Genomic DNA, 72,089 nt, shown 5'->3' on the forward strand with positions numbered 1-72,089 from the left:
GTAGATGGGAGCATGGGAGGTGGCAGTGGAAATTCTTGTGGAGACGGCCTTTGATAGGGCGTGAATTGGATTGGGAACAAGGCTTGCTTAATGCGATTGGGCGAGTACAATTGCTGGACGGGGTCCTGGATGCTTGGCTATGGTTGCCAAGTAGTGATTGCAGGAACCTACTTTGCCTGGGTCTGATCAAGACCTTGTGATTATTTGCCGGTCTTTTGCACCTTCAAATGTGAAGGGATTTGCATGGCGCGTACTGCTGGACCGTTTTGCAAGCAGAGAAAATTTGTTGAAGCATCGGGTAATTAGTTCACTAGCTGGTGCAAACTGTGCTCTCTGTAATAACCATGTGGAATCAGGCTTCCATCTTTTATTCGCATGTCCTTTTGCGTTGAGTATTTGGCATGGTTGTTTGCAGTGGTTGGGCTGTAATTTCATTCACACAACCACTGTACGTGATCATCTTCTCCACTTCAGGTTTGGGGTCAATAAATTGCAGCAGCGATTGGCTCACTCAATCTGGCTTGCAGTCATTTGGTCTGTGTGGTTGACTCGGAATGAGTTGGTTTTTCGCGTGGGGGCAGCAAACGTAGGGATTGTGCTTGAGCTCGTTAAGCGCCGCTCATGGCAATGGAATAAGGCGAATATGCGAGGTTTTAGATACTCTTCCTCTGACTGGTTTTCTAATCCGCTTCTGTGCATTATTGGCTCCTAGAGTAGGTATGCAGTTGCTTCTTCCTGGTTTTCTTACCGTAGCTGAGGAGTTTGTGTGGGGATATGGTATTTTGGCCGAAGTGTGGCTCCAGGGACTTGATCGCATATGCTATTTGGGTGGGATTAAGTTTCTACTGGTTTTTGGGTATATCAAATTGAAGACTTGCATTTTTTGATTGTATTGTTTAGCTTTTGTTTTATCTTTTAGTGTATTATGGGTTGAGTACCCCTTGTACTCACTTTTAATACAAATTTGGCTTACCTAAAAAAAATAACAACTTATTTATTTAATGATATGAAAAATAATTAAGTGAATAAGAAATATTGTAAATCAATTAATAGATTTTTAATATCATCAAAAAAGTTTTAATAGCATTTTTATATGTTTATCAACAATAAAGTAGTTTTTACTTTTAAAAGTATAAGTTCAGTTTTAAAAAACATCACAAACGTGGCTTTGAAGAAAATAAGTAAACAGAAACTTATCCGGTATTCACGCAGTTTTTACTCCCACAGAAAAAGAACCTTGTTCCAAGAAAACGTAACCTACTAAAAATGTGTTACAAGCAGTTGTATTGTTATGCACACTGACACTGCATTTCTTTTCAAAGGAGGGGAAAGTAGTTTTAAACTTTTAATCTTAATGATATACCTCTTCTAAAGGATAGTACTATACTGGAGCAGCTGTGACATTTATGGATATAGATTGCGTAGGATTCACCAACTCCTCAAAATCAATCAAAATGCGTATATATAATGCCTGCTATAATTGTTTACTTAGCAAGCAGGTCAATACCAGCTACAAATTTTAATGGTGAATTCTACCATACCCTCATTGTATGGTACACGACTGACGCGATTTGACGTGTACTAATAGGAAACCGATATCTGACGGTGTATTTAAATTTTTATTTCATTTTAAAACATATATGGGAAAAAACAGAAACACTCACTTAAATGTTATTGGTCCACGTCACATCTTGTATCATACCCCAACTAAGTGAGGTGGTATCCTAGCCCCAGCACCATTTTTAATTCAGGGGTGTCCATAAAAAGTGGACTTGTACCTGCAACAATTTCAATGACACTAGACAAACTTTGGAGGCAAATTTGAAGTTCTGCTGACTGTTAGTGCTGTGTTGATTAGTGCAGTCATTGCATGTGGAGAGCCTTCTAAAACTTTTGGCCATTTAGAAAACAACATCACAACATGGCTTCCATCTAAATCACCAAGGTTCATCACAGAAATGTGCACTGGGAAGCTCAAAGAGTCACGACTTAGCAACTCATCAACTTGAACATAATCAACTCTCCATAAACCTCTTTCTCTGCGTGATCTGATAAATTAAACTTTTTCTATAAGACTACCTTTGGTGATTCTAGACAAACTAATTTTAGTTGGAGCTGATAAGAAGTTAAGAACTTGTATGAGAAATCACTGTAACTTAAGCCATGCCAGCTTTGGATAAAGTCACATCATACATGTGGATGGTATGTCAAAGATGCTTTCCACATTCCAAATCCAGTTCAAATTTCATTACAACCAGACACATATCATAAGGATAACTGGGACCCAATTCAAATCACAAGACAAAATGGTTTATTTTCCATATTACAAATCTAATCCCAGAAGAAAAAAGACGAAGAAGCTCTAGACAAAAAGTAAAACTATTCAACTGCAAGCACTGCATATTAGTAGCTAATTCTTTCATATTCAGAACATACATATTATTGAGGGGTCACAGCAGCACTCATCTACAAGGCAGCAACAGCACATAGCTGCAAAACTGAGGGAAGACCAAAGAAGAATCATGTCAATTACACAAATTAAGAAAAATTGACAGAAACATTGAACAAAATAATTTAAAGAATTCAATTTTTTTTTGTAGTTCCTTGTTATAATGAAATAAGAAAAAGAAAAATATAACTACAAAAATATGAGTTAATTTGGTTTCATTTAGATCAAATACATTAATCAATCCAAAATCCAAATCTTTTTTTTTGTAGACATTCTAGATGGATACAAACCAACATCTCTAAACATAACACAGCAATGAAAAGTTGGGGACTACTCACCATCCCTCAAGGAATCCACTGCCTTTTCTGGGTGCTGAAGGAGCAGCATATTGTGGCGCATATTGTGGCGGTGCCACCACAGGGGGACCTTGATAATACCCTGAAAATAAAAGTTCCCCACAAAGGACATGCATGATTTACAGAGAAAGATGGAGAGGGAGAAGACACATGACTTGGGGTCACTCATTTTCTAGCAACTGGGACTCAAAGCACTGGTGTTTACTCTCAAAATCTGATGAATTAATCTCTGGCTTGAATACTTCAGGTGTATATATATATGACCAAACTAGGCAGAAGGGAGTAATTATTTTTCTTTTTTTGTTGAATTTCAGGGAATAATTGGACTTTGACAAGTGAGTGAGGTATGATTGCTTACCTTGGGAAGTTTGTATTTGCATTTATAGGAAAACGAATTTCCAATGAACAAAGAAGCATTTATTCTCCTCTGTCCCATACCTTTCACTTGGGACGAGTGACAACCCAACTTTTTCAATCAACCCCGTTTTTTAAGTACCCCTTATATTTTTTTTTATCGGCAATGATGTATATATATATATATGAGCAGTGCTATTTGGTACGAAGGTGTAAGGCACAAGAGTGCACTAGGAGCAATTAGTGGTGGTTTAAAACCGTCACTAACTTGCGGTGCCAGGAAAAAATTCAAATTTAATGCATTTCTGGCAGTTTAAAACCGCCACTAAAATGTGGTGCTTTAATAACCATATACGTTACACATTTCTAGCGGTTTGAAACCGCCAGTTTGAAACCGCCAGAAACTGCCTCGTGCTTGGTGCACGAGACCCCACCTCGTGCTCCACAACATTTTTCTATATATATTGAATGGAAGTACCTCTTATACTTCATTTCAATATATATTTCATTGCCTATTAAAAAAATCGCATTTTTCTTCCTTAAACTCTTTTCTTATTTTTGTATTTGACTCACAAAGTCACAATTAATTTTTGTTTTATCCTGAGTAAGGCTTACTCTTTCATGCCCTTTCTCAAGATAAATTTAAATTTAAATTTTAACATGAGAAATTTTAAAGTGTTAAAATTAGTTATAATTATAAAAAATTATTAACTACTAATAAATAAGTGAACAGAACCTTATCCCGGAATCCACGCGGTTTTTACTCCCAGAGAGAAAGAACCATACCCAGGTATTTACTTGCAAGAAAACGTAACCTACTATAAATGTGTTGGAAGTAGTTGATATAATTGATATCCTTGGTTATGTGTATATTATTCACGCAGTGTCCAAAACAAGGTGTTTGCTTCCCAGACAAGGATTTTTTTTACACATTGCTACTAGTTGTATTGGTCTGTTATGCACACTACATTTCTTTTCAAAGGAGGGGAATGTAATTTTAATCTTAATGTTATAACTCTTGTACTATACTGGAGTAGCTGTGACATTTATGGGTTTTTTTTTTGAAAATAGACTTCATTCAATTAAGAAGAAACGCGGAGATAAAAACATCGTGTTCTGGATGATAGAGGAAACCTCCAAATGAGCATCTTCAATCCAAACCCTAGTACCCAAACGAAAAGCTAACTTAGCTAACGCGTCAGGGCCAATATTGTCAGTTCGACGCACAAAACCAAAATCAAAAACATCAAAATGACAAAGCATTAAACGACATTCCTTAACAACCGTCTCCAAGTATAAAATGCCACTTTCCCTACGACGCCAGTGATTATGAAGCACCAAGCAATCAGTCTCCACATGGATACGGCGGAAACCCAGCTCCTCAAAATTTATGGCTTTGCCTTCGATGGGCCTTGGGTTTGACATTTATGGATATTGATTGCGTAGGATTCACCGACTCCTCAAAGTCAATCAAAATGCGTATATATAATGCATGCTATAATTGCTTACTTCGCAAACAGGTCATTACCAGCTACAATTTTTAATTCAGTGGTCCATCAAAAGTGGACTGTGGACTTGTACCTGCAATAATTTTGATGGTAACAGACCAAACTCGGATGTGTTTATATTTCTGTTAGCGCATATTTTAAAATAGTTTGAACGTGTTTTTATTTTACTAATTTGAATGTAAATACAAACACAACTCAGTTGTCCCGGTGCTACGCTTCTTTTTTATTGGTTAACGTTTACAATTTTAAGAAGAAAGTTATACAACAAATTACAACCGTTTACATTTTACAAGTCATCAAAAAATTTCAATCGAGACAGTGTGCTCCACATCCCCTACGCTCAAAACATGATTGCCCAAGGGAAATACCCTTTTTCCTTGCTCATCTGCAAAGCTCAAGTGTTCACAAGGATCCACCAAAATGCTTGTTTCAATAGATTTACTGGAAACAGTATGCACACGACTGAATCCAACAAGCTGGGTTTGTGGAGAGCCTTCTACAACTTTTGGCCATTTAGAAAACAACATCACAACATGGCTTCCATCTAAATCACCAAGGTTTGTCACAGAAATGTGCACTGGGAAGCTCAAAGAGTTGCAACTTAGCAACTCATCAACTTGAACATAATCAACTCCATAAACCTCTTTCTCTGCCTGATCTGATAAACTTTTTCTAAGACTACCTTTCGTGATTCTAGACAAACTAACTTTACTTGGAGCAGATAAGAACTTGTATGAGAAACCACTATAACTTAAGCCATGCCCAAATCCATACACTCTACTTCCGGTGTAAAATCGGTAGGTCCTTCCTGGATAACCGCGTGAAGGATCAGCTCGCATGCTCATGTCATTCATGGGAACATTGGTAAATGACTCAGGGTACCAAGTCATTGGAAGCCTTCCAGCTGCATTGAAACCAACTTCAAATGTTCATGATGTGTAAAGACACCCTTATTTAAAGCAGGTTTGGATTAGCTTCTATTTCCTCAAAATCAATTCAGGCATCCAGAGAGTAGCTTCTCCCCAAAATTGGTTTTAGAATTAATTGTAGAAGGATTTCTAGACATGCACTTAGCAGCATATTCAGTTATAACTATCATACATACCTGGATTGGACTCTCCAAAGATGATTTCAGCTAGTGCTTTTCCACCAGCTTCACCAGGGTACCCCACCCAAAGAATACTCGGGATTAGTTGATTTCTTTCAGCAAAAGAGACATCAAGGGGCCCTCCACCAGTAAGAACTAGAATCACAGGATTTTTACTAGCAGCAGCAATAGAGGATACAAGGTCCATCTGTTTACCAGGTAAAAGAAGACTAACCCGGTCATGATCCTCTGTCTCTAGTGTTGTGTCGATCCCAGCTACTATGACAACAAAATCAGCTTGTCTTGCAGTTTCAATTGCCTCAGCAAAACCACCATCAGAGTTACATGAGATGTCACTGCAACCAGAAGCATAGGATATCTTCTTTGCATACTCAGCAAGTCCCTCATATAAGCTTTTTGGGGAGCAAGGAATTCCTGCATTATAAAGTACAAGATCATATGGTTTAGGTTCAGTATCAAGAATCAGTGGGATCTTCTAAAAGATAGAAAAAAAACTATACTCTTCATGGCCTAAGTGTGTGGAAAAATTCCAATGCTCCAAGATGAAAATCAAACCTGAATAACCGCCACCTAATTTGTTTGTCACTGCCATTGGGCCGATTACTGCTAAGGAGGAACCATAATTCCTATTCAAGGGAAGAAACTTCTTGTCATTCTTCAGCAACACTATCCCTTGCCTTGCAGCTTCAAGTGCCAATGTTTTATGTTCTGAAGTACAAACATCATGCGGTCCAAGTTTGCCATACTTACCTGTTCTGGGGTCTCCATCAAACAGTCCAAGGCGCAGTTGAACAGAGAAAAGGTTGAGAAGAGCTCTGTCTATATCTTCCTCTTTTACCTTTCCTTGCTCAACGGCGGATGCAGTATGTCGAAGCATGTAGGTTCCACAGTTGATATCCGTACCTAAAAATCAACTGAGGAATTGAAAAACCTTGGCTACCATTCAACTTATACAAAAACCTGCTGCAATGCAATGAACTCAACAAAACCATGATACAAACAAAAATACCTGCTTTGAGAACCTCAGCAACAGCATCCTCTGCTGATTTTACATACACCTGATACTCAAACACCGTAGCCACAGCATCACAATCAGAGGTAATGTACCTACACTCAGAAGTCAAAACAATCAATCAAGATAATCAACAAAGAGAAATGCTAACAACATAATACTCTTCAACACTGAACACATTTCTTATGATTGGTTTAATTTTTAAAAAGTCCACACAATAATAATGTTTCTAATGGCATGAATTGAAAAGCTTTTCCATAAAAGCCTTACCCTTTAAACCCCCAATTGTTTCTAGCCACTCCCAAGAGATCCTCACTAGCACAAGCAGGAACACCATTGACCTCATTGTAGGAACACATCAAGCAGCTTGCTTTTCCTTGTTGAACACAACCGCGAAAAGGGGGTTGATAAGTGTCCTCCAAATCCTGCTGAGATACCTACAAAAACCAATTCCAAATCATTCAATACCATGCCAAATTGCCAATCCAAAAAACCCCAAAATAGAAACTCACCACAGCATTGAAGTTGTACCTAGCAAACTGTCCCCATTTCTCCAAATCATAAGCAGTAAAATGTTTGCAACAAGCAGACACCATAAGACTATCACCATCATCACCATCATCAGAATCAGAATCAAAACTTCCATTTCCACTTCCACCACCATAGTCACTCAAAGCCCTTTTCTCCCCAAACACATTCTTGACCCCTCCAGCACCTTGAAGTCCCCTCACATAGTCAACAGCATAAGCAGAAGCAACCATGGGATCCTCACCAGGAGTCTCCTGCCCCCTACCCCACCTAGGATCCCTGAAGACATTGACATTGGGAGCCCAGAAAGTCAACCCAGCCTGCCCAACATTGAACATAGCTCTGGCCTCGACGGCGACGGCGGAGGCAATGAGAAACCATAGCGTTCGATTGAAGGAAGCAGCGGAGACAATAACCTGAGGGAAGTCGGTTGCAGCTGAAACGGCGCCGTCGAAGGAAACACCGGGGCCGTTGATGGCGATGCCGTGGAGGGACTCCGACCACCACTGGTAGGCGGGGATGCCGAGGCGTGGGATGGAGGAAGCGTTGTTGGAGAGCTGTTGGATCTTCTCCGGGAGGGTGAGGAGGGAAACGAGGGAGTGGGCTCTGGTGGGAATGGAGAGTGAAGTGTCGCAGAATTTGTAGCGAGAGTGGTGAGGTCGTTTGCAAGCGAAGTCTTCAATGGAGGTGGTGAAGTGAATCAACACCACGAAGAAGATGAAGAAGAGGGTTCTCCATTGATTGGACATTACTGGTTATTCACACTGTTTCTTAACAGACAGTTGAAGTTCGCGCAACACTGAGATTAGCATTCTACTAGTACTCATTACTCAACCTCTCTTTCCATTTTGGGTTAAGAACAAGTTTTGATTTAGATTTTAGAGGCTAATTTTTGCAAAATACACTCACCAATAATACACAAACACTAAAATAGTGCAAATCACTCTTGGACACTCTAATTTTGTGGTGATTTTTTATTGTCAGTATATTTTGTGACGGTTAAAAACTGCCACAAAAATGGATGTCTCGCAGTGGTTTGCATTGTCAATCTTTTTTGAAATACGCCCCTTTTAGTTCTCGTCGGAGGTCGTGATTTGACAACCTTATCAACGGGCATCGTCAAAATGAAACTAAGTTAAAATATTTAATTAAATTTTTTTTCCTCTGTAAACATCCAATTAAAATTATTAATTATAAAAGATATCTGAAGTATCAAAATTTATTAATAACAAATTTGTTCATCTTCATCTTGAAAAATCCATATATTCTTCTTTAGCTTCATCTACGTCTTCATCTTCTAAAACCTAGAGAAAATCAACCCTATACCATCAAATCTCATCTTCATATATGCTTTCTTGACACTCCTTGCACACTTAGCTATTCTGAATTTTGATTGTGGCCCTAGCTCCTCGGCCACCCTCTTAGTCGGTAGCTTGTACTCGACTCTTCCTTCCTTACTTTAAGCATCCAAGTTTAAGGTTCAAAATTTTGGTAGTAACATGTTAAAAATAAAATATAAAATCATTCATATGCTCTTTATTCATCCGCTTAAGATTTTGAAATAATTAGTTATTTAATATAACATGATGTAACTCGTACAATGGATTGCTAGGAATATCTCTTTAGAAACAAACTAAATGGAATTGAATTGTGAAAGAGATTCAAAATTTGAAGCAAAGAACTTTTTTGGGTCAGTAGTTTAATGGCTAGTTTTGGACCAAAAACTTGTCATTTTTCTTTTCAACAAAAACTGGAAATAAGGCCGAGCAAGAAAAATTCTCTTGGATCAACAAAAGTTCTCAACGTGCAAATCGACGGCCCAAGTACAATACTACAATTTTGACCCAAAAAAAAAGTACAATACTACAATACCATAAAAACTTCTTCAGTTCGATCACTTCACAAAAAATTAATATAAATATTCTTCACACCAGTACCACCAGCCATGTGCTCCAAGGATAATAATGGTAGCATAGCTGTGTCCTATTAAATTCCTTGTTTTTATGTTTCCTCAAATTTTTATAAACATAGTACTGCATATAACTAGGGAATATATTCTCCTCAGATTATTATAAAGAAAAAACAAATTTATTTACTGGGCTGGAATGATTTAGAATTCCTAATTTCTACAAATGGAAACCACATTAATCTCCAACAGTCTAGTACTCAACATATAAATTACATAAATTAATGCCAATCAGGTCAGGAAAATTAATGAATAAAATTTGATTCGGGTCTTTGTCTCTTTATGTGCTTCCAACAAGGTTCTATTTAGTATTTGTCCAGGAATCTTTCACAGTGTATATAATTTGATGCTGTAAGGAGGAGAATCCTGACCCAATCTGACCAATAGTGAGGAAGAAACATAAATTATATATGTGCCAATATAATCTTATAACAGCTTCATCAAGAAACCACGACAACAAAATTAGGATGGAGTCAAACACGGTACTTTAATTAATTGACAAGGAAAACTTATACAATACATACATGTGGCATAACATATGATGTTATATTCATAACAAGCGGCGAGACATGTTTATTTCCCCTTAAGTAAGATCATGTATTTAAGTAAAAAAAATATTTTATTGGAAGAACTAGTTTTATTCTGGTGGATATGTTCACAGTTCAAACAGAAATGATACACAATAAAGATACATGCATGTAATTAGAAAAAAATTATGTGTATAACTCTAAAATGAATTCCGTACAATTTTCATAGAGACTAACTTCGTTACTCCAGCTGCAATTATTGAAATTCTATGGTCCATCAGTGTCTGAATTCACAACTGTGTCCATATATATAAATTATCATTTAATTGAATGCAAATGCAAGTAAGCTGCCCGGAATCTAATGATCATGATCTCATTTTTGGAATGTAGTTGATGGAGCATATCTCATGTTCAACTTATGCTGTGGAAGCTAACTAATCTGGCATGTGAAATATTGTGACGAAGATTTAGGGTAATGATGCCTAAGGTTTGATTTGGTAATTTAGTGACTGGTGAAACCAAACATGTATAAAAGGACATTGATAGGAGGTATCAGTTCTATGTGATATACAAAGAGAGGACAACATTTAACAATTGAAATTAGGCTTGGTTGGGGTTATATATATATTCCTCCACATGAAGCTATAATTTATAGCTAGAAGCCTATAAAGTTTGATTCCATGAGTGTTATTCGACAATGACAATGATCGGATAATATTGGTACCAATTGTGAATTTATGATATCTCAATTTGGCAAAGAAAACAAATAGAAATGATAGCTAAATACAAAATCTCAGTTGGGGTACTTAAGCAGGGCAAGTGTCAGGTTTTATCATTGAGAAGCTATTATGAATTTAGCACTGTATTAAGGTCGTCCTAACTAGATCCAAGCAAGATTGATTCAATCATTAGCTAGTTATGATCATTAACCCTATAATTTTAGGAGCATTTGCTAGAGGTTCTAATCGTTAGTTATCAGCTCTTTTGGTTCATGATCATCACAAAAAAGAATTAACTACACCAGGTGGAAAAGAATAGTTTACATTGACTTTTATAAAGTTTAGAAATTGAATGCCTATTGGGATTGACTTCAATTGAATGCCTGGTTTCTCAACTTTATATCCCTTTTGGTTTAAACAGTCATCTCAATATATCATCATGCTATGTGTAGAAATTATCATATATTATTCTCATAAGGCAGATGTTCGTATAATATTCTCTGATAGCTGCTAACTTTGCTACCATGCATCACTTTTTCCACCTTTTCATATTCCTTTCATGTGATTTTAGCCATAAATTTGAGTGTTGCAAGTTGCAGCCACTTATGTGTGCTCTCACTTAAAAATTATTGTAGTTTGGGTTGTTAAGATGCGTTAGGGAGTCAAGGGAGGTAAAAGCAGTATCAATTATATCCCTTTTTTAAAAATAAAAAAATTGGTCAAAATCGAAGAAATTAAAAGAAGAATCCAACATTATATTTTTACCAAAATCTTAAAGTGTTAAGTATGTGAATTATATCTCTTATATTATCTTCACATCACTCATTATATTCTTAACGAATGTGAGTCTTTAACTCACACTTGAATTTTCAATATTCTTCTACTCAAGTATGATAATCAATGTGGGATTTCAAACTCCAAACTTAAACTTCTAAATAACATTATTTCCCTCAAGTATAAGTCACCATCCCATTTTCATCTCTGCTTCAACGAGACCACCACCTCGCCACAAAGACCGCAAAGAGTTGTCATAATGGTCGCAACACTAACCGTCAAAGGGATGCAAAAACACCAATGAGTCCATAGTGTAGACATCTATAGATCAACTTGATACCATATAGATCTTTATCAAAAATTGTAAGACACTGAGTTTATGCGTCACACATATTTTATATTGTTTTCACTTCATTCATCCTTAATCAATGTGAGTGAGACTCCAACTAATATTTGAATTTCCATAAGAGATTGTTTGTTTCGTGGTAATATTTACCCTGAAGAACTTCTCACAAAATAAAATAAAGGATTTTCTACCAAATTAATTTTAACGAGTATATTTTTTTTTTTGTGCTTCAAGGCATTCTTTTGAATGTAATCTACAAAACTCGAACACGAGATCTCACTTAAAGAGAATCAAACATATATACCACCTGAAACAATATATTATTTTTTTGATACATCGGAAAACTAACAATACAACTAAACTACGACAAAGCTAAACGATCTCTCAATAAGAGGATCTCAACTTCCGGGGGAGGAACTTCAAGGATGCAAAGATCAACGTTTGGTGACGAGGCTCCCTTCCTAGCTAACCAATCCGCGGGCTGGTTACACTCTCTACTGATAGTACTTAGGGAAACATACCAATTCCTAGCCATTAATTCCAAAATATCCTCAAGAATGGGCAAGAAAGTACGACTGTCAACATCATTCAGTGCTTGAACCAACGTGCCACAATCCACGGTACACTGTACCTTTCTCCACCTTTATCCCACGCGATCTGTAGCCCGATCTTCAGCGCCATTGCCTCTGCCAGCAGCGCGTTTCCTCCGCCCATGTGGCTGAAAAACCCGGCGAGCCACCGACCCTGGGAATCACGAGCCAACCCGCCCGAGCCCATGCAAATCCTCTCCCTGCTATAGCTTCCGTCTAGGCACAAATTCACGGTTCCTTCCCCAGGCGGATTCCACCTAGTGGACATCATAGTTCGATCATCTTCTATCTTATCTTCCTCTGTGAATCTCATGATTTCATCATGCTCATGACAAATACGACGCCACGCCTCATGAACTGGCCACAGAGAGTCTTCGAAAATCATATTATTGCGCCACTTCCAAGCACCCCACAAGCAAGCGATGAATTTGATTCCATTCGTCCCTTGTGCGTGCCGAGACACCCAATCCGTGCATCCACTCACCTGGAATCCTGGCCAAGCGAGAGCCCCTGCTCTCATCCAAATTTCTCTTGAGTGCGGACAATCTCTAAGGCAGTGTAAAGCATCTTCCTCCGCCGCTGAGCACCGGGCACAACTCGGGGATGATGATAGATTATAAATAAAATACATTTTTAATGTCAATTTTGATAATAACATAAAATATGGTTCATGGGTATAGACTAATTTTTAACCTGCTCCAAAGTCCAAACCATATAATTGCCCTGGTAAAATAGTTTTCAATGGTATGAGATGAAATCGGAAGGAAGAAGTGTAAAAATATATTAGCTCTTCCGCAAACTCTGCCGCTGAAATTAGAGTATATATAACATATACTTGTCCATATCTGTTTGTTCTTACTAGTTATAGAAGAATATATATAGAATAGAACAACATTTATTGTCCCAAAGTTATGATGTTTATACATCAAGGGGAGGCAGATCTGAGAACCCATGCAATTATAATATTAAGTATTGCTAGACAGGGAACGATGAGACTGCAAGCTCCCTTGAACATCCCACAAAATACATGTACTGTATGTATGTACTGTATATATATCTGAGTTGTTGAAAACTTCATTAGATTAATGGACCTGAGAAGGAGGAGAATTAGTGTGATTTGGAAAGAACAAATTAAACCAAAATGTTGAAGGTGATCAATTGGTAATTCATATATACGAATGAGAAATTGTATTCCTGAAGGAGAGGAGCAGGGTAGTGCAGCAATGTTAATTAGTTAAAAGCTCGTCTTTTCATATATGGCACTTTTAGCCCTCATTATTTGGGGGGTCACTGCTATTGTTACTAGTCTTCTCTTGATCTCTGAGACACCAACAAAGCAAGCATGGATGGACCCATGACCTCAGTAATGTATTCATCACCTCATACATACAATAGGAAATAATGTACGGGTGGTTCTGACCTGACGTTGTGCCAGACCTTCTTCTCCCTCAACAGGCAACAACACCTACAAATTAAGAAATCAAAACTTTCTTCCTTTCTTTCCTGGACCCCTCGGTGATATCATCATATATCTCCATTGACATCTATCCAACATGCAATCATATATCCTCCATCACAGAATTCAATTAAGGTTCGTGAAAATGGGAGTAGTAAGCAATACTGTACATGCAGCCTAGTTTTCAGTAGTATCAAAAGTTGCTAGCTGCTCGGTCGAGTACCCCATTGCAGCAGCCCCACTACGCAGAATATTGGAATCCTCCATACCCACAAGCATCCACCAGCACCCTGCATTGAAGTTCTCATACCATTAGACGCAGAATGTTACATTCCTGGTGGATTAGCGCGGTCTAAAATTGATTTTGACATAATTGAATTTAGTAAAATTGATTACGATAAACGTGAATTGAAAGTGATGTGACATTCACTTAAAAATGAGTTTAGTAGGGTAATGTTGTGAAATTTGTTGATGAAATTGATTACAATGAAAGTTTCACATTGCTATTGATGAATAGGGAAAAATGTCGAGAAAAACACTTTAGAGACATACTGCATTGTCTCGGGTGGAGAACTCCAAAGTAATATATAAAAATTTCAAATTTCTTGTTACAATATATCAAATACCAACAACATAAAGAAATATTTTAAGTTTCTATTATTTGTGTTTTAATTTCTTCTTCTTTTATACTCTTGTTTTAAAATATTGTGAGAAGGTATAGTTGATTATTTCCTTTGGAAAGTGTGGATGTATTGAGGTCATGGGGTGTTGAGCGTGAAAGTCTATGTGTTGTAATAATTTTCACATATTATTTATTCACTGATTGTTGGTTTTGACAACAAATGTGATTTTTCACCAATTTTGAGTTTTTCACGTTATATTATTGTCTTGTTTTGATTGTGGTCCAACTTATTTTATTTCTTCAACGGCTTTATTAGCTAACAAGTGGTATCAGAGCCAATGGTTAGCATGGTCATGGTAACAGTTCCTTGTATTGAAAATTTTCCCAACCATGTGGTTAGGCGTGCAGAGTGTCTCGTTGACACGATGAAGCGAACGAAGGTGCAAGTGTGGATAGTTTCTGTGGATGGAGAGTATAGTAATGTGATGGTGACAAACACTTGTGGGGAAGAATGTTGATAATTCAAGTGTGAGTTGGAGTCTCACATTAGTTAAGAATGAGATGTGAAAACTTTATAAGAGATGTGACCATAATAAACCTAAGACTACCCACAATGGTTTCAACATTCAACACCACTTTTTCTCTTCCCAACACTCCACATCACCTTCTCTCTCCAGTTCAACACTTCATTCAACTTTTACCCACTCCAATGGTTTTTCATTCAACACCCTACCCCCTACCCCACCACTTTTATTTCATATTTTGATTTAATTTATATTTTTCTTTTTATGATTTCATAAAATTAAAATTTACAATAAAAATTAAATTAAATAAACTATTATCGATTTAATTTAACTTAATGTTTTTTATTTATTTAAATTAAATTAAATTAACGTAATATTTTTTTAACGTAAATTAAATTAAAAACTTAACAATTTAATATTTTTTAAATAAAATATACACAATAATTTATTTTATTTTATTAACTTCAAATGGAAGAAAAGAAACTAAGCACACAATAATACATTTTATTTGTTGGGAAACTGATTTGGATGTTGATAATTGTTGAGAATTTGGTTAGAAGAATTCTGGGTGTTGAAATGGTAGTTGTTGGGATCCATTTCAAAGCAAAGGGGATAGTTGAAAGATAATAAGATGAATAAGATGATGGAAAACTTGGTTTTTTTTTCTGTGTCCAAATCAAACGAACCAAGTCTCTATTTATAGAGAAAAAAAAATCATGAATTTTGGTAATTTTTTTAAATTTTTTTATTGAAATAATTGAGTTGGAAAGATTAGGATAAAAGAAAATCGTCCGGACCAATCAACGCGTGACACGCGTCACTCGTCAGACCGTCTCTCTCTCCTCACGCGCGTGCGTGGCACGCGCCTGTCGGTGCCCAACCGACGCGTGCCACGCGTCCCACCACCGGTCCGCCTGGGACCTGCCTGCTGCACGCCCTGCCCATAACGCGCCTTGTCCGCGCGTGTGTGGCACGCGCCTGGCGGTCACCAGCCAGGCCGTGCCACGTGTCCCATGCTGCATGTTTCACAAGTGTTGAAAATTTTCAACACCTCTCTCCTCCCTCCAACTTTCAACACTCACTTTCAACATCATTAAACCCCACTTTCAACATTAAACTACCCACATTCAACACCATTGTGGGTAGTCTAATATCTTAAGGTTTTAGGTGAAGATGTGTAACTATTTATAAGAGCGTCTCTATATAGTTAAAAAAAGTTATGCTCAGATCATTCAAAAAGTCATGTAAGTTGAACATGCTAGAGGACCGAAATAAATATATGACTAATATAAATATATTTATCATTGATATTATTGTTATGGTAGAATTTTCTTATAATTCTTGATATTATGCTTATTTTCATTTTTAAATATTCAAACGAGTTAACTTATTATTATATAATGATGTAATTAAGGAAATTATTCTATTTAGAAATACCTTTATGATATAAAAATCCAACACATTCCAGATTATCTTCATCCTTACCTAGAATTTATAATCTTGCTACTTTGTCCATAGAAAAAAAAAATTAGTACAATTAATTTAATCACTAACTTATAAGTTTGTTAGCCTCTTTACAATTAGTTTGTCGACAGATATAAAATCTTATTGTGAAACCAATTATCATCCCTATCTTCACACCATAACAACACATCTTACATGCACAAACTAGAGGACGTGTGTGAATGAGTAATAGACATTGATCTGCACACATAAGAATGGGGCCAAAAATCATAGGAAATAGACAAAAGTTGGCGGTTTTGGATTCAATATTGTGGGCGTTGCCTACTGATTCTTTTTTCGCGATCTTAGGTCACGTCCTCCCCATTTCCATCACCATCACCATCTCCTATTATAGCCATCGTTCTCCACCTTCAATAAATTTCATTTATCAAACCTTACCCATTTCAGATTTAACATCATCTCACTTTCAAAAAAATATTTAACATCTCAATAATTGAGATTTCCTACGTTTAATTAAAATCGTACCACCCCTAATTAGTTATTAGTTTCTCCAAAACTCCCCTCCCTTTTTGCATGATTTAGCTTCTGTTTTTCGTTTATCATTTGATGGAAAAGTTAAATCGTATTCAATTTGCCGTACTTAATTATAACAAACTTACTCCTTTGTTCTCTCCATAACATAAAATAAAATTGTTAATTCAAGAAAAAAAAATGTTAGTTAGCTCTTTAGTAACGGATTCAGAAATTTTATTTTATAAGAGCAATTTTTTTTTATCAAAATACATAAAAATAATTGTTAAAAGGAGAGCTCGGAAAAAGTTGTAAACCATGACAAATACGTGGAACTCTCATCTTCAATTTCAAGAGGATTATCTCATACATGCAAATTAAAACGCAGCTTATGAGATTGTCCAACTAATCTATTGTGTTCAACATTATAGCACCGGATTACGATCTTTAAATCTTAAAATTCGCTCATGTTAATTAAAATTGTGTGTGCGAATCTTTTTTTCATTAGCAAAAGAAAATTTATTAGATGAAATTGTTGAGTGTACAACCAGAACTCATTTCAATCTAAAAGAATTGAAAAAAATAACCCAACAGCTAGGCTAACCCATGAAAAAGCCAAATAAAACCAAATTTCCCAAGAAAAACATTGAAAGCCTAACGAACTAAAAAATGAAATCAAACAAGGAAAACACCACACACCAACAACCCAGAAAAATTAACATCCCTCATAAAACTTGTATCCAAGAAGGTGCCATACAACCGAAGAAACCAACCAAAAAATTATCTTCCTGCACGACTCTCCAGCATTTGTTATGTCAATCCATATTGCTTCATCCTCAAAACCATCAAACACAAGAACTGTTTCCTTACTCAATAACCAGCAGTCAATAATGTGTATAAGAGAGTAGTGCTAGTCACACTAGAATGGTTGAAAGAAAGTGTTACTTGCATTAGATAAAAGTCTCGAGTAAAATAATCTAGGCTAATCTATCAAGGATTTGCATAATTTATAGTGTCTTCAACTTTTAATCACAACTTGGAAATTGTATAAAATCAATATTGCTTGGTTAAAATTAATTAACAAGTTGAAATGATGTTGAGTGTGCTAGTCAAATTCGATTTCATGGGTTAATAACTGAAATCACTTGCCATAATAAATAGTAGTTTATAGTATGAGATTTTACAATTGAATTTCATAAACGTCGGGGACTAAAGTTGCAATTAAGCCTTCATAATATCATCACCCTAAAAGAACCAATTTTTGTATAAAAGTATCCAAAATAAATTCAATCATTTTAACTCACATTTAGCTAAACAATTTAAGTGGTATCAATTCTGTGTAGAATCAAATAGCCTTTAATTCACATCTCTCAAGGGAAAGAATGTATACAATAATGTTCTCATAAACAAATTCAGGGTCCAAAGAGGGATGAGTCCATAATACTGTGATCAGAAAAAGAATCTCAGAAACTGATGAATGCCTTTTGGTCAAGCATGCAGAGTCTGGGCGTGATCACTGCTCCACATTAAATGATCATCACTTATCAATAGCTATAACCCAAATTTCCCTTTTCCACATTGTTTTCTAACATGACTTGCAGCCACTAAATACCAACAAAAATTGCCATTAGATTCACGCCATAAACAATCACTGGTGGGCCCTGTGGCAATTCCTGCATCATAGCTGATATGGACAGATGAGTAAACTTCACTTTATATGAGCATCTATATGCATGGTTCATAATAGTCTGGACCCAAAACAGAGTATGAAATATGAGTCTAGTTTATATAGTTTGCTTAATGTAATTTAGATAGATATCACTTAATTGATAATGATTTGGTCACCTAATCTAGATATGAACGTGCAAGTAATTGATTGGTAAAATAATTAGCTAGCTTCTGATTGTGAGAGCAGTTAATTTCGTCACGCGATCACTCACTGTTTGCTATTGAACAGAATGTTTGGCACATTATACTGGGTTCTTATATAACTGTTACACAACAAGGACCGAACTGAATAATAATTTTAAAAACCTCATGATTTTGTGAACATGGTTTTGCTCATTACCAATACCATGTTCTCATACTGAACTGTATATCGTGATTTCACAAAATCCAGGCCCATGCATGCATATTGTATGTATAAGTTGTCGCCTAGTAGCATGTACCAGTACTTGTATGATATCAACGTGTTCACCCACTTCATCAATGCCTCGGGAGATGGTGAAAATAGTAAGCAATTCAAGATTTTGAGTGAAATTTTCTGAACCTTATATAGGACCTACATACACCCTTCAAAAAGAGATGAGATTTCTGTCCCACTGCTGAAATATTTTAAGATGAAATTAGCTTTTAGGGTGCAATGATAGAACAATGAATGATTGAAAATTTGAAACCTTTATTTTATTTTATGCCATGTGGTGATCCATATGATAATTACTCATTAAAGAAACTAATAGATGAAGTAAAAAGAAAGGGACAATTACTTTCTTATTAAACTCTTTTCATTTAAAGGGAACATTTTCATTCCTCTTATAATAGAGTCGGGTTTGAGTCTTCTGCATGAAAATAAAATACAGCAGAGTAGCCCATCAAAATGTGAATGTTATCAGTAAGAACATAATTACATCATGTGAAAGATACATGTATTAGACCTAAAAAATTTATAAAAGAAATGAAAACATAACAAAACATGGACTTAAAAACCAAATTTCTTTACCTAAAATGCAATTCTCTTCTAACATTTGGCCCACTTTTGTAATGGAGTCCACTGTCAAACTATCTATAGACACTTGTTTGCAATTTGGGGTAAAACAGGCTGGCATGGATTGAAACAGATTAACATAGAGAAATATAAAATAATGTAAAGGCTTAGAATGGTTGTTGCTTGTTAATGAAATAAACAGCTTTTCAAATTGTTAAGTACATAACTAATTTTTGTTTGTAGTTTCTTAAAATTCTATATAATAATCAAAATTATTGACAAATGTGCATAGACTAGAGTCTAAAACATCATGGAAGGGAGGGATGCATTATTTTGTGTCTGTCTGAACATGAAAAGAGTGAAGGGTTGCATTAAAAATGGAAGAACTACCTGACAATCTATGATGCTAATTCCACCCATTTTCGTTAAGGACGGAATTGTGGGTCAAAGTTATCAAGGAATGGGAATTAAATACAAATTCTGTCTGGGTGATTATTTCGGTGAAAAGGACATTAATTCACCTTGAGAGTGAGAGAGAGAAACAAAGAGATTCCATTTTAATCTGAGGCTATACCTCTAGGTGCTATTTCACTAGACTTTTCACTGTAATACATTCTGTAATCATGTGTTTGATCAAGAAAGAATGGACATCTTCCAGCTTCTAAGCCAAATGATTCAATATCGGCTGGCCCAAAAGGCTAGTTGTTAAGCCAATGCCATAAGTGCGGACCGGATGATTTAGTAAAGGAACATCCGTCTCACTCGGTCACATGAAGATCGATATACGACAAGTAAAGTAAGGCAGTCTAGAGTTGATCATGAGCTCGAAAACCCCTGCAATAGGACTTTCCTCATACCTCCAGAGGTAAACCATAACGCACCTTAAATCTATAAATACATGTGTAGTCGCTCATTTACCTAACATTCATGCTATCATTCAAGCACATCTTTGAGTTTCTGTAAGACTCAAATATTCTCCCATTTCTCTCTGACTTAAGCGTTGGATTGTCTTTAATTTACGTTAAACTGAACATGAGAAATTGTAACTTTTCCTTTAGTACTTTGTGATAAGTGAAATCATGTTTGAGTTTTCACACACGTACAACCAAAAGTGTACTGCATAATATGACTCTTTTGTTTTTAAACAAACTACTCCCATTTGGTTTTATTAAGCCTCTTCTGTTTGGTTCTTTCCACAATTCACATCCTCTTTAGACAAGAAGAGCAGAGAGAAAAAAACAGAACAGGGATGGAGCTTTCTCATCTTAGTTTTCTGGAGGAACTACTAGCTCCAAGAAAAGACACTTCTTGTTGGAATGCTTTGTCCACTGAGTTGAACGAGCCACTCCCTAGTGCTTGGAGCTTTGACTCATTTGATGAGAATCAAGCTTTAGCTTCTCTATATCCTCCATTTGCTGCATTTTCAACACCATTAGACCAGAGATTTGAATGTCCTTATGGCAGTGATGCAGCTGCAGCATACCCATTTGTTGATGGTTTCACAATGCCAGAGCTTGATTCATCATACACCAGGAAAGAGGAGTCATCAGCACCACCTCCACTTTTGCCTCAAGAAGATAACCAGAGTTTGGATGAAGAGTTTGGGTTTCTGGGCAGTGATAATAACCAGGGTTTGGAGCAGATAAAAGATAGCTGCAAAATCGAGGAACAGGTTTCAGAGGTTCCAATGGTGTTCAACATGGGTATGTGTGGAGAGAAAAAGGCTAAATCCAAAAAGCTAGAAGGACAGCCTTCTAAGAATCTCATGGCAGAGAGGAGGAGGAGAAAGCGTCTCAATGACCGGCTTTCCATGCTAAGGTCAATAGTTCCTAAGATCAGCAAGGTGATTCTAAAGAAACATGTTTATGTTTTCTACCTCATTCTTTCTTATCTTTTCATATCCTTGTTATTAATGTCTTAATCAATGCAAATCAAAATACTTCACTAAAGTAGGTGATTTTTTCATGATTATGCATGACTAAGTGTTAGGATAAACTTCTTTTTTCTCCGAATCAGTTCTGACTAAGAACAATACTCACATAAGTTTCTTTCTAGAATTGATTCATACTTCAGAATTAATTGTAGAAGTATTTCCAAACATGGAGTAATACTTGCATTTATTGCTTGATTTGCTCTATAACCTTCAAGCTAACATGAGGTTATGACCTTTGACAGATGGACAGGACCTCCATTCTTGGAGACACCATTGATTACATGAAAGAGCTTCTTGAAAGGATTGGTAACCTGCAAGAAGAAGAAACGGAGGAGGGAAAGAATCAGATAGACCTCTTGGGAATTTCTAAGGAGCAAAAGCCAAATGAAGCAATGGTAAGAAATTCTCCCAAGGTAAGCTTTTGCTCTAGTTAGTCGATGCATCTTTGGATACACAGTGGAAAGTGGAAAACCACGGTGAAGCTTAAATCACGGTCAACGGCCACAAAATTAACGGAAGTTAATTGTGATTTTGGCTAACTTAGTTTTACCGTTGTGTATCCAAATATGCATCAAGCTCAAACCCTTGAACTGATGCATAATCAGTCACCAAGTTCCTAAATTAGCACATTTTACTGTAATGCACTTTTTCAGTTTGATGTTGAAAGAAAAGACCAAGACACGAGGATCAGCATCTGCTGTGCCACAAAGCCAGGGTTATTACTGTCAACAGTGAACACTTTAGAAGCATTAGGCCTTGAGATTCACCAATGTGTGATAAGCAGCTTCAGTGATTTTTCATTGCAAGCATCTTGCTCAGAGGTTTGTAGCCTATTTTAGTGGCCTTAATATTTGTTTGCATGCTTGAAATAATGAAATTGTACATGTTTTTTATTTCTTTTAACTTGTTGTGTTCTCATGGTTTTTCTAGGCTGCTGGGCAGAGGAATTGTATGAGCCCTGAAGAGATAAAGCAAGCACTGTTCAGAAATGCAGGCTATGGTGGGAGATGTGTCTAGGAGGAAGATGGAAAAGAGGGTGTAACAATTTGCATATGTTGAAAAAGAAGCAAGTTTTCCCCTCTTGTGTAATTCAAGGAATTAGGATGTTAAAGATCTTATGATGTTCCAAATAAGATGGCTTTTATTGATGCTTTCATTACAGTCTTAACCCTCCAAGCTTCTCTTTTCCCCTTGTGATAAAAAATCCTTTTTTCCAAGTAGCAAATTGAGTGTTTGACAATTTGTTTGAGAATCATGGTGAACAAAAGCTAGAGCTTATGTCCACCATGATTTTGGTTTCACGGTAGTTTTTAAATGAGTTTCCAAACATGCACTAAAATAAATGATAATGGAGAGTTGTTGCTAAACCCAAGTGGAATCAAACTGCTTTAAGTATATTCCTTAATATGCAGCTTCTTCAAAATTTAGTATTTCTGGACATCAATTAAACAAATAATAGTGTCTTCTGCATGCTGTTGACGTGGCCTAACAACAAGTGGATGAAGCAATTCTAAAATGTTTCAGGTCTGTCAGATATCTAACACTAGTTGTTGGCTTGTTGCTAAATAATTTGCACAACAATCACTGATAAAGTGCTAGACTCTTACCATTTGACAGAACTAGTTTAATAGGACCACTGTTGTGTGGTAGATTAAAGAGAGAGAGATAATTGATAACAGGATGAAAGCTCCGGAATCAAAGAGTCAACCAGGTTCAGTGTTCAAAGCCTTGTGCTCCATCTTGACAGAAGGAAAAGCTTGTTCAGGCATATAGACATCAGACATGGTTCTTTTAGGAGTGTTAGTGAATGCATTCTTCTTTTATTGAAAGGATGGAGCAGAAGAAGTAGCTTGAGAGTGATATGACCATGCCCTTGACTAGGAGGAGAAAATACTCATCAGCAAATCACATGTAACGTTTTGTTCAGTTATTTGTGTTACAGATAAATGAGACACTCAAAATATCTTGAAATGAAATAGAAGGTCGTAATCTAATTGATCTCAACTCAACATCCCTTTGATTCCAAGATATACTTAACTTTAAAAAATTAAAATGCAAAGATACTAGCTAAAAGTCTGAAACTATGTTGAGCTGTATAACTCATTACTTTATTGCTTATCTAATCAAAAAAACAGTGACAACTAGGAATTCTAGATAACCAATGACTAGGACCCAGAAACAAACAAATTCTAAGGCATAATCTCAGAACTCATTCTTGACTTAGTAGTTACAATATCTTATTTTCTTCCTTAGGTGACAAAAATGATTATAAGTAGTCTAGTAGTATAAAGCAAAGGGGATCTGTGCTTGAGGAATTATTTGGCCATAATTTAGTATATTTTTTAGTGATTGAATTTACTCAATCATCACCTTAAAGGTTAGTACCCCTCTTCTCAATATTTTCACACCCATTCCTTTTGAATTTTAAAAATGAAAATAGGAGGCTGGGTGAATTAATAGGGAAAAAAACATATATAAAAAGCAATCACCAAAAGCAGTATTCTTTTTTCCTCTTTTTTATCGAAGATGATCATATTATTGTCACTAGGGTAGTCAAACGACACTTACATTAATCAGATTACAAAGCAAAACATGTTTACTCACAAAACTTTAACCTAGCCACAAAAGAAAAAACATAAACAAAGTACGAGTAATGATTCATACACACTTTTTCTTATTTCCACACATTTTTCTTCATATCTCTCTGTATATTTCCTATCACATCTCATCTCACATCTCAGCCGTTGCAAATATTAGCGCCAGTTTTTCACTGCCTCCAAGGTGGAGGTGGAATTGATCGGTAAACAAAACATTATTCAAAATTTAGTCCATCATATTTGATGTCAAAGCTTAACTTCTAATATAAGTAATATTGCTAAACATGCTATAAATTGAGTGGATCAAAGGTTTGTTTTTGAAAGGTGATTCGACCAAAAAAATTTGATGATTTGCTGAATAAACATACATTTTGGCATATTCCGCCATTTGATGCTTAGCAACCAGAAACAAAAAAACACTCAATCCTTCACGTTATTGTGTTGCCTACTTCCCAACACTGGTGCCACTTAACGTAGCTGTCGAAACCCAACCATATACTTTCAGCAATTCCTCCAACGGTCCAGTGGACCCTTATAAAATGAATTATTGGCCTGTTGCTTTGTATAATTTTTCAATAACTGCAAGATGAGTGCTGAACAAGAACAATAATACCTCAAGATGCAAGATGAGGTAGCCCCATCAAATAATGTTAATTTGTATGCACACCAGTTTCTTACAATACCACAGCTATTGAAATGAAAGGTAGATCTCATTCATTACCAGGAAGGGAAAGCTACATGCTGATGCCTGTTGAAATGCTAAACTTAGTGATAATCCAAGATAACTACAGAAGTACTGAATCTGATTTTACTTGCAACAACAGCAACAATGGCAAGCTAACCCATATAAATTGTTTGGATGTTGCATTAGTGAGAAAACTAGTGATCAAAACTTCAGACCAATGACCATCTACTTTTTTTATCTTCAACATAAAGACTCTAAGGGCCAACCACAAAACAAGAACGAAAGCTTTAAAACAAGTCATATTTCAACTCACTCATGAACTGTCTTGGACTAAATGCTTGCAATACGCAAAGTGGTGAACTCGCGTACATAGAGCCTATTATTAAAATTTTAAAATATAACAGAAGCAGGTCTTGCCCATTGTGATCTATATTTAAAGCTACTTACCCAGATAGAATTCAGGAGATATATTGCTATAAAGCCCAATCTAAATGCACAACATCTAGAAAAATCTTATTCCCAGAAGATAATGCAAGTATGAAACTAGAAGTGAGTGGATTGCTCACTTTGTTAACTGGGGGAAATTGCTACAAAACTGGGTTTTTTGAAAAGTTGGATTTTGACTAGGCTACTATATCTAACTGCTATACACGTCAGTTTCACTCAATGTGGTTGAGGAAAACCTACGGACTTTCATATTCATCTCCAAAGTCTTCATCATTGTCTTCATCAGAATTACACGAATCGCCCATGAAATTAACTTGTGACTGTTGAAACTTATTGATAGCATCTTTAGCTTCAGATACCAAGGCAACTTTTGCTTCTTTAACTGCATCCTTTTTCAGAATGCTGCTTCCTTCACCCATCATTTTTCCAGTTATGGTCTTTTTTGTCCGTTTAGAGGCTGCCATTCTTCTAGCCTCCCTACATCGTAATTGATTGATGTATTTCTCATGCTGTACCTTGTTCTTTACCTGTTTTAGCACTGGGGGACTAACAACATCTGAAACGCGTGAGTTACTAAATCTTGAAAGGGTCTTCTTCTGGCTTGAAGATGATGTTCCCGTGCAACTATTCAGTAAACCTTGGTTTTCTTTTAGCTGCTTCGGAGTAGAAAATGTTGGACTAGACTGCAAGGCATTAGTAGGAATTTCAATGTTGGGTTCAAGAACAGAAAATATGTCCCCTTCACGGTCTTTATCAACTTTAAAACGATTTTGTAGCAGCTTCTCAATAGACTTCTGTGTAATGAAGCTCTTCTGTTTGAAAGATTTTGATCTTTTAGCTGTCTTATCAATAGGCTTGAGCACTTTACTTGCTGATATTGAGAACTTATGAAGTGGTGATGAATTCATTGTCTTTGCCCTTGATCGAGGCTGAGACTGAGGCGGTGTCATATAGTCATGATGAATCCTATCAAAGCAATCTTGTTGAGACTTTCCAGGAACCTGAAATAGGTTTTGTATGGGAGTTTCAATGAACAAAACAATATACAGAATATCTGCACCTATTTAACAAGCAATTAACAAACAACAAATTATAATATTACATACATTCTTTGCAATGGTTACCTTAAGCTAAAGCAAATATATGTATACAGAAAACTTGTCAATAACAACTCCATCCAAAAAACAGTTATCAGCATTTCCAAGTTACTAGAGTTTTGGCCTAAAAGCTCATATAATCACTTATTCACTGCTATCCTCAGCTGTCAGAGAACACACAAGTTGTCAAATTCTCAGGTCAGGTGACCCTTCTAGCATTGCATTTGATTTTGAACATTCAAAAAGGACAATAAAGAAAATGAACAAGCGTAATGGCCTTTGATTAAGCATAATGATACTCATTTCATGTTTGATTTCAAAAATAATCATGACATGCAACACAACACAGGATAAAACAAACATGACAAAAGTTCAAGATTTGCAATTCAGATAATCTATCATGTTATGCTATTTGTGCTGTAACTCAGTGTGCATCCTTTAAAATGTAAATACAAAGAAAGATAGTTACCAGTTTCGAAACGTTCTTCCAGAAATGGGGGCTGGGCTTTGCAGAATAATAAGCCCTTTGCAAAGCCAATTCTTGTTCCTTTGTCCACCCTTCATGAATTTCTCCGCCGCCACCGCGCTTTCTCTTCCCTGCCAGGACCCCATTTCTCCCTTTCCCTTTGCCTCCATCTTCAACCGCAATCCCCTCATCAGCAACAGCACTGTTCTCTTTCTTTTTTGCTACAGAACCCTTCTTCACTCTCGCGGATTTCACCGAACCACCAGAAGCGTTACCGGGTTTGCTCAATTTCTCTGGGGTTCTCTGCTCATTTTCTAGGGTTTGGTCATCGGAGAACCTGGGAGATCGTCTGAGAGAGGGAACCTCAGCGACCCCATTGTTGATGAACCGGGGAGATCGTCTCAATCCAACGGTGCAGATTCTCGATTCCGCCGGAGATTTCTTCTTTGACGGTTTGGGGTCGGGAGTGGTGGGGTTGAGCCTCGGTGACCGTCGTGGGGTGGTGGTGGGGTGGTTGCAGACAGAGGAGTTTCTCTTCGGCATTTTCACAAACACTTGATGGGTTCACTCCGAAGACTACAACAGTTCTTTTAGAGAGAGGGAAAAGGGTGAATTCGAACTTGAATATCTATTGGCGCATGACGGGGTTTGATGGCCCAAACCCAGTTCAAAATGGGCTTCAAGCTTCATTGCTTAGAATGTACCAAAAATTTCATTGCTTAGAAAATAAATAATTTAACTTAGTTATCACCTTAAAAATAAATAAATGTAATTATAGTATAAGAGCTCAAGAGTGAGATTCGATAATTTACAAGGTTGAAAATGATGGTTAGATATATGGTTTTCGCGGGCATTCTTCAACATACAGCTTAACGCGGTTAAAAACTGGCGCTAATATTTGCAACGGCTGAAAAATGGCAGGAAAAAAACATGTCGCATAGATATATGGTAAAAAAAGAATGTCCATTAATTACCATTAATCTTCACAAGACTCTTGTATAATTGAACTCAACTTCTCTATCATCCAATAGACACAATGGGACCAACACAAAGTGTATATTTAAAATTAACCAAACTATTTTGATACCGGTTGTTTCCATAGTTAATTTCACTTTTTTTATCTTCACAATTTGTGAGAGTCAAAAATTGCTACAAAGTGCATGTGTCAATTAGATATCTAAAAATATGTATGTTTAGCATAGTGGTTATTGGTTAACTCATTTTGTTCATTAATCATGATGTCGTATATCGCTTAATGTGAGCACCCGCGATGAAAGGATAAATCACTATTGTCGATGTTGGTGGTAGATACCCTCATTTTCAAAACATAAAAAAATACCATTTTCCATATTCAAATACTATATATTTGTAAATGAAAACGAATTGTTCCTTAATTCCTTAATTAATTAATTAATTATTATTAAAAGTCATCTCTCTTACCTATCCTTAATCTACCCCCTTTCTTGGGAACCCTACAAGAGCCTATCGTTTTTTTTTTCCTCTGACATATGATCAGAACTTCATCTAGGTTCGGACAAGGTCTACTCGACATAACTTTTTGGAATTAATGAAACCTTTCACTTTAGAGAAATCTTTCACAAATGATCAATCCACTAATATTATCAATTAGTCAGAAGTCCATGAATGATAGCTCAAGTGGTAAGAGGTAGGGACATAAGGTTTGGGTGGGGTGAAGGGTGAAGGTCCCGGGTTCGAACCCGAATGAAGGATTAATTTACTAATATTTATAACAATTAACATTTGCCTATAAAAAAATTAGTTAATCCGAATGATTTGTTATTAAACCATGGCATTTGATTTGCCAAATACGAAACCATTGGCGCAAAATACAAAGTAAAAATAAGCCAATAAGCAAATTCCTAGTAAAATAGAAATTGCTATATTAATTAATAATTCAATAAAAAATTTTAAATATTCAAATATAATTATTAATAATTAATAAAACCGAAATTTGTAAAATAAAAATTCAAAATTTTCATTGATTTGACAATTATAGAAATAATTTTATATATAGAAGTGAGGAGAAAAAGTTATCCAAATTCTCCCAAACAAATAAATAATTATACCAATTATACCAAAACTAAGAAATGTGAATGGTGATTGGATTGATGATAAAATAGAATCCTGGGTCTCGAACAGTGATTCGATTGATGATAAAGAAAGAGAATTCTTGGTTCAGTTCTCTACCTTAACTGCAGAGAAAAGGATTGATCAAATTCTATTGAGTCTGACTCACAGTGATCATTTATCAAAGAATAACTCTGATTAACCGAGGCTGTTCAAACAGGTACGGGTCATTTAAATGGTATTCCTGTAGCAATTGGGATTATGGATTTTTAGTTTATGGGAGGTAGTATGGGATCCGTAGTAGGTGAGAAAATCACTCGGTTGGTCGAATATGCTACCAACCAACTTTTACCTCTTATTGTAGTATGTGCATCTGGAGGAGCACGTATGCAAGAAGGAAGTTTGAGTTTGATGCAAATGGCTAAAATATCTTCTGCTTTATATGATTATCAACTAAATAAAAATTTATTCGTAAGACCATGTATGGGGGCTGACGCCTGCCCAGTGCCGGAAGGTCAAGGAAGTTGGTGACCTGATGACAGGGGAGCCGGCGACCGAAGCCCCGGTGAACGGCGGCCGTAACTATAACGGTCCTAAGGTAGCGAAATTCCTTGTCGGGTAACCAATATTTTTCCGAACCCCCTTTACCTGTAGGAATACGTCTTGGATCTGTCGATTATGTTACGGGTGGAGTCCTATTCATGGAGACCTGGTCGAATTGGGAGAAGCTGTAGGTATTATAGCCGGCCAATCTATTGGAGAACCTGGTACTCAATTAACATTAAGAACTTTTCATACTGGCGGAGTCTTCACGGGTGGTACCGCCGAATATGTGCGATCCCCCTCGAATGGTAAAATAAAATTCAATGAGAATTCGGCTTACCCTACACGTACACGTCATGGACATCCTGCCTTTTATGTTATATAGACTTATATGTAACTATTGAAAGTAACGATATTATGCATAACGTAATTATTCCACCCAAAAGTTTTTTATTAGTTCAAAATGATCAATATGTAAAATCTGAACAAATAATTGCCGAGATCCGTGCAGGAACATATACTTTAAATTTGAAAGAAAAGGTTTGAAAACATATTTTTTCTGATTCGGAAGGAGAAATGCATTGGAGTACAAATATATATCACGTTTCTGAGTTTGCATATAGTAATGTACATATCTTACCAAAAACAAGCCATTTGTGGATATTATCGGGAAATTCACACAAGTCTCATACAGTTTCTTTGTCACTTCTTAAGGATCAAGATCGATACGACCTCGGAGAGCGGCTTTTGCTAAAACTCTAGCAGTTTCTTGAAAACTTGCTTCGGATATGAAACTTTGAGTATTCATAGATGTTTTTGTTATTCCCAATAATATAGTTCGGTAACAAATAGATTCTTCCAAGGCACGCCCTGTTCGTTGAGCTCGTAACAATCCAATTAGTTCCCCCAGTGAAAATACATTCGACATTCCATCTTCTGACACCAAGACTTTTGATGTTATTTGACGAACAATAATTTCGATATGTCTATTATGGATGTGCACTCCCTGGGATCGATAAACTCTTTGGATTTTATTCACCAAAGAAATACGACTTTGAGCACTACCAATATCTGGGTTGTGGATATGAAAGAAACTTTTTGGTAATAGTAATTATGGGTAATGGTAATAGAAAGTAATGATAATAATCGGCTCGACTATTAATAGAAATTCATTTCCAAATTTTCTTTCGATTTCCTAAAAGAAACATCTTGTTCTTTCTTCAACAATTTCTGATCTCTAGTGGACCTCTCAGTAGGATTCAAACCTAGATGAAGTTCTGACCATCTGTCAGAGAAAAAAAAAACGATCGGCTCTTGTAGGGTTCCCAAGAAATTCTTCAATTTTTTTAGTTTAGGTCTGCCGTAATATATGCGCGCCTTACAATAATCTACCTAAAGAATAAAAATAGAAAGAAATTTTGAAAAATTTAAAAAAAAAAAATAGAGTATTAGTGAGCAGGAGGGGGTCAAACTAGGTGTATATAAAATCGAATCGTTATAAGATAACTCTTTCATTTTTAGAGATTTCAAAGCATGATTCCCGAATCAGATTGAATCTAAGACACCACTAATTGGTTTACGATAGGTAAGAAACACACGTATATGTAATTATATATATATATATATATATATATATATATATAAACTAGATATCGAAATTTGACCTGTTACTACTGCAAATTTAGATAGGAAGTCAATAAATAATTATTTATTAGAAACGACAAAAAATAAATCTCGAAGTAATTCGGATAATTCAATAAATATTCTTATTTCAATTCGGAATTCTTACCAATTGTAGTTCCAAAAACTCCATATTCTTTATTTATTTCAAAAAACTCAAAAAGGGATATGTACGGAATTTGAAAGAAATTGTATTGAAAAGTAATCTGTATGGAATTCGTGATGCGTCTATTTGTTTCAAAGGTCCCAGATATGTAATAGATAGATATCTATATCTTAATTTGTTAATAGTATCTATTTATGTTTAAGAACATTTTATATTTTTATTACTGATTCCATTTTTACTTTTTATAGACTTAAAGCATTTCGAATTGTTGATTCATCGCCAGAGATGGCTTAGAACCAATAATTCATTATCTAATGGATTTTTTCCATTCTAATACTCTATTCGAGAGTTATCAATATTTATCAAATATGTTCCTATCTAACGGAACACTATTGGATCAAATGACAAAGATATTGTTGAGAAAAAGATGACTTTTCCCGGATGAGATGGTTGTTGCTATCTGCTCCAATAACGAATCATTGGTTTAACTGAATAACTAAATAATTAAACTTGACCGCCCATAAACGAATATAGTACTCAAGTGAGTGACGCAGCAATGACATTCATTAACCTAATTCTGTTGATTCGCTGCCTCCCACTTTTTTCTTATCCTTAAACCAATCCTACTCCATTAAACGATCCAATAGATATTGGAGTTAGTATTAAAGTGACATGTTACGCTCATCCGGTTCCTTCTTTAGCATTAAATTATATTTGGTTAGTAAGATTTTAACGTACAAAACAGTTGATCAATGATGATGATGGAGAAGAAGGGAAAGCTGAGAACAATACTTTCACGTAAAAATAAAAACAAAATAATGAAAGGGAATGCAGAAACTGAGATATTTTGGGCAATAGGCAAATAGCTGGAAATGCGGAGTAGATATTATATTTTTGTATATACACACACACACTGATGACACACACCTTTACCTTATGCTATGATTTGTACCTAATTTTTGCGAGGATATTTCCACTATATAATCAGTACTCATCTCATCATCATAAGAGAAAGCAACAAGATATACACTGTGGTTGAAGTGCATGTACCCCACTCCCCAATGAGTCTCCAAAGGACTGACTGATTAATGATACTATATACTCCTCGATTAGGCCAACCATATAAACGTCAGGGATCAATTATGTATTCTATTTACGGAATCATTTCAATTGGGGGCATGAAAGATCTAGTGTATCTGCGCCATAATTAATCTATATTCACCCATGGAAAAATTATGCTCAACCAATTATAATATTTTACTAATGTGAGAATTAGCTTAATGTTCTGGAAAATAATTTATTTAACAAAATTCAGAATGGTTATTTGATTCCAGGAACATATTTAATTTCCATGTATAACAGTTTGGGAGCTATATTTCCTGGTACAAAAGAGTAATGATATATACACACTTCATTTTTTAAACACTTCATTTTCACCTTTTTTTATTTTTATCTCTCTCATCTTATTATCTATCACATCTCATATTTTCTCTCTCTTACTTTTTCTTTTCTTCATATTTCTCTCACCATTTCACATCTCCACCTCAAAAGAGAGGTGTGGATGAAACATTACTCTTCACGTAATACAAACCAATACAATTTTGTGAACTTGAATACTCACTATGCTTTAAGGATAAGAATTCCCATTTTTAAAAAAATTGGAGTTTTTGCCGAACATGAAGTTTTGACGTTTAGAACCCGCTAATGTTTTTTTTATTAATCTAATTTACAAAGAAGTTAGCAATGGTAGAGGAACGTTCAAACTTAAAAAAACATTGAACTATATGGGATTTAAACATAATGAGGGTTAGAGAATTGGATTTTAGAATTTATGATAACTCGTAGTTCATTTTTTACAAACTTATTACATACCATATTTTCAAAATAGAAACCCTTTAAATGAGGTTAGAGAGGGGTGAAGGGTGAAATTTGAAAGAGAAATGAGGTAATTTTGGGATTTAAAAAGAACGTAGGGTGGGAAATTGGGTAGGTGGGGTGGAAAATTTCAACTTCCCAATATTCATAGAGTTAAATATATTTTTTGTCCCTACAAAATAGTGAATTCATGATTTTGGTCCATTTTTTTCAAATCTATCTCAAATTTACGGAAATACCCATGTTTGGGTCCTTGGAATAACTAATGCCTAAAGAAAAATTTATTAAGTTTATTTTGAATGACTATTTCCTTAGTAATTTTCAGTATTCGAAATTGTATTTTTAGTTTGTCTTTCAAGGACTCTAACATGGGAATTTCTATAAATTAGGATGTATTTCTAAAAAATCGAGGGACCAAAATGAGCAATTTACTATTTTACAAGGACAAAAAAACTATTTAGCCAATATTAATATTTGAGAAAATATATTTTTGATCACTGTAATATTGAGAAAATTCAGTTTAAAATGTCAATCAAGTTAGCTAATGTGGTGGTCAGATAAAACGTCGTTCAAGCTAGTCTTTGTGACTAGCATTTTACATAATTATGAACTTGTCCGCGCTCAACACTTTCAATTACCAATTTAATCCTTCACTTGTTCTCATAGTTTTTTTTTCAAACTTGGAAAACACTCGATTAGTGTATAAAATTGATAAGAGTAGAAAAGAATTGTTAATTGCAAGGTGCAATATACTCTGTTTTTTCTAGCTGAAAGGGGCCAAATTGAAAGTTGAGTAAATGAAAAATTGAATCCCTTAATAGTTACATTTGAATTTGATACAAGAACACAAGTATGGAATCAATTGACCTTGTTCCTACATTAACCACCGTCAGTCTGTAATTTCTATTTTCTTCTTAGCAACTTCATCGGGTGATAGAACAAATGGTGGGAAAATGCATATATATATACAGAGCAATTAATATTAAGATGAATATATAATTGCTAATGCTAATAGAAAGGGACAGGTAAAAGCGATGGTTTGGGCGGTGGCTCTGGCTTTTCCACGGTGACAATGATGTTCTCTTGTCTCCAAGTCTGGCAGGGGCAGGGCATGGCTATGAACTTGGGTACCTCATCCCCTGGCATCAACACAGTCAAACTCTTCTGACTGTTGCTACTACCTTCTACCTTGGAGTGAGGCTTCAACTTAGAGTTGGAAGGTGATGATGATGAGTTTGCTGCAGCCTCAAGATCGGAGAACGATTGGTGGCGGAGTGAGCGGAGCTTGTCCCAGTGGTAGCAGCAGGAGAAGATGCCGCTCAAGCTGAAGATGATGATGAGAAGGAGTGCAGTGCCTAAGGGGAAGCCCAGGGTCGGTCGAGATGCATCCACGTGGGATGGTGAAATATCTTGGCTATCCATTATCAGAACTTGATTCTGCTATTGTTGTTGCTTGCTCCTGCGGACATGAATGTGTGTGTGAGGGGGAGGCAGAGAGGGAGAAGCAAAAAATTTCAAGGAATGTGAAGACTGAATTTGAAGGCGAATGGGGATTTGGTGGAAAGGGTGGGATATTTATAAACACTATACAGAGGGTCCTCTCCTCTAGGAATATATTTGAGTGAATTATTTAGTGAATACATAAACATTTTTTTTATACAGTCTATTAATAGGATGATAAAGGATTTAGGAAAAAATATAGGCAAACTTAAAAATGTTGTTTGTGTTTTAAACAGCAGTCATGCCTCCCCTGTATTAACCAATAGTAAGCTGCTAGGATGCCATGTCATCATTTTGACTAGTAAATTTTATACTCTAAACTTGGGTCCCTTTTAAATTTAGTATTTTATCCTCAACTATTTATAATTTTTAATAGTTCTTGAAATAAAAAAAAACAAGTTAACCTAAAATAAGATTTTATTTTGCTCTGTACCTCCGCTGCAAGCCGCCCCTTAGCGGTGGTCTTTCCTGCCGACATGGATAATCATTGAGTTTGTTTGTGAAATGAGTAAAATTTGCTTCTTCATTCTGCCAGTTTGCTTGATAAAAATGAAAATATGCAAGAAGGAACAAAACTCATTTTAATCAATTTATCAAATCTGTAGATCAAACTTTGGCACTTGCTTTGTCACGTTAATTGCCTACCTGTATTGATATAGTGCGCTCCTCCTACAATTCATCACACCCTTCCAATTATTGCACTCCTCCAAGGCTCCAACAGATTCTATTAAAATCAATATGGATGCGTCTATCAAAGCCTTATTGTGGAGCAGGTCTTAGTTTTGTTGCAAGAAACCATTGCAAATTTGCAACTACTTATGCAGGGTTACTTTATGTAGTAGATTTTGTACACACTTACATGCCTATCTTTTTTAGCCAGTGGATTTGGCATTTCTTGCGTTAAGATTAAATTAGCCTTCTGTTTAAAGGGGTTTGAAGGCTTCTTGGTTTTTCTGAGTTTTTTTTTCCTTCGGAGGGATAGTTTACTCAGTGTTTGTGTTTTTGAGTTTTCATTTTGGAGTGTTTAGCATTTTCCTGTATTTGATTTGTCACAGCACCACAGATAAGAAGAAGAACTCAGAGGAGATGAGGAAGGATTAGGTCAATAAATTTACCCCAAATCAGCTTGAAATGTTTAAAATCAATTTCAATAAGGTTAAAATCAATTTGAAAATAAACATTTTTTGAAAAATAATTGTATTTTTATTATATGGTAAAATTTATAATATAAACAGTTGGAGGATCTATTTAAAAAATTTAAAAGTTAAAATGACATGGCACAAAATCTCCATTTGGCATTCATTAATTGGATATGGGAGAAACAACATTATAACCCTCCCTCACCAACCAGCATGTAAAAGTTTGCCAAAAATATATTGTTTAGAGTTATGATTCATTCACACTTAATATTTTTTCATTTCTTGTTTATTTCTATCTTTCTTATCTTTTTTTAATTATATCATCTATCACATTTCATATTATCTCTTTTTTTCCCTTTCTTTTTCCTACTTCCACCTATATTCCACTTATATAAGATGTCAATGAATTTTTTTTTATTTCTACGTAAGTGTATACAGTTTTGCTGGATAACATATAGGTTGGTGAGGAAAATGTCAAGGGATCAATCGTTCGCAGATGTAAGCTTGAGAGTACCTTTATTTAATGTCCGGGCCACAGTACGGTAGGTTGTTGGGCTCCATTTCAGTGTTTGGTAATGGTGATAGTCATCACTGAAAGTGACGATCGACCCTAATGAATATGCGTCTTTGGTGGGTTGTTGCGGCACATTCAAATTCCAAGGATCCAATTGATTTTGTTATCAAGAAAAAGTTTGAATGGTGGCTGGCCACGTTGAGCGATCCCAGCGTTGTGGTGTTTCGGTGACGGCTTGGCAGATTGCTATGGCAACGATGTTGAGTGTTGGGAATAGAGATTGGTCATGTAATGTGATGAAGGATTGCATTGGTCAACCGATGTGATGAAAGATTGCATCATTTGGCCCTCCGATTAAGATAGGTTACATTATTGAGCCCTCCGGTGTGACGATCAAGTATGAGAGATTGCATTGTATGGTTCTTCTGGGAGATTTGTGTGGTAGCCTCTATGAAATGAGTTTGAAATTGATGAAGAAAATAGTTATGATACTGGATGCTCTTTGTTATGGAATAAAAACCCTAAGGCAAGAAAGGATGAACAAAAAACTTAGAGTCTTATTCAGGTGAGAAGTTGAGCATGGATTATACATTACTGGCTCCTCGTTATATAGTTGGTGAACTCAAACCCTAGTCAAAGATACATTACTAAGTTGACCAGACTACATTAATAGGGGAGGAAATCAGGGAAATAATAATTAACTTCTTTGACTAGTCTTGGGGATAAATGGAGGATGAATCTAAACTACACCACATGCTTGGTTGTCTTCCTTTCGGGCCTCCTTACTTCATTCTTGGGCCGTTCATCCTACTTGGAGGCACACTCGCTCCAATCCAAATCCATAACGGTACACTCTTGGTTCAATTCTTGGAGGTTGTTCTTTTTATTTCTTATTTAAGAAACTCTTGTCTTGATGTTTCATGATGATGCATGTGAGTCTGAGGGATGTTAAATTATATAACTTTATTTTAATTGTCTTATAAGTGTAGTATAGTCTTTTATTTTCAATCCCGGCAGGTTGAAATGAAGTTAAACACATTTAGCTTGCCAAGTGCCAAGTTCTATTTAGTAAAAGCACATTCTAATTGTACATTAAAAATTATGCTTTTCTGTATTAAAACTTGACCTGAAGCAATGAAAACGCTAAAACAAATACACCCTCAATGTACATAAAAGAAAAAGTGAACCGTGGGTCATGTTTAACGGATTTAGCCTGTAAGGCATCATTGCTGGAAGATGATGGAGGCAAGCTAGGCAGTACTACAGGTCACCTTGTCTGACCTTTATTTTCAATGACGTTACCTAATTACAATCTATGCATGTTATATAGCAAAAATTGTGAGAATTTTAGGTGAAGAAAAACAATAAAAAATATATATTATTTTTTCTTAACAACTAGTTGTTGAGAGAAAATTAGAAAGAGGGAAGAATTAAACGATTTTTTTTTTTGGGTACATCAATGCTTAAAGAAAAGGAAAAAAGAAAAACGATTCTTTTTACAAAAAAAAAAAACTAATCTTTCTAAAAGTTTAATATCTATGACATATTTACTCATTTGCTCACTTATATATTTACCGTTTTTTGTAAAGCATATGAACAAATATTATTTTATATATATTTTTTCATTTATTACTTATTCTATATTTTCTTTCAAATCCAAATAATTTATAAATTCATCTTTTTATATTCTAAAACATTTTTAGGGGATATTATAAACCATTAATTAGTCTTTATCCACAACTAGTATATACACCAGGTGATGCAAGTGGGTTGTTTCCCAAAGAGGGCAAAACCAATCTTATCTAAGCTTCGTAAGTAAAGAGCGGTTTTCATGTGGATGGATGTGCTCAATGACCAATCCTCTGAGTTGCTGCCAGGACAGTTCTAATGGGGACCTTCTTATCCTCTGTAACCTGTTGCAATAAATTTTCTGTTTCTATTTTTCTCATTCATAATTGCGTTCTAGACAATGGACCATTGAGCACAAGTTGTAATTAGGGTCACTTTATGTTCACCTTTTTGAGTTCATTCATACAGGTTTGATATTTCATATTTATTTCTCTGCTGCCTAGCTTGCAATTGGCACGCAAATGCTTTTTGTGGCAATGTATCTTCCATTATCATTACCATTCCATAGAATTCAAGAACTATACGTTTTTTTGAAATACAAGGAGTCAAGGAGTATACGTAAGTTCCACTTCAACCTGTTCCTTTAAATAAAAATATACTAGCACTGTAAACTGCCACTTGTGATAATAACATGCAATTTAAATTAACTGATATTCAAGGTACATTACATAAACGTGCCTTTGATAGTTCAATTGCGTTTATACCAACAAGTAGCTAGCCTAGGCTGCAACTCAAATCTACATGAAAAGTTTTTTACATGAATCTAATATTAAAAAGTTTTTATACTTTAACAAGTAATCTTAACTATTTTTCTTTTTTTTCAAGAAAATGATAAAGGAATTCCCTTTTCCTTGTTTTTGTCAAAAACATAATTCCCTTTTTATTTTTTATTTTTTTGGTCAAATTCCCTTTTTCTTAAAGGTGAAATAATGAGGCCCAACAAAGATGTCCACGGGCTTATAACTTATAATCATGCAGAACTGGTCCATAAAACTAAGGCAAAAAACTTCATATTATGACCAACTTCTACCTTCCTTCGACCAAAAAAAAGCTAAATAGGTTGTTTTAAGGGGAAAATAATATTAAGGCTTCGTTTGTTTTGCTTGATAATGGATTACAGAAAAGGTGCAATATTCAAAAATAGAATAAGAATTGCACACACTCTTGTTTGGAACATGCAAGAAAATAGGTGAAAAGGGAGATCATATAGTGGATCATCAGATTCAGAAATCCCAGTGGCCAAAAATTAAAAAACTAACAAGGGACATATTTTTTACCCCAGCCCAATCATATAGTTGGGCCATTCTTAGGCGCAAGCTTTGAGGTGTATGACTCAATAAATATAATCCACAACTTGGATATATAGCCCACAAAAATTATGTTGACCATCAAAGGAAATACAACTTCGTCGGAGATTTTGGTAACAATATGGAATGGACCAAATGTGCCCAGCCTTTTTCTCTCTTTACCGAAGGATCCGTTTCCAGAAATAGGTTATGAATACTTATGATACATTGATACATATATCATATATGTGAAATTTAACATTTTTGTATTGTTTTACATTTCAGAAACTATTTTTGGCCAACATGAGTTAGCATAACTGGCTTTAGGTTTCGGGTTTAACTTTCACCTGCCCTTGTTGGCCTCCCTAACATGTCACTGGCGCCATGTCTGGTAATTTGAAGGTGTTTTCTCTCTGTTCTACCATTTTAAAAAACAAAACAAAAAACTATTTTTGTTCACGTTTTGATCGAAGAAACCAAACTAAGAACCCTAAAGTAAAATTCTGATTTAGGCCCCCTGTATTTTATAGTGAACATGAAATCACAAAGACCCTTACAATTTCATATAGGCGAGTTTTTGTAACCGTAATTTAACTGTAGAATCCTCTTCACGCAGCTACCAAATGTCGTGATTAAGGGAACATGGGCAATGAACTAAAAAATATCTTAACCCTAACCCTAGCCTTGAGACATCATATCACAAAAGGTCTTCTTTAATGATGAGATCGTCCACTAGGCCTCGAAAAGGCCAAATCACCTTGAACAAATTTGGCCCAAATCCTCCAGCTTGTCATCGGCAATAAGGTCGGTAAGGTGAGCAATGAACCAACCGGTCGCTTCATTTCAACCTAATATTTAAAAGGGTGATGATATTCTCACACCTCCTCTTTCTTACAAATCATTTCCACCTTGTTTTTTTTCTATCTATCTCTTTCTTTCTATCATATCACTTATCATATCACTCATTTCACTTTTTTCCCTTCTCAAATCTTAAGAAGTGGAAAGGTGGAGAGGTGTGTATCAAACATTTTCCTATTTAAAACTACAATTGGATCAAACCTTTTCAAATCTCTATTTTGTAGTTTTTGTGCTCAATCAAATAAGTTTTTTATTCTCCTTTAACTTGCTTGTTGTTAGTGAATCAATCAATATGAAATTTAATTAATATTTAAAAGCATAACAGTGTATTACCATTCTTTAAGTTAACAGGCGCACAAGTAAAGGGCCCATGACTTTTTTCAATAGTATTACTATTTACATTTACCTTGGGTTGTGTTTGGCTAATAACCTCTGGGTTTGTTTTCAAGTTCAACCCATAAAATGAGATAGAAATAGTTCCTTTGGGCGTGTTTGGCGGAGAGAGTGGTAACGAGTCTCTTCAGCATATAGTTTAGCAAGCACACACGCATGCAGGGTCGCGGTCACGAATAAAGATTTTCACACGTGAGTCTGGCTTTGGCCTAGGAATTTAGGATGGTCCCAACTTGTTTCATTCGCTACCAGAAACCCAAACTTGAAAATACATGTTTTGTTTTGTTTGACCCTCCCTCTTGCTTTTCTCTTCCTCAAGCTCCGTTTATAATTCCAACGCCAGTTCATCTCATCTACCTTTTGTTCATCTCATCTACCTTTTGCATTGCATCTAAGGCTTCTCTTAATGTGAAAACTGTGTGGGTAGATAATTTGTAAATGTCTCTATAAGCAAACTATAGTCACATAGGCATATCATGGCTGGTTTGTAATGGTGATCGAGTTGCATTCACCAAAAAGAGAGAATGTGAGATATGATAAATGATGCTATAAAAATACTACCTCCGGCCTTATTTATAAGTATGAAAGAGAAGATAAATCTTGGTCATTTTTATAAGAACCAAATGAAAGTTTGAGCTATATTAATTATTTTTTCCAATGATGCCCTTATTAATTCTAACTTATAGAATGTGTCTCATTAATTATTCTCTCTCTTTCCCACTTTCCAACACGAATAACAAATGGTAATTTTGAAAGTTTATTTTGATTCAAGACAAATTTAATGCATTTTATCTAGTTTTACTACATTTCTTAAACCATGTAAATTTTTTTTTGTTGCTTATAAATAGGATCGGAGGGAGTAAAAGAGTAAGAAAATGAGTGGAAGTGAGATGAAAGAAAAATGAAAGTGTAAATTGTTTGAAACTTCAAAGCAGTTTAAGAAAATTAAATGAAATTGATGAGTATGTAATAACTGAAGGCATTTAATCAAAATACAATAATGTTATAATCCACTCATTTTTTGGATAATTTGTAAAATGACTTAAATAATTAAAAGTTGGTATAGAATAAACTAATTTTAAACTAATTAATTTGATTAAAAATGAAAAGAATAGGATAGCAGCAAAAGTGGAGTCGTTCCGGCATTGGGTCCCTGTGTCGTGACCCAGCCCCGCAAAACCTGTGGCTCCTAATCAAACCAAATCCTTTTCAATTTTCACTTCTTTCTTTCGAATCTTGCTATAATAATGATTTAATTCGGATTAGGAATACAAAGACTAAACTCAGTGTATGTAATATAATATTATCAGCATTTAGTTTCTCTGTTCTGCTGCAATTTGATTCACTAATCTAGTGCTATTCATAGCCATAACCTTATCCCCAGTCATTCTCATCAAATTGTACACATCCACCATTTCCTTCCCAACCCTACAATTTTTTTTGACATTATAAGAGTACAACAAGTGTACTAATTTTTTGTTAAATAGAGTTGCATTAAAACATAAAAAATATTTGTGGTATTCCAATGTTTTTTTCCTGAAAGAAAAACAATTCATACAAAAATATACAATATTAGTGAGAAACAATCCTTCTCGATACATAATATTTGTGACATTACACTTGGAGTTATAACATATATCAATTTCTACTAAAATATAAATTAATAAAAAGAAGAGTTTAATGGATATGCACTGATAGTGTAAAATAGTTTTACACAGACATCCAATTGAATTCCGTCAAATCAGAAAATATCTTATTCTTTTAATTAAAATTAAAGTCAAATGTAATTATCTCTCCTATGTGGCATGCTTTGATTGGATGACTGTGTAAAACTATTTTACACTGCCAGTACATATCCATTAAACTCTAAAAAGAAACGGATGGAAAAACTAAATTGAGACTATTTAAAAAATGTAAATGAGTATTTTAAAAAGCAAGGGAATATAACTTAATATTATCCATTTTACATTAATTAAGTTTGACGCTATTTTATATTTAAATAGGGTTGCATACGTACTTAATGCGTCGAATCAGGCAACTTAACTAATTCAAACACTAATTTTCAGGTTGTTGGGGTTCGCATGTAAGATTGGGTGCATTTTTCTCTGATTTGATGTGTATGGAATCGACATAAGACCCGACCGATAACAATTTTATTTTTTCTTAGCCCTTGGACTATATGACTCACCAACACTAACCCTAACATAAACCTAACTTTTTGAACAAAAAAAAAACAACCTAACTTTCACTTCATAGAAACCCCAACACCTCATCACATAAATTTGTCACTCCTCCAACCATTTCCTCTCAAATCCATCGTCCTCCGCCCCTCTTCTGTCATCATTCGACATGGTTTCCTCCTCACTCGTTGTTGTTGATTGCGACAACCTCCTTCCATATTTTGAGACATCGCATCGTTCGAGCATGAACAGTTGAGAGGAAATTAAGTATAAGAAATGTGAAATTCGAACAGAAACAATCTGACTTGTTTTGATTGATTCAGATTCAATTGGATAAGAAAACCATCGAATCGACCTATGCTCCCTAATTTAAATAATAAATTAGTTAATATAATATATTTTAAATGTTTTAAACTCAATTTATACATTTTGGCAATAGTTTTCCCCCAAAAATCACACATTTTACAAAGCAAGAAATTTAATTATAACTATGGTTGATTAGCTTTATGCCTTTGATGGCATGAATAAAGATGAGACATGATTATTATGAATTTAAATTAGTGAGGAGTGACGTAAGGTGATGATATGCTAATGGGGGATAATGGAGGAGTGCGTGGAAAATGAGAGATGCTGATAGCTCAAAGCTCTGTTAGAGGGGATAGGATAGGTGAGAAACAACAACAACATGTCAAATACAATTAGTTCCGTTTTATATTAATGTCTATTTAGAATTTAGAAGGAATTTTTTTATTCATGTATACTTAACATTTTAAAAGAGTTTTGTTTTTTTAAATAGTACTTTTGTGAGAAAAATAAAATCAGAAAAATAAAATACACTTTAAAAAGTAAAATATAAAAACATATAATATTTTATAAAAATTAATTTCACTTCATAATGTGTGTATTTCTTCTCTTCAAACAGTTAATTATGAATAGAGGTTTAATGATAATAAAAATAATAATAGAGTGTATAGTCAAGCGTAGAGTCTAGGGAAGAAAGAAAGGAAAATCCACATGTACTGTCAGTGTTAGAGCATCTCCAATGCTAGTTCTTAGCACTATTCATGTGGGCCCGTATTGTCAAATGTGTTTAAGCAACTCTCAAGTAATTTTGCTCCAACCATGAGTTCTTAGTTCTTAGTACTATTCATTTGGTCCCACCAACCACATTATTTATACTTTTTTTTCCATAAAGTAATAAAACAAAACTTATAAAGTAATAAAGTAATTTGGATGAGAGAGAAATAATTAATATTTTAAGCTAAGAACTCAAAAGTAAAACATCTTATATAAGAACTGAGTTCTTATTTTTAAGAACTAAGAGCAACTCCAACGCAGGTTGCTTAACCTGGTTGGAGAAAATAAGATGCGTTGCTTATTTTTTGGAACCGTTGGAGGGAGATGACATGTCGTTGCTTATTCTGTAAAGCTAAGGAACGTTGCTTATTTAAGCAACGTTGCTTAACTTATTTCTTCTTCCTTTTTTATTCTAAAATAACATTTTCTCTTTCATTCAACAGATTGCAAGATTGCAGTTAAAAAAAGAGGGAATGAGAAGAGGTAGAATAGGCAAATAAACAGAAACGAAATCAACTAATTCCATACTTGAATCATAAACAAATTTCAGAGTTGAATCAATTTTTTTTTTGTTATGAGACAGAAACAAATTTTTTTTGTTACACTCTTCAGAAGCAAATCAACAAAACACAGAAAAATCAAAAAAATTGAAATTACACAAGTGGGTTTGAGAACCGATCGAAGGTGAGAACCGATGGAAGTGGAAAGCTCCGATCCCATGGAAGTTGTGCATGTCACCGATTTGGCCATTAAAGATGTGCATGTCACCGATTTGGACCCCTGCACCTCTGATTTTGCTACCTCTGGGTTGAGAACCTCCGATGCGTGTTCTGATCTGTATTTCGAGCCACCGATCTGGGTGAAACGAAGGTGAAGGCATGGAGGCGAACACCTTCGAACAGAGGACGTTGTAGGATCACGCGCTTACCACTACGCCAAAACCAATTGGCGTTAGTGAGGGCGCAACGTTATTTCTTATAGCGTAGCAGACAGCGCCCCGTTTCGAATGCTACCTGCAGGCAGGATGCTGGCCCACCTGAACCCAACAATTCCCCCCCAGCACCTGCCAGCCAAACTAGCTGCACAGCATGCCTTCCGTGGGATTCGAACACGGGACCTGGCTCTGATACGCTATAAGAAATAACGTTGCGCCCTCACTAACACCAATTGGTTTTGGCGTAGTGGTAAGCGCGTGATCCTACAAGTGGTATCAGAGCCTTCAGTGTTTCTTGGTTATCAGACTTTCTGGATCTTCAGAGCTTCTAGTGACTGAGTCCACATCAGAGTTTGTATAACTTCAGAACTTCTGAAGCTTTTCCACTGTTCATACTGAACATGGTGAATGCGAAAGCGTTGCTTGGGTTGCTCTTTATACACAGTGCTTCTGATTTGTGTGAGATTGAGTTGAGGTCAGAGCCTGTAAATAGCACACTCAGAAAAACACGTTAGAGTACCACAATTGTTCATATCAAAAGGTTAACTTGTAATCATCAAAACATAGAGTTGTACTACTAGATCAAAACTTTGATCTTACAATCTCCCCCTTTTTGATGATGACAAAACTAAGATTTTTGATGAACAATTCTTAAACATTAAACTGAATTCACTCAGAGTTTAGAGATATAGAATAAGACTTATCCTGATGTGAATAGTTTATCTTGCTCATTCTGAATTCAAGTCACTGCTTGATTCTGAGCTTAGCTCCCCCTGAATCTAATACTTGATGAAAACGTTAGTAAAGTCTAGATTCTGAGCTAAATGATATAAGAGTTCAGAGTGAAAAACTTATGACATAGATGAAAATCGAGTAATCAGAGCGCATAAGTAATCAGAGTCACGGACAAGGTATCAGAGTCTTGGGTATCAGAGTCAACTTAGAATCACTTCAGAAGAAGTGAAATGTATTCCTTGTATTTGCCCAGTGACACATCTATGGTCATGAAGGTGGAACTCTTAAATTCTCCAAAAGAAAAAAATAAATCACACTAACACATCTTACACATCAAAAACTGGGTTTACTCCCCCTTTTTGTCATAAGCAAAAAGCTTGGGGTGTGAAAAACTTAGCTTGAAGTACAAGGTACTCCCCCTTAGAGAAGGTCTAAGTTTAAAGAAAAGGAAAACGATGCAAGAATCAGAGTTAGGCGAAATAAATAGAAGAGTTAATGCAAGAGAAGAACGTTTACCACCGGTCAAGTGAGTAAAGAGAAGGGTCAGTTACCAAGAACTTAACCTCGAGAAACCGTAGGAGCATTAACTGTCAGAGAGAAAGTGAAGCCTATATAAAGTGTTGGAGAGAAGGTAAGCTTCACACTTCGAACAATTTTCAGTAAAGAAAAAATGGCATCATACATCGTAGCACTAGAAGAGCTGAGGAAGAAGGCCTTTGAGGAGGACTTGTTCCTGAACATCAGGCATCTAGAGGGTACAACGACCATCGCGGAGCTGACACGGACACTGCTGGAAGAGGACCTGCGTCCAGAGGTGAAGAGAGACCTGAGGGAATTTCTTGCCTTCGTGGAGGAGGTGCAAGAACTCAGCCGGCTTGAACTCAAGCTGCTGGAAGAAAAAGAGAGTTTGGAAGAGAAGCTCAAGACCGCAGAAGAGATTCTGGAGAGGGATGAGCTAAAGGACAGGCTCAACAACATCCAGCATGTACTGGAGCGTCTGGAGAAGGATAGGTCAGAGCAGCGCCAGGAGTGCAGAAGAATGAGGAGGGATCCTCCATTCTAGACTTTAGGGAAAGAATGTATGATGTAAACATAAAGATATGATGAATAAAAGGATTTTTGCAAACATATGTGACACAAATATATATATATAGATATGCATAGATAATCACAAACGAACAAAGTAGAATAAGTAAATAAAAAGAAACAGAGTTTAACAAAAATAAAACAACGTTAAAGAAAAAGAAAAACGAAGAGATCCTAAGACTAAGGTTTATCAGTTCGTCGCAGAAGTTCCATCATCATGTGCTTCATTTCAATCAGCATGGATTCATGAATGTCAAGACGCTGTTCCATGATGTCGAGTCTGGAGGAGCTTGACTGAGCAGAACCGGAAGGAACATTCTGAGCAGCTTGAGGATCTGGAATGGAAGCAGAAGCAGCAGGAGTAAACACTACTGGTGCAAGTGCTTGGCATCTAAGGGCTTCAGCCTCAGCTTCAAGTCGTTCTGCCTCTAGTCTGGCTTGTTCAGCTTGAGCTGCTGCTTGACGTGCAGCTTCTTCTGCTTGAGCTTTCTTTCTCTTGGCTTCTTCAATAGCTTCAAGAAGCTTATTTCTCTGTTTTTGTTCATGAAGAGCCACTCTCCGAGCAAACCTTTGCTTTGCAGCCTCAATGCTCTGACTTCCCTCTGCATGCAGGAGCTACATCATAATTGGAACTTGAGCCACTAGCCAAGTGCCCAGATTGTTCCACTCATCAGCCACACGTTCAGCATTCTCACTGAGGTCAGTCTGACCGTGCACATTGCGTAGCATCAAAGAAGCTTCATGATAGAAAGTATTGATGCACTCAGAGAGAGATGTGGGTCGGAGGTGAGTGTAAGGGATTATGGAGAGGTTGGTTTCAGGAGAGGCTGGGTGATTGCTGCTGTGAGCTTCAGAGGCACCTTGGGGAGAGCCAATGTTAAACATTTGAGCATTGGGTTCAGAGGTTCCAAGGTGAAGTTCTGAAGTTTCAACCAGAGGATGGGGTGATCTAACCGAGGATTGGTTAGACACTGATTGTTCGGGTTCAGGTTCTGGTTGAATAGGCTCTTGTTGGTCTGGGGCAGGGTGAGCTTGTTGAGCCAAAGGGTCTGCCTCTTGTAAAAGATTGGCCAAGATAGGTTCATCTGGGTCAACTAGACGTTCAGGTCTAGGGCCAGGATATCTCCTAGGGCTTGGACAAGTGAGGTAATACTCTTCTAAGGTAGACACCTTTTCTTTTCTGACCTCCATGAATTTTCTAATGGATTCAGAGTTATTGGAGGGAGAAGAATCAGCAACATTGGTTGGGAATGATGCAGGTGTAAAGGCTGTGGAAGAGTCTGTATCCGTGGGTTTGAGAGCCAGACGTTCTGATGCTCTTGGGACAGAGTGATCAGAGGTTCTGGGTTCAGGTTCTGTGTGGGTAGGCTCTGGTTGTGGATGAATGATGGGTTCATAAGATAATGGGTTGTACTGAATGGTAATGAGAGAGGTAGGTTCTTCTGACCTAGAGGGTTGGTTCTGAAGCAAATTCCAGAGAGGTGCTTCAGTAGGGGAAGGTTGAAAGAATGAAGATCTTGGGGAATGTGGTGGAGAGGTGGTTTGTGCAGCTGGTTGGGATTCAGGAATAGGAGTGAGGGGATTTGAGGAGTGTTTGAGCATGCCAGATATAGGGAGTGCATTAAATAAATTCAAATCATCATCAGAAGCAAGTGCAGACTTACTTGAATGTGCTGATGATCTAGTCACTCTGGCAGGAGGTTCAGTCCTTCTGACCACTTCAGCAGCTGGTTCCACCCGAGTAGGCTTCACCACGATTCTGACCTGCTTCTTCTTCTTCTTAGGAGGACCATCCTCATTATCACTATCATCACCATCATCAGGCTTTCTCTTCTTCTTTTTGACCAGAGGGACATCTGATTCCTCAGAAGATTCTTCTAGGATCATCTTCCTCTGAGCTTTCTTCTTGGGAGGAGAAGGAAACTCTGGAGCTGGCGGCAGTCGGCTGAAGAAATCATCGAGATCAATTTCGAATCCTTGAGCCCTTAGGTCTTCAACATAGCACCTAATGGCGTCAGGATTGTCTGCCTGAGTCCACAGAGGGTAGTCATTCAGAGGCATCCTTCTGCTTCTGATTTCAGAAGATGTGTCTTCACGAGCAGGGGCGATTTTCTTCTGGACCAGACCCATCTTCTTCAGAGAATTTGCAGTGAAGACATCACTGACAATTGTGGTCAGATCCTCTACACATCCAGCATTGACCAGATCTTGTACCAGGTTGCTTTCAATGAAAAAGTCTGAGAGCAGTCTCCCAAAGGGGATATACTTGATTGCTGACTTGATGGAGGCAGTGGTACGAGACTTCCGGATACATTCCTTCAAGTAGGAGAACAGGAAGTAGGGAAGGCAGATCTTCTTCTGGTCTTGGATGAAGAACAACATCACCTTCTGGTTGAAGTTGATGTAGTCAGGAGAACTGCCCTTTGGTCTCTGGTTTATGCAGTGGAGCAAAATTTTGTGCCAGATCCTGAGCTTGGGATGAAGGTCCATCACCTTGTAATTCGTCTTGCCCGGTTTGTAATTGGTGTACAGGGCCTCGTTGATTGTATTCTTGGTGCTGGGTTTCAGCTTCGATTCCGTGAGTTGGAAACGATACCCATAAGCAGTGTCTGCACCCAGCAAGTTCACGAAGGACTTCTCCGTGATGATGATCTTTCTTCCAAGAATATGAGATACCACCTGAGTATCATCGCAGTCGGCGTGCTTCCAGAATTCCTTGATCAGTTTATCATACACCGGTCCTCGAAGTCTGTTGAAGTAATTTCCCCAACCTTGAACTTGGACTTCAGGACGAAGATCATACCCATTTGCAGCCAGGTTGTCGAGGTCGAATCTCCATTCTGCCAGGACTTGAAGTTCCTCAGGAGCAAATACGCAGTGAACGGCACAGCCCCGTTCTGCAATTGGAAGAATCTGCTCTTGAGCTTGACCTTGATCTTGTGTCGGATTCTCAGGGCCCCTTTGGCCCGTTGCTAGACCAACTACCATGTGAGGGAACTGGGGTGCATCTGCAGTAGATCTTCTGGTTTGACTCACCATTTTTGAAGCGGTTGAAGGTTTGAGGTAGAAGATGAAGGTTGAAAGATGAAGAGAGATCGAGAGAGAAATCGAGGATAAGCGGTTTCGAAAAGCAGAGAGAGCGAGAGTAAAAACCGGAAGTGAAAGAGATCGTGTGTGTATAGTGGGTTTTGACAAATAACCGTTGTTGATTCAAAAAGCACTTTAAGATCAACGGTTGAAAATTAAAGATAGATAGTAACAGTAAATACACAAATCACACACAGGAGAGAAGCACATCTACACGCAATCATAACAGACTGTCACACGGGCACAAGGAACTATGCATCAGAAATACTGACACACGTGTTGTTGTCTCAGCTTCAGAGTCAGTACCAGTGGGTACACACACTCTGATTGAGTTACCTTCTGGACTAGATATCTTCTGATCAAGAAGTATCATAGTCAGAGGTTCTGATCCATCTTCACTCTGGACAAAAGTCCATGTTTAGATTTTTCAGAATAAAATTAAATCTATCCTCTGCTAAGGGCTTTGTAAAGATATCTGCCCATTGATGGTCAGTATCAACAAACTTCAGAAGAAGTACGCCCTTCTGTGCATAATCTCTAATAAAGTGATACTTTACCTCAATGTGCTTTGCCCTTGAATGCAAGATAGGATTCTTACTCAATGAGATTGCAGCAGTGTTATCACAATAGATTGGGATATTGCTCTCAAGGATCTGATAATCCTCCAGCTAATGTTTCATCCAGAGCATCTGAGTGCTGCATATTGCTGCTGAGATATATTCTGCCTCTGCAGTTGATAGTGCAATGGTTGATTGCCTCTTGCTTGCCCATGAGACTAGATTGCTTCCCAGAAATTGACAATTTCCAGAAGTACTTTTTCTCTCTGTTCTATCTCCAGCATAATCCGCATCACAGTAACCTGAAAGCTTATACTCTGATGTTTTCTTATACATTAAGCCAAGGTTAGTGGTGCCTTTCAGATACCTTAGGATCCTCTTAACAGCAGTTAAGTGGGTTTCCCTTGGATCTGATTAGAAACGAGCACATAAATGAACACTAAATAGTATGTCTGGCCTAGATGCAGTTAAGTATAGAAGTGAACCTATCATGCCACGATAGAGCTTCTGACATACTTTACCACTTTTATCTTCTTTCTCCAGAATGCATGTAGGATGCATTTGAGTCTTGGCCACTGTAGATTCCAGCATATTGAACTTCTTCAGAAGTTCTTTAGTGTACTTGCTCTGATGGATATATGTTCCTTCTGGTGTTTGATCAACTTGGATTCCCAAAAAGTACTTTAATTCTCCCATCATACTCATCTCAAATTCAGCCTGCATCATCTCATAAAATTCTTTGCATAGAGATTGATTAGCAGAACCAAATATAATATCATCAACATAAATTTTCACAATTAAGATATCATCTTTATAAGTCTTGCAAAAAAGAGTTGTATCTACTTTACCCCTTTCAAACTCATTCTCCAGAAGGAATGAGCTAAGTCTCTCATACCATGCTCTGGGAGCTTGCTTCAGACCGTAGAGTGATTTCTTCAATTTGAACACATGGTCTGGTTTCTTCTCATCTTCAAAACCTGGGGGTTGATGAACATAGACTTCCTCTGAGATATAACCATTTAGGAAGGCACTCTTCACGTCTATCTGATGTAGAACTATGTTGTGATTTACTGAGAAAGAGATCAACAGTCTGATTGCCTCCAGTCTTGCTACTGGAGCAAATGTTTCAGTGTAGTCTATTCCTTCCTGCTGGCTGTAGCCTTGAGCAACTAGCCTTGCCTTGTTTCTGACTACATCTCCTTTCTCATTCAGCTTGTTTCTGAATACCCATTTCGTTCCAATAACATGAACACTCTCAGGCTTCTTCACTAAGCTCCAAACATCGTTCTTGGAGAATTGATTCAATTCTTCTTCCATGGCCAGAATCCAATCCTTGTCCTGAAGAGCTTCATCTATGGACTTGGGTTCAATTAAGGACACCAATCCTTTCAGACTGAGCAAGGTCTCTTCAGAGGGTCTGAAGGCAGATCTGGTTCTGACTGGTTCGTCTTTGTTGCCCATAATCAATTCCTTAGGGTGAGCTGCAGTGATTCTACTCTTCTTCAGAGTTTGTGAGTTAGAGGGACCAGCTTCTTCCTCTGGTTCATCTTCCTCTGGCTCAACTTCCTCTGGAGCTTTGCCTTTGTCAGAAACATTAATGCTTAAATCTGCAAACTTTTCAACTAGCTTTGACTGGTCAGAGTCAAGCTTATCGTCAAATCTAACATGAATAGATTCTTCAATAGTCTTAGCATCAGTATTATAAAATCTAAAACCTTTAGATCTCTCAGAGTAACCGAGTAATAGACACTTAGAAGACTTAGCATCAAATTTATGCAATCTATCCTTAGTATTGAGAACATAACAAACACAGCCAAAAGGATGAAAATAAGAAATGTTGGGTTTTATGTTCTTCCACAATTCATAAGGAGTCTTATTTAGAATTGGTCTCACAGAGATTCTGTTCTGAATGTAACATGCTGTATTTACTGCCTCTGCCCAAAAGTGCTTAGCCATGCCAGTTTCTTGGAGCATGGTTCTAGCCATCTCCTGAAGAGTTCTGTTCTTCCTCTCAACAACACCGTTTTGTTGAGGAGTTCTGGGACAAGAGAAATCATGTGCAATTCCATAGGAATCAAACAGACTCTCAAACTTGTCATTCTCAAACTTTCCACCATGGTCACTTCTGACACGCACAATCCTACAAGCCTTCTCGTTTTGCACTTGAGCAATGAAGGTAGAGAACACAGCATGAGACTCATCCTTGCGGGTTAGAAACTTTACCCATGTCCAGCGGCTATAGTCATCAACGATAACCATCCCATATCTGTTGCCACCTATAGACTCAGTTTTCACTGGTCCAAAAAGGTCGATATGCAGAAGTTCCAACGGCCTTGAGGTTGAGACAACATTCTTTGCCTTGAAAGGGACTTTTGTGAATTTGTCTTTCTGACATGCTTCACAAAGAGCGTCTGAAGCGAACTTCAGATTGGGTAAGCCCCTGACAAGGTTTAGCTTGCTCAGCTGAGAAATCTTTCTCATACTGGCATGCCCTAACCGTCTATGCCATACCCACTGCTCTTCATTAACAGACAGAAGGCACTTCACATTCTGAGCCTCCAACTCAGATAATCTGATCTTATAAATGTTGTTCTTCCTCTTGCTGTTAAACAGAACAGAGCCATCGATTTGACTTACAGCCCGGCAGGACTTTTGATTGAATATAACATCATAACCCTTGTCAGCTAATTGACTTATAGACAATAAGTTATGTGTTAAGCCGTCTACCAATAACACATTATCAATGCATGGACTACTATCTACACAAATAGTACCAGTACCAACAATTTTACCCTTTTCATTTCCTCCAAAGCCAACTTCGCCTCCAGGCTTAAGTTTCAGCTCTCGGAACATACGCCTTTCTCCCGTCATGTGACGCGAGCATCCACTGTCCAGATACCATGATTGGTGTTTCAGTGGAGCTATCAAGGATATCTGTAACATAGATAATCTTGTCCTTAGGTACCCACTTTCTGGGTCCTTTCTTGTTAGTTACCCCAGAGGTTCTGATCACCTTGGGTGTCTCAACATGATATTTTAAAGGAATATTTGCATGATATTTAGTCATAGAGAAGGATCCCTTTTTAAGAGGGTTTTTATCAACTTTAGCAGGTACAGGATCAGGCAATATGGTACCAGAGGGAACAAAGCATTCATACAAGGATTTAGCTTTAGACACAGAGGGCTCATTTCTAATTGGTTTAGAATAGCCAATGTCATGCATTCCATTTCTGCTTACGCCATAGATCATTGAAGCCATTAAGCTTCTATCCACGCTTTTAGCTAGGAATCTTTGAAAAGACTTTTCATACTTAGATTCATTTCTACAATCAGAGGCATCACAGGCAACAATTTCTTCTAACTTAGCAATCTGGTTCTTAAGCACAGAGTTAGAATTGATCAAGGCATGATTATCATTTTTCAAATCAGAAATAATTTTCTCATGTTCAGAAGGGGTCTTGGAAACAGCAGATAAGTTCTTTTTAAGCTTCTTATGCTTAGACAATAAGGAGTTATACTTATCCATAATATCAGACAATGCATGTTTCAGTTCAGAGGTAGAGAAAGAAGCGAATACCTCATTTTGGTACTGGCTCTGATACGCTATAAGAAATAACGTTGCGCCCTCACTAACACCAATTGGTTTTGGCGTAGTGGTAAGCGCGTGATCCTACAAGTGGTATCAGAGCCTTCAGTGTTTCTTGGTTATCAGACTTTCTGGATCTTCAGAGCTTCTAGTGACTGAGTCCACATCAGAGTTTGTATAACTTCAGAACTTCTGAAGCTTTTCCACTGTTCATACTGAACATGGTGAATGCGAAAGCGTTGCTTGGGTTGCTCTTTATACACAGTGCTTCTGATTTGTGTGAGATTGAGTTGAGGTCAGAGCCTGTAAATAGCACACTCAGAAAAACACGTTAGAGTACCACAATTGTTCATATCAAAAGGTTAACTTGTAATCATCAAAACATAGAGTTGTACTACTAGATCAAAACTTTGATCTTACAGACGTTAGATCCGAAACATGGAGGCTTCGATCGGCTTTGAGAGAGAAAGAGACAACGAAGGTGAGAACCTCTGATGTGGGTTGATGTGGGTTTGAGAGAAAGGAAGAGAACAAAGGTGTGGGTTAGAGAGAAAGGGAGAGAACGAAGGTGAGGAACTGGGTTTGAAAGAAAGGGGGAGGAGGAAGGTGAGGAAATGGGGAAGCTTCGAGAATGGTGAAGTAAATGGGGTTGGTGAGAAGTGGGCCGGTAAATGTTGAATTGAAAAATGGAAGAGTTAAATCAATTTGGTGGCCGGTGGGTGATTGGAATGTGTGAGAGAGATTGAGTGAATTGGGTAGATGAATAGGGTATAGGTAAATGATTGTTGTTTTGAGAGAGATTGAGTGAAATTATCTGTTGTTTTGGTCCAAAATATGACAGTTTGGCCCAATATGAGAGAAAAAAAACAATCATTCTTTTCAAGCTTAAATGTCAATGTACTTAAAAAAAAATGAAAAGTAACAAGTTTAATTATATTTTTTTTTGAAAAGTAACATGTTTAATTTTAAATATATTATATTGTTAGAAATATTAATTAAAATTTAAATTTAAATCATGCTTAGGTGGAAATATAAAATATAAATATATGAGGTATAGTGGGGTCCAGCTAAAAGTAAAATAAGCAACGATGCACTGGAGTGAATTCTGCATGAGTTGCTTATGAGTTGCTTAAATCCTATGTGGCAGTCTGGGCCCACCAAAATAGCATTTAAGCAACCCATCTAGCAACCATGCATTGGAGTTGCTCTAAGGAGTCCATGTCAGCACCTCCAATAGTAAAGTTCTTAGTTCTTAGTTCTTAACTCCAAAATAAGAACTAAGAACCTTGCATTGGAGATGCTTTTAGTGCCTTAGCCGTGCTAATTTCCTGGCATAGTCTTTGGTTTCCTATCTTGTGTTTGTTTTCTTTTCTGTTGTTTTCTTGTTTTCTTCTTGTTTTGTTCTCTTTGTATTACGGGTTGGAGTACCTCTTGTACTCCAAGTTATAATACAAGTTTGGCTTATAAAAAAAAAATCCTCCAAATGAGAATGAGAGAGAGAAAACATGCAATGATGGAAGGAAAAGAGATAAGTGAAGACAGTGGGGGAGGTTACCTGTCCTACTCACCACCCGGCAAGCCCACTTTCTATTGCCGCATTCTTGTCTCCCTCTCAACCCCTGTTTTCCTCTGTCCCCTCCATATTCATTTATTTTCTTCCTTAACTTATCAACTTTCCCACCTCACCCTTCTCCTCCATTTACGATCCCTTTAATAATATTTGACTCCTTATAATCATGACCTGACTGAAAAAAAATACCAGCAGCATGTATGATGATCAATGTCTTGTAATTATCCTTCTTAATTATATCATATTATGTGCTTGAGAAAGGGTAATGATGTATATATGAACATATACAGCTGGATTTCAGTATTGGTTAAAAGGCCAGGTGCTGGAGCAATTCAAGGAAAATCTCCAGAAATTGGTTAACACTATTATGAATTGAAATTGACAAAGTGTTGAATACATATAGTAGGTAAATCATACAAAATATGTAAATTTAATACCCACTATTAAACAAAAGTGCAAAATCAATTATTGCACATTTAGTGGAGAGTCATTTAATATTTAGCACATTTATGAAAGAATTAATAATTATTATCAACAGTGATACCTTGATCTCGACAACAACAAAATGCATGCAAAATCACAATTAACCTTCGAATGGAAATAAGATACTAAGTCATCGGATGACTTGTGCAAGTGCGACAATAAAGATGGTCATTCACCCACGTCAAACAAGGTTGCGACCTTAGATTCCCTGATTCCTAGCCTTGGAGTGTCGTAGACCATTAGAAATTTGGGCTAACCAAATTATTAATGTCGCATTGAGATTTTAACATGCTTATCGCTATAGCTTGAGTCAACCACCCGCAACAATTGACCAATTGACTATATATGAAAGATGTCCAGGTACATCCCATATAAGTAGGTCTTCGGGATATTTCGCCATTAGCATTGATGTAATTGCCAAGATTGTATTCTCTCTTAAACTTAATTACATGATTCTAATTAATCCCCACCAATGCAATGATGAGATATGCTCCGTCGCTATAAATGTAATTAAAAGAGACCTCAATTATATAAGAGGTTCTCCCCACACCTATTGACACATGCTAATTTTATTGCAAGAAACATACAATATTTCTTTTTAACTTTTTTTTGAACAGAATATTTCTTTTTAACTTACTTGCTTGTGTATGAGGATTTTTTCCGTGAACAATTATGTAAATTATTTAATCACATATTTTGAAGGATGGTTTCTTTTTTGTGGTTAACATTATCATGCTAATAAATATGTTTAATTTATAGATATAAACATATTTATATGAATCTAATTATTTGAATAAAAGTAATCAAATTTGTAATATTTATTTCAATGAAAATTAATTATTTCATGTAATTAGTATATCGTAAAATACGCGTGTTCTATAGTAATGATTTGAGATGCTAATTTGAAATGGTAATGGTCAGGGTGTGTCCCCAAAATTCAATTCAAAATGTTTGCCTTTGATTTGTCACGGTTTACTTGTTGCAGCTGAGCCAAAAATCAGATATTGTATGTATGACAGAAGATTGTGCCATGAATATGATCCCTCCAGCAGTAATCATTTCTGTCAGTACCACTCTGCTACCTTCCCCTTCTTGGTTACTCCATAGTTTGTCCTGGACTCCTATAATGAAACACATTCACATTTTTAAATTTATATAATTTTACCATTTAATTATAACTTTGTTTCATTTTATTATGAATATGTCATCTTACCTAACTCATGCATCAGGAAATGAGATCAAGAAATGATTTTCTGACCCTTCAATTGGAAGTTTGAAACAGTCTATGTCAAGTAAAATGGTAAAAGCCTGAAATCACTCCACGATGCTGGTGTGTCTGCTCATATCAACTGGGAAATTATTCATCATGATAATTTGAGCATGCAGAAAAAAGACATCATGAAAATTAATTGCATTGACAGTGAAAATGAGGTTTACCTTTGGAGTTTTGCTCATTCAACTACCGAAATTGATCGTTTTCAACATTTCTTTTGTTCTTTTCCCCTGCCTAATTGCATGTTCGCAAATGAGTTCATTACCAATTTTGTCATCTATTATTGATTTGCATAAAGACCTAAAATTGAAAAAAAATTAAAATATAATTCCATTAACTTTTCCGAAAAAAAGGCAAATTAAAAACAAATTGAAAATTTATTTTATAATTAAAATTAGATTCATGACGGGTGCAATTTAACTTTCTGATGTACAAAATATAAAAAAAAATTCTCTTGGTTTAGATTAATCAATTAGTTTGTCTCCATATGATAGCTCAAATGGTAGGAGTTGAGAGACATATGAATTGGGTAAGGGGAGGTTCAGGGATCGATTCCTAACGAGTGAAATTTATCTTTCCAATGTAACACAAAAATGATTAATCAATTTGTTTACTTTTAAAAACAAATTAATCTTAATTGAAGGGCATTGATGTTTTTTACCAATGTTGTTGCCCGTTTAGAAAACAACTACATATCTCTCAACAAAATGTTTTAACCTACATTCGAACTTGTCACCTTATCATTACGAAGAGTTAACTTGCTTATCAGTATTGAACCAACACTTTGTTAAATGGTAAGCAAGCTAGACTTCTGTACGGATTGAAACATAAGTTCAAATCCTGAGAAGATATTTGGGAGGGACATGCAACCATTTTTCAATTAAATAGAACATCATCATAATGCATTGATCTTTTATATATATTTTTTTTGTAAGATTTATACTTTTATTTAAACTTATCGAAACGCATTAAGTAGAAACAAGAGGCACAAAGACTAGTACATCAACTTGAATCACAAAAATAAGTTTCGGTGAAACTTTCTCAATCCAAACAAAATCACTAAAAAAAAGAAAATTTGGCCAAACCATTTGCCACATATTAGTTCTACAAACAAAAGATAAAATAATAAGGTCAAAATATGAAACTAAACTATGACAAACATGAATAATAGCAAAGCAATAACAACGTCCTTAGGAAGATCTCTTTTAATTTTCAAACAAGAGTATACAATTTGTGTCAAAACATATCCTATAAAAGCTAAACATTGAAAGTGTCCGGCAAAAGCACGTGGCATTGGTAAGCACAAGAGATTAAACTACAAGGACAGTTGAAGTCGCTGCGGTAAGAACCCCCTCAATAAAACAAAAACCAATTGAATTAGATACGGCAACAAAAGCATCATAGTTGATCTTCAACACACTTGATGGTGATCGCGACCACGATGAAGGAAGCTATATAATCGTTCAACTTTCCTCATGTATATTGTACTTTTGTATTACTATTAATCAAATATTTTATAAGTGCATGTTTAATTTATTAAATAAGATTATACATAAGGAAAAAGACAAATTAAGTATTACATTAAATTATAGGTTCAAACACTGTTAAATGCGTAAGTTAACTGACTCGAGATTATTTTAGATTAAGTAAAGTCTCTTGTTCGATTATTGTGAATGTAATACTAAATGTTTGGTGAAGATAACTTTGTTGTCCATAGTGATCATACTCTGTTCGAACATAATTATTTGAAAGCACTTTTAGAATATTGGGTTGAGCGCTAGTGACATGCTTGAGATACCGGCAGAGGCCCACCCATTAGAAGATGCATAGATAGAGTTTCCCATAGGCTAAAAAGCTCACACATGTTATTACATAAATAATAAACTAAATGGAAATAATATAAATAACTTAATCTAAATTCTGACCTTATACGTATGTTAAATGTCAATTCAACCCCATGTAGGTTTATACAAATGGCAATTCAATCACAAGCCCGTAGAGAATTCTGTTTAATTTTTTTTAGAAAAACTCATTAGTAATGATGTGGATATGTTTAATCGCACATAATTACACTCAGACAGTGTTAATTATTCACACTAAGGGCAAATACGTTATTTCAAAAACTCCAACCCGGTTCATTTCCGGAATGAGAACAGAAATTAGAAAAGCAAAGGGTTAATAAAAAAGAAAGAAAACAGGGTTTTCAGAAGTCATAATGCAGAGCACCTGTTAACAGCGACAAGATATTTAATTTCCTGTCGAGAGAGAACAACAACAACCAAAGGTCTTGATTTCTCCGTCAGAGTCAGTCAATCTCAACCGTCCAACGTCATTCTCGGGTCCAAATCACCATCATCACCTTCCCAAAACAACCCTGCTTTCCCTTCTTATTTTCCGTTTTACCCCTACCTTACCCCAACCAAACCCGAGAGAGATAAACAAATAAATAAACTTTTGGTTTTTCCGTCTCTCACCCCAAAAGCTTTTGTTGCTTTCTGCTTAATGGAAGGGCCATAGCCTTTTCAGTTTTCTCTCTCTCACACACACTCTCTGCGTTTTCTTCACTCTCTTCTCCGTTTTGCATTTCTCTGTTAACAACCAAAATCGATTCTCTTCTGTTTCTGATCTACAAACCTTCCTTAGGTGCGTGCTTCACAATTTTCTCCTCTCTGTTTTTGCTTTCCTCAGGTAGAATGTGCCTGATTTTTGCTTTTTTGAAAATTTTTCTAAGGGTTTGGTTTTGTGTGCTTGTGGATCTGTCACGCTATTTTTGCTTACATGTACTTCTCTTGCTATTTTTGTAGATTTCATTTTGTTTAAGATATTAATTACTTAATTATCACTTCTTTACGTGTCTAATTTTCCGTTTTTTCTGATTAATTATTATTAAATCTTCAATAAATACAACTCATGCATGCTTCTACTTTTTCTTTTCAAACAATTTTTGTGAGATTCTGTAGCATTTTCCTGTGAGTTCTTGTTTGAATTTCTGGATAATGGCGTGATCGTTACAATTGGGGGAATATTTTGAGTATTGTGTTGATTTTGTGGTTTTTTGTGTTTTTTGGAGTGTGATGACTCCGCCGGCGGTGGTTACGGAGGAGGAAGGGCGGTGCAAACTCACGTCGACGACGACGGTTGCGACTGCATCTTCACAAGTGGACTGTTTTGAGTTGAAGGAAAGGAATTACCTAGGGTTGTCGGATTGTTCATCAGTGGACAGTTGTGCTTCTACTGTACCTAGCTTGTGTGATGAGAAGAAGGGGAACTTGAATTTGAAGGCTACGGAGTTGAGGCTAGGTCTTCCTGGTTCTCAATCTCCTGAGAGGGATCCGGAGCTTTTCTCTTTAAGCTCGGCGGCGACGAAGCTCGATGAGAAGCCGCTGTTCCCTTTGCTTCCTACAAAAGATGGAATCAGCTCGACGTCGCAGAAAGCTGTGGTTTCCGGTAACAAGAGGGGGTTTGCTGATACCATGGATGGGTTTTCTCAGGTCAGAATATGTCAAGTTTTCGGTGTAGCTATTGAGAACTGAGAAGAGGGTGTTTCATGCATTGTTTAGTGATCTGAGTCTGATTCCTCGAAATCTTTGTTGCAGGGGATAAATGTAATGCTGTCTCCGCGACCTGCTGCTGCTCAGCCCACTACTATGAATGAAATGCCAAACAAGATGTTGCAAGAACGGCCCTGTGCTGCTAATGGAACTGGACATAACCATACAGGTGCTTCTATCAGTGGCAATGCACCGGCTTCTAAGTAAGTAAAATCTGCCAAATCAAGTAACAATGATTTCCAGGAGAAACTAGAAGTTGGACAAAAGCCTAGAATTTGATTTTTCTTGTGTTTATAGTTCTAATGATATTGTAATTTCTCATGTATGGCAGGGCTCAGGTTGTTGGTTGGCCTCCTATTAGATCATTTAGGAAAAACTCTATGGCCACCACATCTAAGAACAACGATGAGGTGGATGGAAAACCAGGTCTCTCTGCACTCTTTGTGAAGGTTAGCATGGATGGTGCACCCTATCTTAGGAAAGTGGATCTAAGAAGTTACACAACATATCAGGAGCTTTCTTCTGCCCTTGAGAAGATGTTCAGCTGTTTTACCCTAGGTGAGGATTTATTTTAACCGCAAAATCGGTTTTCCCTTGATTAATTTAAATTTAATTCGGTGGTTATTTTATTTTTATTCTGAAATGTACCCTAAGTACTTGTGTTCAATATCAGGTCAGTGTGGTTCCCATGGAGCTCCAGGAAGAGAATTATTGAGTGAGAGCAAGCTGAGGGACCTTCTGCATGGCTCTGAGTATGTTCTTTCTTATGAAGATAAAGATGGAGACTGGATGCTTGTAGGGGATGTACCATGGGAGTAAGTTGTTTTAAATTATCTCTCTGCTCTGTCTATCTTTGTCATATCATCATATTTTTTCAAGTAATAGTAACTATATTTGTTTGAGACAATAGAGTATAATCTTGAAATAGTACGTTGACATTATTCGTTATTAATCTGTCACATCTGTAGTGCCTTTTTGGTTACAAGTGATTTTTCCATGTGTTGCAGTCAAATGTAAGTTTGCATGTTGAAAACTCAGTTTTTCTCAACTATATTTTGTTTGACTAAATTTTTCTGTTTGCCAAACATTTCCATTAAGAGAAGTGAAAATTTCTTACTTTTCCATTGAGAAGAATTCATTGTGTGGCAGCCCCAAAAATATAATTATGGATTATGCTGGATGTCACAAAACCTTGTTAGACAAACAACAACGATGTGTAGTCATCATTTTTCTACTTTAATTATTGGCATCATTTCCTGTTATTAGTTACTCACTGCATGTATTTCCGAAAGCTATTGGTTCCTTTTGATTTTGTACTTCAGTCGTGTTGTGCTATATAGCACTTCTCTAGAAATATATTACACTTGCAAAATTTATTATTACCTCATCATTCAAACAAAAACAGTGCTTTCAAACTTTCACAGTATGATGTTCTAATACAAATAATTCCACCAAAAAATGCATTTGATCCTAATTTTGTACCTGTAACTTGTTGCCATTTTGCCTGGAGTCAATAAAATTTAAAATAATTGTGGGCCATCTGGATTACTTGTTTTAGAATTATGGATGCTGGGAGATTAAGGTGTGATGCATATTAAGAGTGAGTGATATATGTCAATCTGGTTGGGAAGTCCTGAAAGGCTACTTGATTGATGTTCTTGTATTGAGTAGCTTTATCCCTAAATCAATTTGCATATTCAAACTAATCTTGTTGGGAAGTCCAAAGTTGTTTTGTCAGTAATTCCTGAATATAGCTCAACTTTGTGAACTTCACTATCATCTAGAAGGGAGGCACTTAGCTTACTACGATAAAAATGTGAAGTCTAATTACTATTTACTGCTGCACTTATGTATCATCTCTTTCTTCTCTAAACCAACTCTTCTAATTGAGAGAGTGGATTATAGAGATACAAAATAGTTGTTAATTCTTCTAATCAAGAAAGAGACAGTAGAGAATGATAATGGTTATCAATAGTCATTATTTGAATTAAATAGCGGATACTTTCATGCTTCATGTGCAATTGGGGGGAGGGGGAGTTGTCATGGCAGCTAAGAGTTGATATTGTTGATGTTATGCATCAATTAATTATTTGTTTATGCATAAAATGAAAAAACAATGGACATTGCCTGCCGTTGCTTTTCTAATGAATTGCAACTCAATTATAAAAGTGAACAGAAAGTTGTCGTTTCAATGAAGGAAAGTTTTGTCAGAAGTTTAGAGCTTGGCATGCACGATATATTCATATTTTTGCAATCCAACTTCAGAATTTTCATGTTACATCAACAGAAAGAATGTAACATACAAAATACTGAAGTGTATTTAGAAATTTTTAATGTCGTAATATTTTCCCCATTTCAGATTTGATGCTCTATTTTTTGAATATGAGAGAACCCCTGTTACTTAGGTGGATGCTACAAGGAAGAGGTTGGGAATTATTAGATTAACATGTGGGCACGGAGGTTAGAGTGGGGAATATTGAAGATAATGATCTGATTCATAGTGGTGGTGAACTAGCGATTAACGTGTATGTGACTGTGAATGAGTGAGAAATGGGTAATTTGGTTGGGGTAAGTGAGAATAAATGTGTGAGGAGGGAGAGTATGGCTAGGCAATGAGACAATCCAAGTTCCTATCTAAGTATTATCTTTTTATGTTTGCTATGGACTTCTTCAATGATGTCAGACTAATGAACATGATAATTGTTATTTGCATCACTGTCTTACTCTAAACTGCAACTTTACCTTTTCACAGGATGTTCACTGAGACTTGCAGAAGACTGAAAATCATGAAGGGTTCTGATGCCATTGGCTTAGGTATGTATTCTCTGTTATGTTTATTTTACAGTCACTAAACGAAATACAGACAACTGTGATGTGAATTGATAAATTAGGACCTTATCCTTGAACAGTTATCATGTGTAGGAACTAATAATCTACAGCAGATTATGGTCCTGATGTGTTGAAATTAGATCACTGAGTCATGGCAATGCCAGTGTATGCTATGTTATGGAATATTTCTAACATTATTTTGGAATTAAAGTACAAAGCTGAATGAAAATATGTTGTGATATTTAAATTGTAATATTTTATCCTTTTCTAGAATCTAGATTGTTTTCTACCTTGGTTTTCAGTCGAACAATCATTAGAACTAGTACTGCAAGTCAATATATACTGGATTTAAGGTGCAGACATACCCCTTAAAGAAAACAGAGAAATATAAAGACCTTATGTAGTTATGTTAGCAATTCTATCAATATTACCTTATAACCTTGATTTTTAATCTACTTTTAAACCAATTGTTTTGATCTGTACCTTCATTTAAGAATTCATGTGCCACAGTTCGCTGAAGTAGATTTTCTTTCCTCAGCTCCCAGGGCCATGGAAAAGTCCAAAATCAGGAGTTAGAGGGTTTCCTTGACTGATGGTTGCCTTTTGTCCAATCAAGTTATATTAATGCTGGATCCGAGTAGTGTGGAAAGCAAAGGATGATGACAAATTCCGTGGAATACTTCGTTGTTCTTTGATTTTAAGTTCTCTAATGTTTGTTTTGTCTGTTCCTACTATAATTATTTTATGAAGCTACCTTTGAAGTTTAGTATTTGTGGAGTCTGTAATCATTATAGGAACCTGTTTGTGTGGATGAATTGAATGCCTGTTACAGCCAACATTGGTTCTAAGTTCTAACATTATTCTGCCATCCCTCACCCTTTATTTCCTTCAAATCTTTATTTCATGTCCATTCTTTTTGAATTGAATTGTTCCTGCTGTGGGTGAGTAAGGATCGTGCCCAATATAAATGAGAATTTCTTCTTTTTTGTTACGGGCCTCTTCAGATATAGTATTCAAAGTTCAATTAAAAGGAATTTTGATTGCATAAGGGTGATGCATATTTAACTGTCCATGCTTCTAAGCTTAAAATCATTTACAAGGGGGAACATTTTCCCTAATTTTCAACTACAAGCCCAATATGCCGTTTTTTTCTTTCTTTCTTGGATCTGTTGATTATTTTGCTATGGGTTTTCTCATATTGCCAAGAATAGTGAATTATCTCATATATTTTGAATAAAGGGCATCTTGATAAAATAATATTTTTAAAATAAAATAAAGAAATAAAATGTAAAGAGACAGATGTATAAGCACAAAGAAGTTTAGTTTTCCAGTAGCTAATTATGAATATTTTTTCTTCTCTTGAACAATATTTGCGTGACAGACATGTCCTCAAATAGAACCTCTAAGTCCTAACATAAATCGGAAATTGAGGGTCACACTAAAGATATGTAACCATTAGACGCACTACTGTTATCCACAAATTCCTCTGGTTGTCTCATTTATTTGTAATTTTGATAGTCATCCCCAGTTCCTCACGCACAACACTTCCAATTGATCGAACTTTACAAACATCATATCAACCCTGAAAAACCTAAATTTTTAATCCTAATGGATATTTTTCCCCATCCATTTACAAAAGAAAATATGAAGGAAAATCAGGTGCACGCAAGACTAGCCTTTGAATATGAGCCCTATGCTCAGTTCATTTAGAATTTTGAATGTTGGAATATTTTCCTCTTTTCAGATTTGATACTCTATTTTGATTATGATAGAACCCCTGTCACTTATGTGGATACTACAAGGAAGAGGTTAGGAAGAAATAGATTAGCATGGGGGTAGGGGGGTTAGAATAGGGGATATTGAAGATGATGCTTTGCTTCATAGTGGAGGTGAACGAGTGATTAACACGTACATGACTGGGGAATGAGTGAGAATGGGGATATTTGGTTGTGGTATGTAAGAATAAATGTGGTGAGGAATGAGAGTAGGGCTAGGCAATGATTGAGTAAAGATTTGAGGCCTTTGGGAAGGGAGGGAAGAAGAATATGCAACTCCTGTTTACAAAGAAAAAGAAATCCAAGTTCATATCGTAGTATTAACCTTTGATGTTTGCTATGGACTTCTTCAATAATGTTAGCTTAAAGAACATGATCATGGCTATGATTTTGCTGCTTAATAGAATTTAAGCCTGCTTCATGGGCTTGTCTATGCAGGCATCAAGTGTTGATGTAGACTAAAGTCTTTCTCTATACCAAGAAAATGGACTGAATGATTGATGGAATGAGGTTTCTTCTTTGTTCTTGTTTGCATCACTCACTGACTCTAAATGCAACCTTACCTTTTCGCAGGATGTTCATCGAGACTTGCAAAAGACTAAAAATCATAAAGGGTACTGATGCCATTGGTTTCAGCACGTATTCTCATTGATATTCATTTTACAGTCACTGCACTTAATATAGACAACTTTTCAAGTTAATTTATTAATTGGGACCTTCTGCTTGCGACTGTTACCATGTGCAGCAAGTAGCAACTTATAAACTGCAGCAGATTATGATCCTAATGTGTTCAAATGAAGTCACTGAATCTTGACAATTTCAATGTATGCCATGTCATGCTGCAGATTATACTGCAGCAGATTATGCTGACTTTTTCCAAAAAAAAAACCAGAGAGAAATAGAAAGACCTGATGTTAGCAACTCTATCAATATAACCTTGATTTTAATTCAAATTTTAACCCTCAGTAATATAATCTGTACCTTCACATAAGATTTTATGTGGCCACAGTTTGCTGAAGTAGATTTTCTTTCTTCTGCAGATCCCAGGGCCATGGAGAAGTCGAAAAGCAGTGGTTAGGGGGTTTCCTTGACTGCAGACTGCTATTTGTCCAATCAAGTTCTAATGCTGGATCTGAGTAGTGTGAAAAGCAAAGGATGATGGCAAATTCCCTGGAATAGGTGGTTTATCCGCACTTGGTTGTTATTTGATTTTAAGTCCCTGTACTGTTTGTGATATTTGTTACCACTATAATTATTTTATGAAGCTACCTTTGAAGTTTAGTATTTGTGTAGTCTGTAATCATTATAAGAAACCTGTTTGTGTGGATCAATTGAATTCCTGTTACAGCCAACTTACGGTTCTAACATTATTCTGTCATCTCTCACCATTTATTTTCCTTCAAATCTGTATTTCATGCCCATTTCTTTCTGAATGAGAATTTTCCTTTTTCGATCTCTTCAGTTTTAGTATTCAGAAGTTTTTTAAAGGGTTGATTGTATGAGGGTAAGACCATAATTATGGCGGTGTTGGACAGTCGCAAAAGAAGGGAGCCTTTGACCACACTAAACATCAAGTCCAGCAATGTTTGCTGTTCCAGAAAGCATAGGACTGGAAAGTTTAGGTCTGTAGATATGGTCACTGCAATTAGTTTACTTGGAGGGGCAAACTGAATAGGTCCATACATGTTGCTTTAACACTAAAGATGCTCACAAATATAATTTTTGCTATGGGGCATTTGTCATTTGATTGGAGCAAACTAATTAAACAATGGGAGGAAGATTATCGTACCACTTTTTTCTGGTATATTATTTGCCAATATAGATATTTATGCTGCTTAATTGTGTTGGTAATGACGGATGGCGGAAAGCCAAAAACAGGCCATATTTGACAAATATTGATGGCGAATGGCAAATTATTACAAAATCGGCCATGGCGCCCATATATTTGACAACACTGCTTTTGAAATATAATTTTTATGCAATAATACTAATCGTATGGTTCCCTTCCTCCATGACATGCATTTCTCCAGGCCCAATCTTCTGTATATATTTCAGTAGATGGTATGGAAGAATTCTAGCTTTACATAAGATAAATTATAAAAAATGGAATAAATTTTCCACATCATGTTCCCAGTATCAATATACGCCTCTGGATGTGTTGACTTTAGTATACTTAATTCACTATGTTCATTTAATTATTGTACACCTCTTTTAAAATATGATCCTAGTAATGGAAGCAATAATCATAGATTTGGTGCACTGATACCATATTGCATGTTTTTTTAAGCATATTAATCTATAAACTTGCATTCATGTTGTCGTTGCACTTCATTTGACTTTTCATTAGTACTGTTTCACTTTATGGTTGTCAACAATAACAGGCTGTATGATTCTTATTAAACATTGTTAAGTGATGCATGATGGGTTCGAATTATTCCCAGCTTAGTGCAGGGATTAATTATTGGCCAAAAGCATAGATTAATGATAAAAGTACACTTATGGTAGTTTGTCATTTCTTCTAGATTCTATGGATTATCAATGTTTATATGAATTTAATCACGTCCCCCTATTTGGCTATATGATGGCGCTCCCTCTGAAGGAAACATATTAACATTGGAAAAGTTTCTGGCATTATATTAGTGTGTATACTAGCTAGATGAAATGATGAGAAATGAGGATTTAATGGATGGGAAGATTTCCTGTTAATGCATAAATCTATTAGCCTCATGACATCAGATCGATGTTTCTTTTACTGCAATTTGATGCAAAATTGCATCTTTTCGTGGTGTAATAACATGTATCTTTCACATGAGCCAATCCTAATAAAGCCATGAATATTCACATCCTGGTTGAGGAGTTAAACTCTCTCCGAGTAAGGGTTGTCTTACACAATACACAATCTAGAGATGTATTTAAAGAGGATCAAACATGTACCACTTATAAGAATTAGATGTTGGTATGCATAAATCACATATGTGTATGTATTTATTCCTTCTAGTATACAAATAAAGAGGTTTCTAACCTCATGGCATTCATTGAAGTTTCTGGCTTTGGTTAAAACTGATGCCTCATTTTAACCTTTTATTTATATTTAGGGAGAGATGGAAGACACTGAAGTATTGTGCAAGAGATAGAATAATCCAGATCCAGAATCTTTGAAGAAAAGTAAGTGATATAATCCATAACCTTAAAATCAAAGTAGTAATGTTGGTAGGTTTAACTGTAATCATTACCTTAATAGTGGAGAAAAGCTGTACTGGTGAGGTTGGTGCCAATCATGTTACTGATTCATTGAAGTTGGACTTGGATGTTAACTTGTGTGGAATATTCTTAATTACCCTGTTTATTGTAACCCTAGTTTATGCAGCACTACCCTTTACATTAAGTCAAGACAAAAATGGAAAAAAGTAATAAGGGTAATGCTTATGCACATCATCGTGTTAAAGACTGCAAGATCAGATTTTCTTCCCTGCTGATGAAAAGTGCATGTAACTACCACCTTTATTAGGCTTGCTGTGTAATAACTGAGTGAGGAAGCAAAACTTCAATTTGTGCCTCATAATAACTTACGGCTTATGTAGTACTAGTATTTAAGTTGCAACATTATTGCTGACAAAACGTAAAAAGTGAAGCGTTTAAGTCCTGCTGTAGCATACACTGATTCTAGAACATCTAGGAAAACCTATATTTTCAGATATTTCAGGGAATTTGAATCCTCCGCAGCAACAAAATAACTAGGGTACAAAAGTTTCGACGAATTTAACATTTTATGAATTAATATGAACCATTTTAATATAAGAATCATGGGCCAAGAGTTTGCAGCAGAGAGATGCAAAGAATATGGCTACGGATGATCCATGTTCATGACGAAGATTAAGTTTTGTCAATGAAGTGAGGGAAAAATTCAACCCGAGAGGTTTTTGTAATTGTAATTATTTCCCCCTTAAACAATTCACTTGCTTAGAGGGTTTGAACTTTGAAAATATTTGAGAATCATACAAAGTGAGTGGTGGTTATGTTCATATCCCTATTTTAATTTGAAAAGTTAATAAGGTGGACTTTGACACAAGATCTTGTTTGCTTCAATTTATCTAAAAGAACAATAATTTAATAGCAGCACTTGTACAAGTTGGAAAGTCTTTGAGTAAATGTTGGGAACAAACTATTTTTAACTTACAAAATCCTCATAGGAATCATGCAATGAATAATATCATGACTTATGCCAAGTGACCCTGGTGAAAGCTAGCTTAATTAAATTCCAAGTGTCATAATGCAATGGATAATATCTAGTTAAATGTTAATTAAGAACCTAGATATTGGAATGACTTGTAAAATTGATAATTTGAAAGCTAATTGAATTGTTGGACACATCAAGAATCTAGGTACACTCTCACAAGAGAAATTAAGTGAGATGCTCAAACAACTGAGTTCCCGTGAATTTTCATTTTCAGGAAAACAACAATGGCCCATAATTGAAATGATTGTAGCTGGCTTTCAGGTCATTTCAATTCATATATCTACTGGCAACAATGATATATGAGCATAGCAGCAATTCTGGTTAAATTTTAGCATAGTAAGTCCTCAATAGCATGCCCCATTTTTGTCCATGTTTCAAATGACAGCACAGTTATGTTGCTGAACTGGAGAATTACTAACAGAGCAAAAGACAAAAAGGAAATTTGTTAGGCTGCTCCATCAATCTCTTTCAATCCAGTTCTGGAAAGAAAAACTGATCACAGGAGCTGAAATTTTGTTTGTTCACCATAGCCACCAGTGCCCAAAACATGTTTAACTTCATTATGAAAAATTGAAAATGATAGTAGTAATAAAAAAAAGCATTTGACTCACCAGATTTTCCTTTTCTAATTATTTTAGCAAATATCTTGATCAGATGAGTGATATCAACGGTTTTGGCTTCAGTGGGATAGTTGAAAACTGTCTCACCGTGGTGCAGTTTATTTTCAACCGTTCGATATAATATTAAAATAATAAACGGCACAAATATAATTAATTTTAAATGAACATTTACATAAACACCCTTTTCTTTCTCCTGTTTATTTCCCTTTTTCCTTTTCTCTCCACCCACATCCACCGCACCACCATGTTTATTAGCTATCACACAAAGCAAATTATCAGAATTTGGGGAAGGTGACTACAACATTCATTGAAAGTTCCACCTTGCTGCATTATTTTAGTGAGTAATTCTGAATTCTGAACAATCAAAGAAATAGTTCATGTCACATATATGAAAAAAAATGAAACTTCAATCTACAAGACCAAACACTCTGAATTCACAAGTTGAAAGACATTCATCGTCAGTAACTATAAAATTTACAGAAAGAGACACTAGCACTAGAAAGCCCAGCTTCAAAAATTGCCAGGATAAGAAATTGATATGAAGGAAATTTCTGAATGGCCCACTTTTCTCTGCAGTATAACCGCTCCAACAACCACAACCACAACCATAACAACATCACCACCAGCTTGAATAGTCAGTACCGGGCGGCCGCAGCTGGCGGTGGCGGTGGAAAGACCGTTGGGAGGTGGCTGAAGGACAAGAAGGAGAAGAAGAAGGAAGAAATGAGGGCTCAGAATGCTTAGCTCCACGCGGCTGTTTCAGTTGCCGGGGTTGCCGCAGCAGTTGCGGCCATTGCCGCCGCAACCGCCGCTTCTTCAGGCTCCGACAAAGACGAGCAGATGGCCAAGACGGACATGGCGGTGGCGTCGGCGGCCACGCTGGTGGCTGCTCAGTGTGTTGAGGCTGCGGAAGCTATGGGAGCTGAGCGGGATCACCTGAGCTTGGTGGTTAGCTCCGCCGTGAATGTGAGGTCTGCCGGCGAGCATCATGAGTCAACAAGAATCAAAGTGTCATCGGATCTGGTCCAAGAACGTCCAGGAGATAGGAGAAGAGGTTAGGGAATCAAAATGATAGATATGGAAAATCAATATTATTACAGAGTAGTTTGGACTTTCACATATTTTTTTTCACAGGTGCACGGTGTGTCACTAAATCTAGTATCCCACCGAAGACATCGTCGATATCAACACCATACAATACATATACACCAACACATTAAAGCCGTAGGATTATGATGTTTCATTTGTGTATCTTAGGGTGCCACATTGCCCTTTATCTCTGAATGCACCAACCGTAAATTAAGCTGTGGTTGAAAAACTCTGTTTCTCTACTACCTTCCAATTTTTTCAATAATGATTCTACGTGTTACTTCAGCTATCATCCCGTTTGGAATGTTGTGTTATTGAGGCACATGTCACTTGTGTTGCATTGTGATCATTATCAGAAAAATTTAATACATATACTCATCATTCTAGTATAGAACATGACTTGTACATGGTGTCATTTAAAAGGATTCTATCAGAAATACTGTGGATCTAATAAATGTTTCATAGCTACTTATTTGGACTTTCTGCTGGATGAATGATTCAACTTTTCTTCCCAATACTCTGAAGTAGAGCTCGAACAATGAATTTTTTAGACCACCAAATATAAATTGGACTGGTCGACGAAATAGAGATAGTACTGCGGTGAGTGCTTGATGAAGACATACTTCGCCCTCATATTTTAGGATATGTGTCTTGTGAATTAGTCAGAGCGACCCTCATTTATGGCTGCCTTTATTAAATCCTTGTGGGTGGAGGATTCATCGAGATGCTTAGGGCGACGGATGACTCCTTCATCCGGTGAGCCACAAGCTGGCGACCTCTCAATCGGTAACTTCCTCATATGATGATTTCTTCATCTAATGAGCAATCTTCTCATTTAGCTAACGTCTTTTGTATCATAGACGATTTCTTCGCTGTGGACGGTTCCTTTCTTATGTAGGCGATCCCACACTTATTATGTATATTAGCCATTATTGTTGGTGATTGATGTATTTTAGAGAGTCTTAACGACCTCACTCATTTGAGAATATTATGTATGATAACTTAAATTTTAAATGGAAAAACATTAAGAGAAATTTGAATGGAGACCATCCTCGGAATAACTCCGG

The 72,089-nt window shown here is 36.2% G+C and overlaps 5 protein-coding genes and 1 long non-coding RNA gene across 7 annotated transcripts; 2 read left to right on the forward strand and 4 right to left on the reverse strand.

Annotated features, from left to right (window-relative positions):
- Positions 1–2,460: 2,460 nt before the first annotated feature.
- Positions 2,461–3,322, reverse strand: LOC130735759 (uncharacterized). Its single transcript, XR_009018558.1, has 3 exons — positions 3,164–3,322; positions 2,788–2,887; positions 2,461–2,498 (listed from the first exon to the last, which is right to left on the reverse strand). It is a non-coding gene; the product is annotated as an uncharacterized LOC130735759 (long non-coding RNA).
- A 1,544-nt stretch (positions 3,323–4,866) lies between these two features.
- LOC130740119 (probable beta-D-xylosidase 6) lies at positions 4,867–8,166 on the reverse strand. Its single transcript, XM_057592625.1, has 6 exons — positions 7,300–8,166; positions 7,058–7,224; positions 6,785–6,882; positions 6,331–6,678; positions 5,773–6,189; positions 4,867–5,571 (listed from the first exon to the last, which is right to left on the reverse strand). The coding sequence occupies exons 1-6, from the start codon at positions 8,062–8,064 to the stop codon at positions 4,964–4,966; spliced, it is 2,403 nt and encodes an 800-aa protein (XP_057448608.1). The 5' UTR covers positions 8,065–8,166; the 3' UTR covers positions 4,867–4,963.
- An 11,658-nt stretch (positions 8,167–19,824) lies between these two features.
- Positions 19,825–22,606, forward strand: LOC130740120 (transcription factor bHLH93-like). Of its 2 annotated transcripts, none has more exons than XM_057592627.1 (5): positions 19,825–20,382; positions 20,733–21,360; positions 21,693–21,845; positions 22,104–22,271; positions 22,381–22,606. In XM_057592627.1, the coding sequence occupies exons 1-5, from the start codon at positions 20,336–20,338 to the stop codon at positions 22,465–22,467; spliced, it is 1,083 nt and encodes a 360-aa protein (XP_057448610.1). In that variant the 5' UTR covers positions 19,825–20,335; the 3' UTR covers positions 22,468–22,606. The 2 variants fall into 2 exon arrangements, with proteins under 2 accessions (XP_057448610.1, XP_057448609.1); XM_057592626.1 differs by having other exon boundaries at positions 19,829–20,382; positions 21,693–21,863.
- Positions 22,607–25,057: 2,451 nt separating this feature from the next.
- LOC130740121 (uncharacterized) lies at positions 25,058–27,388 on the reverse strand. The gene is made up of 2 exons (XM_057592628.1): positions 26,746–27,388; positions 25,058–26,180 (listed from the first exon to the last, which is right to left on the reverse strand). The coding sequence occupies exons 1-2, from the start codon at positions 27,283–27,285 to the stop codon at positions 25,416–25,418; spliced, it is 1,305 nt and encodes a 434-aa protein (XP_057448611.1). The 5' UTR covers positions 27,286–27,388; the 3' UTR covers positions 25,058–25,415.
- A 6,428-nt stretch (positions 27,389–33,816) lies between these two features.
- Positions 33,817–34,599, reverse strand: LOC130735760 (uncharacterized protein At5g65660-like). The gene has a single exon (XM_057587657.1). The coding sequence runs from the start codon at positions 34,454–34,456 to the stop codon at positions 34,043–34,045; it is 414 nt and encodes a 137-aa protein (XP_057443640.1). The 5' UTR covers positions 34,457–34,599; the 3' UTR covers positions 33,817–34,042.
- Positions 34,600–59,343: 24,744 nt separating this feature from the next.
- Positions 59,344–64,169, forward strand: LOC130740122 (auxin-responsive protein IAA8-like). Its single transcript, XM_057592629.1, has 7 exons — positions 59,344–59,564; positions 59,992–60,412; positions 60,518–60,675; positions 60,804–61,030; positions 61,146–61,287; positions 63,225–63,286; positions 63,840–64,169. The coding sequence occupies exons 2-7, from the start codon at positions 59,996–59,998 to the stop codon at positions 63,875–63,877; spliced, it is 1,044 nt and encodes a 347-aa protein (XP_057448612.1). The 5' UTR covers positions 59,344–59,564; positions 59,992–59,995; the 3' UTR covers positions 63,878–64,169.
- Positions 64,170–72,089: the final 7,920 nt, after the last annotated feature.

Source organism: Lotus japonicus, chromosome 2 (assembly GCF_012489685.1).
Source record: "Lotus japonicus ecotype B-129 chromosome 2, LjGifu_v1.2".
NCBI lineage: Eukaryota > Viridiplantae > Streptophyta > Magnoliopsida > Fabales > Fabaceae > Lotus > Lotus japonicus.

Bases quoted from the DNA above. Each gene is read 5' to 3' on its own strand.
- LOC130740119 (XM_057592625.1), bottom strand. From the start codon at position 8,064: ATGTCCAATCAATGGAGAACCCTCTTCTTCATCTTCTTCGTGGTGTTG. The intron at 6,883-7,057 runs GTAAGGCTTTTA...TTCTGAGTGTAG, and splicing joins AACAATTGGGGGTTTAAAGG to GTACATTACCTCTGATTGTG. The intron at 5,572-5,772 runs GTATGTATGATA...GTTTCAATGCAG, and splicing joins CTTTGGAGAGTCCAATCCAG to CTGGAAGGCTTCCAATGACT.
- LOC130735760 (XM_057587657.1), bottom strand. From the start codon at position 34,456: ATGGATAGCCAAGATATTTCACCATCCCACGTGGATGCATCTCGACCG.
- LOC130740120 (XM_057592626.1), top strand. From the start codon at position 20,336: ATGAGCTCGAAAACCCCTGCAATAGGACTTTCCTCATACCTCCAGAG. The intron at 20,383-20,732 runs GTAAACCATAAC...CATCCTCTTTAG, and splicing joins CTTTCCTCATACCTCCAGAG to ACAAGAAGAGCAGAGAGAAA. The intron at 21,361-21,692 runs GTGATTCTAAAG...GACCTTTGACAG, and splicing joins TAGTTCCTAAGATCAGCAAG to ATGGACAGGACCTCCATTCT.
- LOC130740121 (XM_057592628.1), bottom strand. From the start codon at position 27,285: ATGCCGAAGAGAAACTCCTCTGTCTGCAACCACCCCACCACCACCCCA. The intron at 26,181-26,745 runs GTAACTATCTTT...AACCTATTTCAG, and splicing joins GGAAGAACGTTTCGAAACTG to GTTCCTGGAAAGTCTCAACA.
- LOC130740122 (XM_057592629.1), top strand. From the start codon at position 59,996: ATGACTCCGCCGGCGGTGGTTACGGAGGAGGAAGGGCGGTGCAAACTC. The intron at 61,288-63,224 runs GTAAGTTGTTTT...ACCTTTTCACAG, and splicing joins GTAGGGGATGTACCATGGGA to GATGTTCACTGAGACTTGCA. The intron at 63,287-63,839 runs GTATGTATTCTC...TTCTTTCCTCAG, and splicing joins TTCTGATGCCATTGGCTTAG to CTCCCAGGGCCATGGAAAAG.